The 72089-nt window shown below is 37.8% G+C and overlaps 2 protein-coding genes and 1 pseudogene across 21 annotated transcripts; all 3 read left to right on the top strand.

The window, feature by feature from the left end:
- The first annotated feature begins 14547 nt into the window (after nucleotides 1-14547).
- LOC132625891 (probable CCR4-associated factor 1 homolog 9) lies at nucleotides 14548-26787 on the top strand. Of its 20 annotated transcripts, none has more exons than XM_060340507.1 (7): nucleotides 20814-23848; nucleotides 23930-23990; nucleotides 24080-24554; nucleotides 24789-25100; nucleotides 25178-25208; nucleotides 26018-26157; nucleotides 26764-26787. In XM_060340507.1, the coding sequence occupies exons 3-6, from the start codon at nucleotides 24452-24454 to the stop codon at nucleotides 26019-26021; spliced, it is 450 nt and encodes a 149-aa protein (XP_060196490.1). In that variant the 5' UTR covers nucleotides 20814-23848; nucleotides 23930-23990; nucleotides 24080-24451; the 3' UTR covers nucleotides 26022-26157; nucleotides 26764-26787. The 20 variants fall into 20 exon arrangements, 17 of the variants coding, with proteins under 17 accessions (XP_060196475.1, XP_060196477.1, XP_060196476.1 ...); XM_060340506.1 differs by lacking the exon at nucleotides 26764-26787 and adding an exon at nucleotides 25942-25961 and having other exon boundaries at nucleotides 26033-26133; XM_060340492.1 differs by lacking the exons at nucleotides 20814-23848; nucleotides 23930-23990; nucleotides 25178-25208; nucleotides 26018-26157; nucleotides 26764-26787 and adding exons at nucleotides 14548-15450; nucleotides 20730-20778 and having other exon boundaries at nucleotides 24080-24281; nucleotides 24363-24554; nucleotides 24708-24932.
- A 1397-nt stretch (nucleotides 26788-28184) lies between these two features.
- On the top strand, nucleotides 28185-30595 carry LOC132624539 (probable CCR4-associated factor 1 homolog 11; annotated as a pseudogene).
- A 33522-nt stretch (nucleotides 30596-64117) lies between these two features.
- Nucleotides 64118-65325, top strand: LOC132629228 (transcription repressor OFP15). Its single transcript, XM_060344940.1, has one exon. The coding sequence runs from the start codon at nucleotides 64246-64248 to the stop codon at nucleotides 65092-65094; it is 849 nt and encodes a 282-aa protein (XP_060200923.1). The 5' UTR covers nucleotides 64118-64245; the 3' UTR covers nucleotides 65095-65325.
- The last annotated feature ends 6764 nt before the right edge of the window (nucleotides 65326-72089 follow it).

Below are 72089 nucleotides of genomic sequence, written 5' to 3' on the forward strand. Positions count from 1 at the left end.
TCCTTTTTTATTTAAATTGCCAACTAAGCCTAAAAAAAATGGATTATTACACTTATTAATATAGCCTCAAACATATTTGTTCGCTGATATTTATTTATTTTTTGAAGCCGCAATAGTCTTTTAAGAGATAAGAAATTCGTGAAAATATTAACAGTATATATACATATATATTGAGACAAGATATGAGAAGCGAGGCTGAGATGGTTCGGTCTCGGGCATGTGAAGAGGAGACGCGCAGATATCCCAATGCGGAGGTGTGAGAGATTGGCTATGGATGGCTTCAGGCGAGGGAGAGGTAGGTCGAAGACGTATTGGAGAGAAGTGATTAGACAGGACATTGTGCAGTTGCAGCTTACCGAGGACATGAACATAGATAGGAGGTTGTGGAGGACACTGATTAGGGTAGAAGGTTAGTAGGTAGTGGCGCGGTCTCGCATATTCTTCTTTACTAGTAGTCGTAATATTTTTTTTTCCTGTAGTTTATTGTCCTTTGATTTTTGTTATTATTTACTATCTCTTATTGTTCGCTTAACATACTGTTTTGTTGTAGTTACTAGTCCTTTTTCCTATTTGGCTGTTATATCCCGTATTTTTTAACGTCATATTATTAACTGAGGTGGGGCCCACACGTCAATATTTTTTTTGGGACACGTGACAAGTTATATGAATCGCATGTGTAAAGTAAAACACAACTTGTGAAGGGCCTTGGGGCCAAATCAAAGTGGAAGCCCTCCAAACGAATGTTTTAAGAAAACGTTTTCGGATGACCTGACTTGGAGGGGCAAACACGGCATTATAAGTCTGGAATTTGGGAAAATGCCCAGAATTAAAAGTTGTAGATAATTGAAATAGCTTTCCAACGGTAGGTCGTGGGCCTATAGGTGACATCGGGATAAGGAGATATGAACATTTTAAGGCGGAAAGGTCAAGCTGGGCAGTGAAATGGGCCCAACCCGATTCCAATCCGGGTCAGGCCCATTTCCTTGTTATTTAAGGGAGGTTTCAGCCTCCTCCTCCACATTTTCAGATCAGAAAAGATCCAGAAAATTCTATAGAGAGAGAGGGAGGAAAGACTTAGAGAGATAAATAAAGTTTGATCAAAATCTGAGCCCCGAATCCCGAAGCCCATGAAGAGAAAAGTGTTCTACGTCGCGTTGCCTTCGATTTGAGCTAAAAATCAACTAAAAATAAGAGGGTGGACGTGGTAGCTGTGCACTTAAGGTATGATTAAGGCTCTTTTTCATTGCCAACAAGTTTATTTAAAGTTTCAACGGAATAGAACGGGAAAATAGCGATATAAATTCGTCCGTTGGCATTGAAATTGATTGTAGAAGATTATGTCATTTTAATATGATTTTATGATATTATGGAAATGAAGTTGTTAAGATGTGAATTATGATTATGGTTGATGAAATTGGAAGGTGGAAATATGTTATGAATATGTATGTTGAAGATTTGAAGTTTTGGATGGATTATGGTTTGGTGGAAAATTTGTATATTTTGTATATCATGTGAATATTGTATAGAAATGATATGAAATACTTCCAAATCACATTGTAATGGTCTTGATTAATGATGAATATGGAAATGTTGATACTAGTTTGGGTTTGTGAAGTTGAAGTGGAAGTTGTTGGACCATGTGGAAAACAAGGCTAGTTATGCCATACTATGTGTTTTGTAATGCTTGTTGTTGTTAGTGATGTTGTTGTTGGGTTGCTGTGTTGATATATTAAGCCGAGCTAAGTCTCGGGGATGTCATATATATAGGGGAAATGCTGCCGAAATTTCGGTAGGCAATTATGTGATTAAGCTTAGATTCTCGAAAAGCTTGAAATTGACAATTGGTAAACATGACCATTTGTAGATTCTGGACGAAATCGGAATTGAAGCCAAGCGAGCGTAAGGCGCAATCGAGGTATGTAAAGTCTTCCCCTTTGTTCTTTGGCATGTCCTAGATGTACTAGGTCAAGATCGGAGCCTCGGGGGCGATTCTGCTCATAGAAACTCGAGATTGATTTTTGATACTATTCATTCAATTCAATTGAATTTCAAAAGGCGCATTTTGCTAGAAAAGTGGTTAAACCTCCATAACTTGTACAAATGTAACCCGATCACTATGAAACCTTCCTGGATGACTCCGTAGAGTCTAATGGGCGTGATTCTTGTCCGCCGCCTCGACTTGGCCCGAGGTGGGCCCGCTATTCCCCGATGCCTCTCTTATTGTTCTGTCTGTCTTATTCCCATACGATAAGTCGAGGAAACTTATGGCTATTGTTCCGACTACTAAACGGGAGTTATTTTAACGAACCTGAATTGATTTAATGTTCATGGAAACAATTACGGGGACAGAAACCCTGATATAAATTCTGTATGGCTTTAGCCAATGTACTCGTGTCCGGAGCTCGCAGGTAGCTCCTGGTTATTATGTTGTTTACTATACCATAGGTGCTATGACCACCTTTATGAGCTTTATAAAATATTTTTTTGACATCTAAAACGTTTTGAAAATATTACCCTGATATTTTTGAATAACTACTTACCTCCCGTACTTACTGATATACGATTTTGGTATACCTGAATATTGTGTGATGTATGATCCTGGCGTGTGTGATTATGTTGGGAAAGTGATAATTTGGAATTCTGTATGGTTGTTTTCTGTTTTACCGAGTCCCGGGCCGGTTATGTGAATATGCGCATATGTAATATTGGCCGCTGGACCCTCGACCGCGGCGTGTCCGACATTGACAGCTGGACCCTTGACCGCGTCATGCCGGACGTGTGGCATTGACTGCTGGACCCTTGACCGCGTCTGCCGCACTTGTGATTGTGCCTGACATAGACCACTGGACCCTTGACCGCGGTATGTCAAATGTGTGATTGTGACCGCTGGACCCTCGACCGCGGTATGTGTGATTGTAACCGCTGGACTTTTGGTCGCGGTATGTGTGATTATAACCGCTGGACCCTCGACCGCGGTATGCGTGGTAGCGACCGCTGGACTTATGGCCGCAGAAATTGTGCGTTGATTCCTTTATATGTGTGAAACAAAAATGTTTTTCAAAAGAAAGTAAAGCATTTTGACATTCTAACTGCCGTATTTGCCTGCTGGAACCTCTTGGGTATGACTTGTGCACTAGAGGCGACCCTGTGGCGACCTGGTTATTCGTGCACACCCCAGTGCACTGTCCATTGCGCCCCTCACTAAAGGGCCCCAAACCTGAGGTAAATATATACTACCTGTGCTTGTGTAAGTTTAAGATTCTGCATGCATGGTTCTGCCTGTTACATTTCTGGACAGCGGATTCGGAGAATGATTCTGTTGGTGTTGCTTCTGCATGATTGAACCGGACTATGCTTCAGTCGGCTATAGTTCTACACCCCTAGCTTCGGTTGCGGGTATGTCAGTAGCACTCTGTGCCCCGATCCGCACGATGATCCTGCCAGTTAGGCTTTGTACCTCTATTTCATATCACGATTCAGACGGCTACACCCCGTGCTTATGATATATATCGTGGTCCTGGCCACACACTCTGTATTTCCGTTTTGGACTTGGATCCGATACTACCTGTTCTATTTCTATACTTCTGGCTCGGTTTTGCTTATATTGTTATATTTCCGCTTTACATACTCGGTACATTTCCGTACTGACCCCCTGTTCTTCGGGGGCTGCGTTTCATGCCGCACAGGTACTCCCAGTTGAGTTGAGGACAGATGGAAGATGTTCCAGTGCAGATGGCAAGCTCCATTTGTTCCCGGAGTGCTGCCGAGTCAGATTCTGTATGTTATGCTTTTGGGATCTTATTAGAGACTTTGCAGACAGTGTCGTGGGTATTGGTTGTCGGTCTGTGTACGCAATGAATTTTGTATGATCACAAGTTTGTTCGGCTTGAAAGCCACGAGAAAGAATATTTCTGAAAGAAAAGTTTTGCTATGTACTTTATTATTTGTTTTAAAGAAAAAAAAAAAAGAGTTGACGTGATTTTATGTGCAGCGAGAGTCTGAGGGTTCGCTCGGCCCTAAGTAAGGGTCGGGTGCCCATCACACCCCAGCGAGGTCGGGGTGTGACATTGGCTTTCTTTGTTATTGCTTTATTCTTAGCCGAGAGTCTATCAGAAATAGTCTCTCTACCTCCCAAGGTAGGGATAAGGTTTGCGTATACTCTACTCTCGCCTAACCCCACTATTGTGATTATACTGGGTATGTTGTTGCTGTTGTTGTTACTTTTAATGAATAAAATAATGAATATAACGACTTAATCTATATTGAAACACTAAACTTGCACAAACAAAAAAACAAGGAAAAGTTTAAATTCGTGATGACAAAAAAAAAAAATCATTCCTGTCCTAGAGGCTCCATAGATACTATTATCATGTCACATTACATTTTTTTTTATCTCAAATATGCTTCACATGTCTTATGTGAATACTTTTATTTTGTACTTACATTTCCACGTTTATTAAAAGATGAAAGCATTTTATTAAAGCGAAACCGACGTTATAGTCCCACTTTCACCAAATTCTCATTAATAATCCAATCACAATTTTCACGTTTCACCTCCACGTAACTCCCTCTTTTCTATATAAATAGACACCCATCTTTTCACAAACCCAACCAGCCATTGTCAAAAAACCCAAACTATAACGTGCACGTTCAATTATGTGTGAAATAATTTATTTTTAAATGTTATCTAAACAGGAAATATCAAGTACTCCAATATGAGACTCATGTTATCTACCCACTTTCACCAAATTCACATAATTTTTCACTTCCACATAATCACACCCCACTAACTCCCTTCTTCCTATACAAATAGACCTCCACATATTCAAGCCCTGCCAACAATTCTCTAAATCACCATCAATGTATCCCTAAGATCACCTTGATCTTATGTTAACCTTTGCTACCATCAACCCACCTCCGCCCTCCATGGTGACGCCAGTGGAAAATCTATTGTGATTCATTCCGCGCGGGCTAACAACCTCGAATCTGAGCTCTCCTTGATCCGTAGCTTGAATATCGGAAAGTGGGTGTTTAGTGTTAGGGTGTATCGATGGTAATTATTCCATTTCATTTGGTTAAGCTTGAATCTTGAATAATGTTTTGCATTATTCAAGATTGAATTGTTCTGAATTGTGAAGGAGTAAAAATATGTGTATAATTTTGACATTGATTAGTGATTCCTGGAAGGACTTAATGTCCATGCTTAACCAAATGAAATGGAATAATTACCTGATATTTGAAATGTCATTGTTCAATGACAAATTGTGTTGTTAGATTGGATTGTTAGAATCTTGATGGTTTGGAAGTATTAGTTGTGTAATCCTAACAATGATGGGTCCGTTACGGTGGTTTGTCTTTAAGTAAGTAGCCGATTATAGAAAAGCATCTCTTAAATATAGTTTGTTGCAGAGATGGTTCAAAATTCATTTAGAAATATTTTTTTCATACTAGAGAATGATCTAGGATTTAAAATCGGTGGAACAAGCAGGTGTAACTTATTTCTCTCGACACGTGTGTTGCACATGCATTGCACGTGTATGCTGGCACTAGTAGGTAATAGTATATTAGTAGTAATTTCATAAAAATGATATGAATCAACTATAATATTGACAGTGATGGTCACTTGTCGGTTTTTGTTTGTCTTGAGATAAATACTAGATAATAATCTCATTAAATGGACTTTGTATTAATGGTAGTTCAGAATTCATGTTAAATACGATCATGTTAAATGACACATAACTTTGTCTATATTTAAGGGTTGAATGTACGCAAACCTTACCCCAACATTTGTGAGGTAGAGAGACTGTTTCAAACTGACCCTTGGCTCAAAATAAAACAAGCAGTAATAGATTAGTAGTTCAAAAATAAAAATGAAAAAAAACAAACTACAACGTGCGTGGTCAATATAATTCAGTGTGAAATCGACGTTATAGTCCCACTTTCACCAAATTCACATTAATAATCAATCACCGTTTTCACGTTTCACTTCCACGTAATTCCTCTTTTATATATAAATAGACATACATCTTTTCACAAACCCAACCAGTCATTGTCAAAAAATCCAAACTATAGCGTGCAAGATCCACGAAAATATAGCCTCCATAATAAGAAGCAGGCGAAGCAGCTAGAAGTACTTGCTTCATGCCCTTGAATTATTATTCACGAATGAATTGGGAAAGCCAACAGAAAGATTCGATTCTGACTTCGTACAGCCGGTGCTGATGTTGCCTGCTCGGAGGTCCGTACCCCACTCTCGTCCCTAGGTGCTAAAGGGCTTCTGTTTTTCGAATAGACAACAGTGTTTTGCTGAAGCCTAGAATCAAGCTTTTATTACGACCAATTATGTGTGAAATAATCTATTTTTGAATGTATCTAAAAAGGAAATATCAAGTGCTCAAATATGAAACCGACGTTATCTACCCACTTTCACTAAATTCACATAATTTTTCACTTCCATATCATCACACCCCACTAACTTCCCTCTTTCAATATACATAGACCTCCGCCTAGTCGACCCCCACCAACAATTCTACAAATCACCATCACAACATCCCTAACATCACCGCGATATCATGTCAACCTTTGCCACCGTCAACCCACCTCCGCGCTCCATGGTGACGCTAGTGGAAAAATCTATTGTGATTCATTGCGTGTGGGCTAACAACCTCGAATTTGAGCTCTCCTTGATTTGTAGCTTAAATCTCGGAAAGTGGGTGTTTAGTGCTAAGGTGTATCAATGGGCCAATGTTTTGTGTTATTCAAGATTGGAGTGTTCTTAATTGTAAGAAAGTAGAAGGATGTGTATAATTTTGACATTGATTAGTGCTTCCTGTAAGGACTTAATGGGCGCGCTTAACCAAATGAAATTGAAAAATATCCTGAAATTTGAAATGTCATTGTTCAATGACGAATTCTGTTGTTAGATTGGATTGTTTATCTTGATGGTTTGGAAATATTAGTTGTGTAATCGTGACAATAACGGGTTGGTTATAGTGATTTGTCTTTAAGTAAGCAGTTCACTAAAGATAAGCATCTCTTAAATATAGTTTGTTGCGGAGGCATTCAAAATTCATTTATAAGCATGTTTTTCATGCTAGAGAATGATTTAGGATTTAAATCGGTGAAATAAGTAGGTGTAACTTATTTCTCTCGACACGTGTGTTGTACGTGTATGCTGGCACTAGAAGAGCAAGAGTTGAATGCGATAAAAGTGGGTAATAGTATATTAGTAGTAAGTTCATAAAAATGGTATGAATCAACTATAATATTGACAGTGATGGTCACCTGTCGGTTTTTGTTTATCTTGAGATAAATACTAGATAATAATCTCATTAAACGGACTTTGTATTAATGGTAGTTCAGAATTTAGGTTAAATACGATCATGTTAAATGACGCATAACTTTGTCTATATTTAAGGGCTGATTGTATGCAAACCTTACCCAACCTTTGTGAGGTTCAGAGGTTGTATCAGAGAGACCATCGGCTCAAAATAAAATAAGACACTAATAGATTAGTACTTCATAAATAAAAATGAAAAGGACAAACTATAACGTGCGTGGTCAATACAATTCAGTGTGAAACTGAAGCTATAGTCCCACTTTCACCATATTCTCATTAGTAATCCAATCACCGTTTTTACGTTTCACCTCCACCTCCACGTAACTCCTCTTTTCTATACAAATAGACATCCGTCTTTTCACAAACCCAACTAGCCATTGTCAAAAAAGCCAAACTATAGCGGGCATGATCCACGAAGACATAGCCACCATAACAAGAAGAAGACAAAGCAACTAGAAGTACTCGCTTCACGCCCTTGAATAATTATTCACGAATGAATTGGGAAGGCCAACAAAAATATTCGATTCTGACTTCGTATAGCCGGTGCTGATGTTGCCTGCATGTAGGGCCGTCACCCACTCCCGTCCCGAGGCGCTAAGGGGCTTTTGTTGTTGGAACAGATGGTAATGTTTTTTGCTGAAGCCTCGAATCAAGCTTTTATTGCGACCAATTATGCGTGAACTAATTTATTTTTTAGTGTTATTTAAAAAGGAAATACCAAGTACTCCAATATGAAACCGACGTTATCTACCCACTTTCACCAAATTCACATAATTTTTCACTTCCACATCATCACACCCTACTAACTTCGCTCTTCCTATATAAATAGACCTCCACCTATTCGATCCCTACCAACAATTCTCCAAATCACCATCATTGTGTCCTTAAGATCAGCTCGATCTCAAGTCAACCTTATCCATCGTCAACCCACCTCCGCCCTCCATGGTGACACTAGTGGAAAAATCTGTTGTGATTCCTTGCGTGGGGGCTAAGAACCTCCAATCTGAGCTCTCCTTGATCCGTAGCTTAAATCTCAGAAAGTGGGTGTTTAGTGCTAGGGTGTATCAATGGGCCAATGTTTTGCGTTATTCAAGATTGGAGTGTTCTGAATTGTGAGGAAGTAGAAGGATGTGTATAATTTTGACATTCATTAGTGCTTCCTGTAAGGATTTGATGTCCATGCTTTAGCCAAATGAAATGAAAAAATTACCTGATATTTGAAATGTCATTGTTCAATGACGAATTGTGTTGTTAGATTGGATTGTTTGATTCTTGATGGTTTGGAAGTATTTTTGTGTAATCCTGACAATGATGGGTCGGTTACAGTGACGTGTTTTAAGTACGCAGTTAACTATAGATAAGCATCTCTTAAATATAGTTTGTTGCGGAGATGGTTCAAAATTCATTTATATGCATATTTTTTTATACTAGAGAATGATCTAGAATTTAAAATCGATGGAAACACAAGGTGTAACTTATTTCTCTCGACACGTGTGTTGCACGTGTATGCTGACGCTAGAAGTTCAAGAGTTGAATGCGATAAAATTAGGAGTATATTAGTAGTAATTTCATAAAAATGAGACGAGTCGACTATAATATTGACAGTGATGGTCACTGATAGGTTGTTGTTTGTCTTGAGATAAGCAGTTTAATACTAGATAAGAATCTCATTGAATGGACTTTTTTTAAAGGGTGGTTCAGAATTCACATTAAATACGATCATGTCAAATGACGCATAACTTTGTCTATATTTAAGGGTAAATGTATACAAACCTTACCCATACCTTTGTGAGGTAGATAGGATGTTTCTGATAGACCCTTTGCTCAAAATAAAATTAGACAGTAATAGATTAGTAGTTCATAAATAAAAATGAAAAGGACAACTATAACGTGCGTGGTCAATACAATTCAGTGTGAAACTGACGTTATCGTCCCACATTCACCAAATTCTCATTAATAATCCAATCACTATTTTGATGTTTCACCTCCGTGTAACTCCCCTCTTTTCTATATAAATCCCCTCTTTTCTATATAAATAGACATCCATCCTTTCTCAAGCCCAACCAGCCATTGTCAAAAAACCCAAATTGTCACGTGCACGATCAATTATGTGTGAAATAATTTATTTTTAAATGTAATCTAAAAAGGAAATATCAAGTTCTCCAATATGAAACCGACGTTATCTACCTACTTTCCCCAAAGTCACATAATTTTTCACTTCCACATCCTCACACCACACTAACTCTCTTCCTATATGAATAGACCTCCACCTTTTCGACCCCTTCAATTCGCACAAAACCCAAATCACCATCACTGTATCCCTAAAATCACCTCGATCTCATGTCAACCTCTGCCACATCAACCCCCCACCACCACCTCCACCCTCTGTGGTGGCGCTAGTGAAAAAATCTGTTGTGATTCGTTCCATGTGGGCTAACAACCTTGACTTTGAGTTGTACTTGACAGGGGCGGAGCTACACCCACTTAAGGGTAGTCAGATGAACACCCTTGGCCGGAAATTTTTTCCGGGTATATAGGTTAAATATAGATATATTTGGATATATACTACTTGTTAAACAACCTTGACATAATAGAATAAGATGGTCCGGCGGCCAAGGTTGTGCAAATTCCCTGAAGGGTGCGGGTTCGAACTTATGCGTCGTACCCTTTACTTAATTTTTTCGCATTAAAGTTCCCTTTCATAGTTTCACTGACCAAAATAAGGTTGTGTTTGTCTTTTTAAAATAAAAATGTTTACTCATTACATAAAACCCCGTCAAAATTTGTCTTCTCCTTAAGCAACTTTTGTTTTTCAAAAACAAAACACCCTTCTCTGTTTGTCAGTTCTTAGTTTCTCACCATAGCCAGTAGCCATCGCCGTAGCCACTGTCACGGTGTCACCGCCACCTCAGCTGCGATGATGATGTTAAAAAAATTTCTGATGCACTCATTCATCCAAAAAAAAATAAAAAAAATCGATGCACTTATTCATCGAGAAAAAACCTATTTACTCGTCAATATGTGAATACCCTTATCAAAATGTCTGGCTCCACCATTGGTACTTGATCCGTACCCTAATCAACCATTTTCCTTACGTTTCCATGGTCTGCAACGATGTTGTTAGTTACGTCACTTTCAATTCGCACAAAACCCAAATCACCATGGTCTTTTATCAAATTTGGTAAGACATTGTATTTCTGCACTTAAGCACAAATATGTGCTGCATTAGGCAGCATCTCTTTTGATCTTGCGTTGCATAGCAAATACGTACATTATTTAAAAAAATAAGTGATTTGTTAAATGGCGTACTACTCTGTCTACATAACTTCAGATAAGTTTTCAACAGTAATGGTAGACTTCAAAAAAAAAAAAAGTAGAGCTCTATACATACAATGAAGTGGGAGTTAATATGTGAGGATGTGGATGTAAAACTAAAACAATCTTCAAATAATCAAATTCAAATGTCAAGAGAAACATACAAAAAAAAAAAATCTTTTCCATACCAGAGTATGACCTAGGATATAAATTCGGTAGATCTAGAGTAAGTGTAACTTATTTCTCTTTACAAATGTGTTGCACGTGTATTGCACATGTATGTTGACGTAAAATGGTAAATGCAATTGATACTGTTGCTGAAGATTCCGCCTTTTACATTGTATTTTAGATGCGTGGCATGTAATAATGATTATTATCTTAGTGATTTCAATCAAGCAACTCGGCAAGAAAGAAAAAGACCAAAAAAAAAAAAAAAATTTGAATACTTAGCTTATTGTTTTGCGTTTATTTTGCCAAAGCAACAAAAGATTAAAGCCCTTTACAACCGAATTCATATTTGACTCTTTTGTCTAATACAAACACGACAAAATTATTTAGAACTTCATACATTACGCTCGGTGTTGAAATAACTTAACGCCCTTCCTAACTCATATTTATTTGTAGTTACTATACTTAATAGCTTTAACTTTACTCATATTTTTTTCAAAAATAGTACTATTAGAAGGGCAAGTCAAAGAAAGTATTGATATCTTATAGCAATAGGAGTTGGCATTCATAAATAAAAATTACATTTTAAGATCATTGTGTTTATGATTACAATATAAAGAGTTTTAGCATTTAATTCATGTCTAGAATCGTTTGGACAATTTTTAGACATATTTTTCAGAATTCTTTTCAGCCAAACACGTTCCTGAAAATGCTTTTGTATTCAAAAATATTTTCAACAAACAAATACTATTAAGAGCCTATTCGACAAAACCTCCAAAAATTGTTTATTTTGAAAAATACTTTTGTCAAAATAAAATTTTAAAATAGGGTTATTGGCCTTGTTAAAGAATATAATATTTGAAAGTCTAATGGTTAAAATTAATTTCTTTAAGCTCCCTGGGAAGATCCCGCATTTCCTCCTCTTTGGTGAGCCCCATTTGATGTTCAAGCCTTTTATTGATAATACGAACTCTCGTATTTTTTTTGGGTATAGTTGGGACTTTGTCCTGATATTTGTTTTATTCATGAAAGTCATAGAGGCTCCATAAATACTAGTATTATCATGTCACTTTTCGTTTTGTCATTTCGAACGTAGCCTCACATGGCTTATGTGAATACTTTTATTTATGTGTCCACGTTTATTGAAAGATGAAAATATATTTTGAAATGTTACCGCAAGTACATAGAATCACATAAATAAATGCATGTAAGGCTGGTCAGCTCGGTCAAGGTTAAGGCAATTTGTATCGGTCCACCCCACCAAGAATTTGAAGCGTGAGATAGCACATATTACAAAGGAACTATAAATCCGTGTAATTTTTAAATGTTGATCCATCAAATCATTCTCCATATAAATTAATTAAATGTCCCACTTTGAGGGAAGAAATCCTTACCAAAGTCGATTTCATTTTCAGGGTTCAAACCAGATATATTTGGTAGGAAATATCTGGTGCTCCTATCCCTTATTTCAAAATATGATTTATGCCAAGTCTGAAAACGAGTTATGGTTATTTCTCCCCAATTTGGTCTATATTTTAAACATGACCACAAGTTGTATTTATGCAAATATGTGTTGTATTTTTGCCACATTTTGCAGTATCTCTACTGATCGTGCGTTGCAGAGCAGATCTGTACTGTATTTTTAAAAATAAGTTGTTTATTAAATGATGCATAACTTTGTCTTGGACAATTGTGGTAAAGTTTTTAAAAATAAAATAAAAATAAAAATGGTGAGCTCTCTCTATATATGTGTAGAGGGAGTTATTGAATTGTGAGGACGTGGAGGTGAAAATAAAACAATCCTCCCATAAACCAAATTAAATGCTAAAAGAACATAAAATAAACTAAAATAATTTTCTTTTTCATACTAACAGATTTTAGCTTTCCCACTCGATGTTCATACTTATTTTAGGATCTCGACTATTCGAATTCATATCGCATAAAGCTAATTAAAGAAAAATCGCCTTTGTAAAGCTTTTTTTTTTTGCCTTACGTCTCAAATTCAAGACCTTTAATTAACAACGTAAGAAATTTATCCATCACAACACAACTTCAACTAGTAGATTAGTACTCCCTTTGTCCTAATTTATGTGACTTTTCATTTTAGTCTGTCCAAAAAGGATGTGACATTTTTATAATAAGAAACAACTTAACTTAAAAATTTCTCTTTTACCCGAAATGATTCATAGTCACATAAATATATAAGATTTATTTTAGATACAAATTTTAAAAGTCTTTCTTTCTTTTCTTAAATTTTATGTCAAGTCAAATAGTGCACATAAATTACACGAAGGGAGTAGTTCATAAAAATGAAAAGGACAAACTAAGTTAACCAAAAAAAAAATAAAGGACAAACTAAGTTAACCAAAAATAGTAAAGCACAAACTAATGAGACATAACGTGCATGGTTAACGCACTTAAGTGTGAAAAGAAAAGAAAAACAAATCGAACAGAAAATTATTTAGACTCTTCAATAGGTACTAATAACATTTTAGCTTTCCACTCGGTGTTTCATACCTATATTAGGATCTCGACTAATTCAAATTCGTATTATGTAAAGCTAATTAAAGGGAAACTGTTTTTTTTTTTTTTTTAAATTGAATCTCATACCTCGAATTTGAGACCTATGAACCTGTTTGTCCATAAAAGTTGTTCATTCTTTTCCTGAATATTTTTTTACTTTATTTGAAAATCAGTGTTTGACCATAAAAATTACAAATTCAACTTGAAGTTGGATTGCGAATTTAAAAAGCAACTTATAACCTGTTTTGCAACTCCATCTTTATAATTTAAAATAAAATGATCATTTGTCTCCTTTGCAAAAAGCATAACCAAATACAACTCCATTTTCAACTCCAAATTTGAAAATTTCAAATAAAATGAAAAATTATTTGATTTCTATGGCCAAACGCCTACTTAATTAACGATCACAAGATTTTATCTATCGCAACACAAATTCAATAGGTAATACTCAATCCGTTCCAATTTAAGTGTCTTACTTCTCTTTTGGGTCTGTCCTAAAAAGAGAGTCCTTTTCTATATTTAGTAAGTGACAATTCAAACATATTACATGACAAGTTCATAACCACGAGATTCAAAAGACATTTTAGTACATTATACACATCTTTAATTTAGGACAGCTAAATTCAAAATCTCTTTACATTTATTAAACTCCGTGCCTAATTAAAAAGCCGGTCTGTGGCAGTCAAGAAGCTGCACTTGTCAAATTATGACACTTAGTGGTCGTTTGGTACGTAGACAAAATTATCCCAGGATTACAATCCTGGGGCTAATTTATCCCATCTCTTGAGACTAATTTATTCAATCTAGGAGATAAGATAAAATAATTTCAGAATTAATGGGATAAGATGAAATATTCATCCTTAAGTTTGGAATGCATTTTATACTTTATTTAGTACAAAATATAAATTTACCAAATATAGTATAAAATTAATTTCATAATTAGTGTCCCAGCTAATACAGTGTACCAAATAACCCCTTAAGTTAAAACGGAGAGAGTAGTTCATAAATAGGACAAACTAAAGCTTTAAAAAAAAAAAAGACGTGCATGATCAATAAAAGTCACTGTGAAAGCAACCGTTACAGTCCCCACTTTCCACAAAAAGCCATAATAGCTCACACTACTTTCACGTTTAACTGCCACGTGTCCCCACCCCACCCCCAAACCCACTAACGCCCTCTTCCTATATAAATACCCCAACACTCCCCTACCAAAACCCAAATCACCATCACCACCGTTAATCCCTAAAATAAACCTCAAATCTAATGACCACCATCACTCCACCGCCACCACAACCATTAAAAAAACCCATAGTTATCCGTTCCGTTTGGTCTAACAACCTCGAATCCGAATTCACCTTACTCCGTAACTTAATCGACCGTTATCCTTACGTATCTTTCGATACTGAATTCCCCGGATTAATTTTCTGTCTCGATAATAATAATAATAATAAAAAAAAACTTGTTCGTAACCCGATCGAGCATTACTACTTGCTTAAATGCAATGTGGATTCACTAAAGCTGATTCAAGTTGGGGTTACACTGACCGATGTTAACGGTAACTTACCTGACCTAGGTAGTGAATATGGTTTCATATGGGAATTTAATTTTCGTGATTTTGATGTTGCGCGTGACGATTACGCGACGGAATCTATTGAGTTGCTTCGTCAGTACGGGTTGGATTTTGGGAAATCGCGTGAATGTGGCGCTGACGTGGCGCGATTTGCTGAGTTAATGGTATCGTCTGGTCTGGTTTGTAATGTGGATATTAGTTATGTGACTTTTCATAGCCCTTATGATTTCGGGTACTTGATTAAGGCGCTTACGGGTAAGGAGTTACCGGGGGATTTGATGGAGTTTCTCGGGTTAATGAGGGTGTTTTTTGGGAAAAGAGTTTATGACGTGAAGCATCTAATGATGTTTTGTCAGAATCTATATGGTGGGTTGGATCGCGTTGCGGATACGCTTAATGTGAAAAGGTTGGTTGGGAATTGTCATCAGGCGGGGTCGGATAGCTTGCTAACTTGGCATGTGTTTCAGAAGCTGAAGAAGGTGTATTTCGCGGATAACGAGGAGCTGACGGAGAAGTATGCTGGTGTTCTTTATGGGTTAGAGGTTCTTTCTCCCTAGCTTCGAGATAGATTTAGAGTTTTGATTTCAGTTTTGTACAATCTTTTTGCTTAATTTGAAGGAATTTTTAGTTTGGTTAATTTTTGTGTCCTGGAATTTATATGCATTCGCTTTATATGTGTGCATAAATCACTAGAGAACATAAGTTTACCTGGTAAATCCAACTAATTCAACCTAGAAGTTTTTGTTTATTTTGATCAGTAAGGTAAAAATGGAAACCATATATGTTAAGTCCAGCCTGGAATTATGCATTTATAGTGTTAGACTAGTTCATTTAGTGATGCAAAGAGTGGGGTCATCAGATTTGTGAACTGTAGTCAGTCTACCTTTGTATTTGTGTTTACAACAACAACAACAACAACCCAGTGCAATCCCACATCGTGGGGTCTGGGGAGGGTAGAGTGTACGCAGACCTTTGTATTTGTGTTTCAATCATGGAATTGAAAATCAGAACATCCTTATGGTTTGGCTGAAAATCGAGGAGAATAAGCTGAACATTGAAAAGTTGGTGTTTATGTATTGATGGGTCAATGTTTTGCCTTATTCAAGATTAGAGTGTTCTGAATTGGTGAGGGAGTAGAAGGATGTGTATAATTTTGATAGTGATGGTCGGTGAATTGGTTACTATTGTCTTGAGATGAGCAGTTGAATACTAGATAAGAATACCATTAAATAGACTTTGTTGTGATGGTGGTTCAGAATTCACATCAGATATGGTCATGGAACTATAAATTATGGTAATTCATCTTGTACGTCCAATTTGTTTAATGGTTTATTTGCATCAACAAAAATTAGAGAACATTAGATGTTGATTAGGGCTTGAATTTGTGAAATTTAGTTTGTGTAGATTAACGTTTGGACTTTGTTCATGCTTAACCAAAGAAAATGGAGAGAATTAGCTGAGATTTGAAAGGTGATTGTTTAATGACGAGCTGTGTTGTTAGATTGTATTGTTTGAATCTTAATGGTTTGGAAGTATTAGTTGTGTAATCTTGACAATGATGGGTCGGTTACGGTGGTTTGTCTTTAAGTAAGCAATTGATTATGGATAAGCATCTCTTAAATAGAGTTTGTTGCGGAGTTGGTTCAAAATTAATATAAAAGGGCAGCCCGGTGCACTAAGCTCCCACTATGAGTGGGGTCTGGGGAAGGACCGGAACACAAAGGTCTTACCTTGCATTTCTGCAAGAGGCTATTTCCACGGCTTGAACCCATGACCTCCAGGTCACATGGCAATAATTTTACCAGTTACGCCAAGGCCCCCTTTAAAAGTTATTTAAAAGCATCATTTAAAATTGTTGATGTGGTTGAGCTGGTCAGAGGGAGTTTGGAAGTGAATTTATTTCTTTAATTTTGGATGGATCAGCGGTTGCATTTGTCAATATCAAATAATATCAATTACATGTTGACTTGGTTGATGGGTGTTTTTGGTGACGGCTTTGGGCCAACATAGCTTTCGAAACTCGGGATGATGGACTCACTCTTCTCCTTTTATCCACTTAAACACTGGATTTAATTTGCTTGACGTAGGACTCGAACTAGTAAATTAAAATATTAGTCGCTCAACATTTGTCAATTGCGCATGGTCATCTTTTCACGCTTTTGGAATCTAAACCTGGGGATGTAATGGTTTATTAGGCTGAAGCATTGAGGGACACGTGTGCATTAAAAGACTTGGTATATGAGATTTTGCCGTCTAAGAGTTAAGATGGAGTAGTCCGTAGGATTAACTCATATACTTAATTGTGTTTTGGTGATTATAGATGTATTTTGAAATTCTTCTTTTAATTATACACTAATACATAGTGTCTTTGCAATGTTTCAGTGGAAAATGTGAACTTGGAAGATTTTGCTTTGGTGTCATTTGAGACATAACATTAAAAGCTAGTCTATCCTCGCTAGCTGGTGGCAGTGTGTAACTAATAAGTTAGTCAACAATGCGTCTATATTGGGGTCGGCCATATGAATTCTCTATTTATTCCATTTTATTTGACGCTGTTTCGTTCCAATACGTATTAAAAAGGTTCAACACAATTTGTCTATTTTTGCGTTGACTATCAATCTACTGCAATCCTCGTACTTTATTTTAAGTTGTCAATTTTATTTAACTAAAATACTTCGTCTTTGTTTGAGATTTTCAAATGAAAGTTAGAGGGGTGATGGAAAAAAGAGCCATGTGAAGCAATAGACGAAATATTTTAGTTTCTTTTTGAAAATCTCAAACAAAGACGAAATCTCGAACTTTATTTTAAGTTGTCAGTTTTATCTACTTCTTCTCCACAATGCCCTACTGAGCATCTTTTTAACAACCCATCATCCCTGGATCCAGTGGAATCACTGATATCAATGTTTCCCTTCTTCGTTCTCATTTCTACTTCTCTGAGACTCTTGGATTGCCATTTGCTTTCTTCTACTGCCTTAGCAAAAGGATAGTTGGCTGCAGTGCGTCTTGAAGGAACTATTATACCCGGCTTTGGAGAGCATTTAATAAACCTTTCTATCTTAAATGCAATGTCACACCAACCAACATTCAAAGCTATTTCAGGGATAATAATGACAGATCTCCTATCTCCATTTCAGGATAAAATACTCATATTATCTCCCATGTTCGTTATATTTTCTGGTCAAAAAATGTTCTGAGCCCTGGTCTGAGGTTTTCCATGTTCTTACCGTGCTCTTCTGATCTTTCGAGGCCTCTTCAAGAACAAAGCAAGTCCATTCCATGATCTTGCTGATGATAGAAGATCTTCTCATCGTATTACGGCTTTTTTCCACCCATTCATACGAAATGGGACTTTCAGCAATCCATTTAGTAATGCCAAAGGATTTAAATCCAACATTGAAGTAAATCCTATGATCCCCCGTATCTTGCTAGCAAACACTAACTTAGCTGAAAAGGAAGAAAGAAATGGTTGTAAGCCTCTACAGAAGGGGGTGACTTAGGTTTGGAAGACAAAGAAAAGTTTTCCCGGCTGAAAGGCCACCGAAAAAGGTGTTCTACTCCCCTAAGAAGTAGGAGAGAAAAGGTTTTTGGGAAATGTGCCTGGGAGCATTTATAATCTCAAACAGACAATAGACGAAATATTTTGGGAAATATGCCTGAGATCATGTCTCTCCATCACTTAAAGCGGTTGAAAGATGCAAATGCAGAGTTATTACATCATGTGATGCAATACACTCCGATGCTTCCAATATTGAAGTTGCAAAAAGGCATCCCTCGCCTTAGCCCTTTTTTTGTTTTTGGAAAAGTTCATCCGTCACCTTAGTCTCAAGAACAAGCAACAATAACAACAACAACAACAAGCCCAGTAGAATCCCACCATGTGGGGTCTGGGGAGGGTAGAGTGTACGCAGACCTAACCCCTACCTTGAAAGGTAGGGCGGCTGTTTCCTAAAGACCCTCGGCTCAGTCTCAAGAACAAGCATTCTACATTATAATAAAGTTGCCTCAAGAAGCCCACTGAGGGACGAAGATGTACTTATCTAGCTTCAAACTTAAGTTAGACTACTTACATCAAGAAGTACTTCAATAATGCTGCGGACATCTCAGCGGTCAAAGCGACGGCGATCGGGTCAGTATTGTAAACAAAGGGAAGGATGGATTGTACAATTTTATTTGATTCAAATTACAATGGACAACTCATATTAACTAGATACTTTGTCACAACAGATGAAAACATATATACTAACCTCAACAAGGCATATAACTCACATGGTGAAAACATAAATGCATTTTGGCAAATAAAGAAAAGAGATAAACACAATAGCTGAAGCAAATACAATGAACTTTCAAGTAACTTCGAAAGCTAAATTTTCCAAAGGCATACTGCTATATATTTTCAAAAAACCAAAATGTGTTTGAAGAGCATAGTCATCCCAAATTCAAATAAAATACGAGGATTGTAGTAGATTGATAGTCAACCCAAAAATAGACAAATTATGTTGAACATTCTTAATACGTATTGGAACGACATAGGGTCAAATAAAATGGAATAAACAGAGTATTCATACAGGCGACCCAGTATAGACGCATTGTTGACTAATTTATTAATTACACATTGCCACCAACTAGCGAGGATAGACTAGCTTTTAATGTTATGTCTCAAATGACACCAAAGCAAAATCTTCCAAGTTCACATTCCCCGCTGAAACGTTGCAAAGACACTATGTATCAGTGTATAATCAAAAGAAGAATTTCAAAATACATTTATAATCACCAAAACACAATTAAGTATATGAGTCAATCCGACAAACTGCTCCATCTTAACTCCTAGACGGAAAAATCTCATATACCAAGTCCGTTAACACACATGTGCCCTTTAATGCTTTTACCTAATAAACCATTACATCTCCAGGTTTAGATTCCAAAAGCGTGATAAAAGATGACTATGCTTTGGTGTCGTTTGAGAAAGAATTTTAGAAGCTAGCGAGGATAGGCTAGCTTTTATGTTCTTTTGTCAACTGACACCAAAGCAAAATCTTCAACACTATGTATTAGTGTATAATTAAAAGAAGAATTTCAAAATACATTTATAATCACCAAAACACAATCAAGTATATGATTCAATCTGACAAACTACTCCATCTTAACTCCTAGACGGAAAAATCTCATATACCAAGTCCGTTAACACTCACGTGCCCTTTAATGCTTTTACTTAATAAACCATTACATCTTCAGGTTTAGATTCCAAAAGCGTGATAAAAGATGACTATGCTTTGGTGTCATTTGAGAAAGAATTTTAGAGGCTAGCGAGGATAGGCTAGCTTTTATGTTCTTTGTCAAATGACACCGAAGCAAAATCTTCCAAGTCAATTGGCAAAGGTTGGGGAACTTGTGTTTTAATTCACTAGTTTAAGTACTGTGTCAAGCGAACTAAGTCCGATATTTAAGTGGAGAAAAGTAGAGGAGTGAGCCCATCATCCCTGAGTTTCATAAGCTACGTTGGCCCAAAGGGTTGGCCTTAGACCGATTTCTCAGTCACCTAAAAAAAGATGACTATAATAACTTATCCGTTACAAAAAAAAAAATTCATCAACCAAGTCAACATGTAACTGACTAGCATCGTCAATTATTTGATATTGACAAATGCAACCTCATTTGTCCACAATTAAAGAAATTCATTCACTTCCAAACTCCCTCTACTACTTTTTTGCATAAGCGTTATGTGGTGAGATCTTGATTTGGAGCCAAAATAGAATGGAATGGTTAAAGTGGACTCACAGTAATTGTTGATTTGTAACAAAAATACCATTGCAGGAAATTACCAAAGGCTATTAAGAATGGAAAGGAACAAGGGATAGCAAATGTGAGTATAAAGTTTTGACCTCTGGCTATTGCTTTTGCATTAGAGTTATGTGGTGGATTCTTGGATATGAAGCACAGTAGAAATTTCTTTCAGATTTTTCTTGTTTTAGGTACCCAAAAGAGCCTTATTTGTTTTGCCATCTGAAAACACCAAGAATTTCCCATTCTAGTTGAAGTTGAACTGCCACATTGCTCATACATAGAACATTTGTTTGGGTTTTCAAAAGAAGATTTCTGAAATAGAAAACCTACTTGAATCTATTTATTACTTTATCAATCCTTACAAAAATAGAACCTTCTTGAAATCTGTTTAAAAAATTACTAATATATTCTTTATAATGTCACCTTAATTTGGAAACTTAAGTATGATTTTTAGCGACCATTTCTTAAGGACATGAATCCAGTCAGTATAAATATGCTTATAGTGACCAACTTTTCTCCGGTCGTTAAATCAATTTTTTGCTCAACATTTTTTTTTTTTTGAAATTGGTAACTGTATGTCTGTATCTATATTTCATCATGAGCAAAACAGTACATGGGTTGTACTGAACCATATTTACTGCGGTAATTTATTCACTGATGTCCTACTCCTATATTGAATCTAATACATCAATGATTGAGACTGTGTCATTGGAATGACCTGATTACACCAAAAACATAATAACAAAATACAATTCAGCTTGATTTTCTGCATACTATTTTCTACATTCTCAAAACATCTAGAGTTCCTTTCCTTCCAAATTGTCCACCAAATGCTTGCAGGGACAATTCTCCATCTACCTCTATTCTTTGCCTGCACCCCTGCTTCCTCCCAGCTATGAAGTGCCTCTGTAATCTTTGCAGGCATATTCCAAGAAATATCTTTAAGATTTAAGAATAATCTCCATAGTTATCCTGTAACCTTGCAATGTAGAAATAGACGGTTAACTATCTCTGCATTATCGCCACAAAAGAAGCACCTGGAACATAGTGGTAACCCTCTCCTCATCAAACTGTCTTGTGTCAACACTGCTTCCTTAGCTAGTAACCATACAAAGCATGCTACTTTGTGTGGAATTTTGTTTTCCAGATTTGTTTCCCAGGCCAGTTGTTTAGTTGTTGGTTGGACTGGTTCATCCATCTGTAAGCTCTGTTTACCTTGAAGATGCCCACTCTATTGTCCTGCCACCATAGCACATCATTCCCTGCCTTCACTCCACTGAAATGTTCTATTGTACTAAAAATTTTAGCCACCCTTGGAATATCCCAGTCATTTAAGTGTCTTCTGAAATTGAATCTATCTTTGAGGAGTCCAATGATCTGCTATACTCCTTTGCTGGTGCAATACTAGATTATGTATATATGGGAAGAGTGATTCCATGCTGCCTGCCTCATGCCATACATCCTTCCAGAAATCAGTCTTTGCCCCATTGCCCACTTTGATCTTGGTATTAAGCTTGAATTCATTCCACAATGCTCTAATGGATCTCCATAAACTTACTCCATATGGTGTAGTAACCACTTTAGTTATCCAATTATCTTCCTCTTGATACTTAGCTCTGATGACCTTCCCCCACAAAAGTTGATTTTCATTCTCATTGTTGTACTTCCATAACCATTTCATTCTGAGTGCTTTACTATGAATTTCTAGATTCTTGATCCCCAAACCTCCATATTTCTTCCCTGCCAACAGAGCTTTCCACTTTACGAGATGGTATCCTTTCCTTTCTTTGTTCCCTTGCCACAGAAAGTTCCTCCTAATTTTATCCAGCCTTTTGATAATCTCTGTTGAAACAGGAAACAGAGACATCATGTATGTTGGCATAGCATCAAGAACAGAGTTAATGAGTGTCAATTTGCCACCTAAAGATAGATATTGAGTCTTCCATCGTGCCAATTTTTTCTCACATTTCTCAATCACATTGTTCCAAATTTCTATGGATTTAGACTTGGCTCCCAAAGTCATACCCATATAAGTAGTTGGTAGAGTACCAACTTCACCACCTAAGATAGCATTCAACAAACCCATGTTTGGGACTTTCATTAGTGGGATATAAGAAACTTTTTCTCCAATTGATATGCAAGCCAGAGTCATACCCATATAAGTAGTTGGTAGAGTACCAACTTCACCACCTAAGATAGCATTCAACAAACCCATGTTTGGGACTTTCATTAATGGGATATAAGAAACTTTTTCTCCAATTGATATGCAAGCCAGAGAAACCTTCAAATAGAACCAAAATTACCCTAAGCAATTTAAGTTGTTCTTCTTCTGTATCACAAAATATGAGTGTATCATCTGCATATTGAAGGTGAGTTATCTCCAGATATTCTCTACCAGCTCTTGCAACATCAAAACCTCTTATCCATCCATTGCCTTCCTTTGATGAAGGCCATTTGTTGGGAATCTACCAGTTTCGCCATCACTCCTTTTGCTCAACATTTATGACGAGATAATATCCCGTCCTTAAAAGTTATAATAACCGGTTGCTAAATTTAATTTATCAATAAAAAGAGGCGCTACTTTTCCCTCATTTTCTTTTCCCCCAACCCACCCCCCCACCCCCATCCAAAAGAAACCTTAAGCTTCGATAAAAACGCACACCTAGTTTAAAAGAACTACTCGTCTGCTCCGTCCCAGCATGTTCATCTGTAACTGTTATCAAAAGTAAATTTCCAGGAGAAAAGAATCACCTCTGTGGAGAAAAGAATCACCTCTGTCGGTATCAATTGTTCATATTGGAGCTTCTTCTCAAGATAAGGTTCAAAATTACCACTTTAATTTTGGTTTAAGTTAACAGGGTTATGATCGCACTTGTAAGTATATGGATGTTGGTGTTGCTTTGGTAATGGTTGATGTTCAAGAATTCACGTCATTATCGATTTCAATTTTCCTAATATGGATTTAAGAATTTTTATATTTTCTTAATTTGAGCTTAAGAAACAAAATTGTGTGGCATGGTCGATTTCAATATGCAATTGCCATATCATCATCTTTATCTATTCCACTGCTTTCGATTTGTGTTCTTCTCTTGCTTTCTCTTTGAAAATGACCAGGAGGAAGGCCATCCCAGAAAAAAACAAGAAAAAAGGTTAACACTCTTCCTCTCTTTAAGAAATAACAATTGCAGAATAATTTCCTGTTCCCAAACTAATTTGAGTAGAAATTGCAGTTATCGTCTTTATCAACATTGGAGTCATCATTCGATTCTCTTAATGTGAAGAAATTTTATGGTATACATGCTTCTTGTCTTTGATAGTTTCTTCTTCATTTGAATTTATCCCTTTTCACTTTATAAATCGTTAATTTGTCTATTTTGCAGCCGCTTTTGCTGTTTATCTTCTTTTATCATCAGACATTAGCTCAGTTTGATGAAGGCCGTGCGAAGGGTCTTCTGTAGAATAACCTAGGAATATATGGTAATTGCCGTGTCCTTTTTGATTCGTTCGAGATACCTAGGAAGTCTGTACCAGAAACAATTCGGCATGATAGAACAGAGTCCATTGATGTATGTTTTGCTAAAGGTTTGCGGCTTTTGGAATTCTATGTGGTTTTGGTGATCCACACTATCAATTGATTGTTATAGACCTTCTCCGTTAGTATAGATTTTGTTGAAGAAATGGAGTTGAATATGCCCAAGAAGGACAAGATATAGCCTGGTCTGAGGCATACAATTTCTCAATTTAGTGGAGAGATGCCGATGCCAGCTGAAACAGATTTTGCTGATGTGGTTGATGATGCATTTGACAATTGTGAAGCCTGGCTGATGGATCATGATGACGGAATACGTTTGTCAGGTCAGGGCTCTCACTATGTTGATCAAATTTCCTCAAACCAACAGGAGGTGGCAAACACACTTGTTTTTTGTCACCTTCAAGACTAATTTGGAATTGAGGCCCTTGAAAAGAGAAAAAATGAAATTTGGTTTCTCTCTGTGCTTTGTCCCTCAGGACTGTGAACCATTTACTTTTCCGATGCTGAGAATGATGACAGATCTGAGAGAGTTGATGATTACTTGTTTTGAAGTTTAGGATTTCCTTCAAAGCACAAGATAAGCTTCCGCAGGAATACCAGGAGGAATTTTAACTTTTCCAGTCCTCCTCTCTTGCCAGTCATTGAAGAAATCTATAGCCGTTTGAAGCTTCTTTGGTGTTTAATATCTCATGAACATTCTCAGTCTCAGAGGAGCCTTGATATGAAGATGAGTAAAGACCAAGAAAACAAAGAGCCGAATCTGAAATTGTTTTCACGAAAGCTTTGGACATTGATCTATCGCATCGCTTTGCTCCTCCAAAGAATCCCAAGTTACTACTCCTTCCAGCAAATAGAACACCGTGTAACAGGTTACTTCCAGAAGATTGTCATTACTTGCTGACTACCTTAAAAAAATATTCTGATTGCCTGTATTCTCTTGCCTTAGTGGTCTGTAAGGAGAGGAAAACAAATGCCAGGTGAGATAGCTTTTATGGCCGTCTGCTAGAACTTTGTACTTTTTTAATTAAGTAAAGCATTTATGGGTGCTAGATTCTGTTTTGGCGAGTTATTTCAAACTGCACAAATGTTGAATTTTGATTAAAATACATTTTTGCTAGGTCTTCTTGTCTACTAGAACAGTGGCATAGATGTGGCTTAGCAAAGCTAACAATTCTTTAAGTGCTTTAAATGATTTTACGCTGCTGCTTTTGAGTTGGATCTAGAAGAGTGTTTGCTAAGATATCTTTTCTAAACCCTACTTCCCTATATCATTGTTGTCAAGGCGCACTTAAGCCCTGAAGCGAGGTGCAAAACATGTTGAGCGTTTTGCCTCGCTTGGCAAGCGCTTCAATGTCGACATTAGGGCTCTGAGACATACTTTTCCTTGTTAATGAGCATAATCCTAAAGAGGTGACACTAAACCATTGATATTTCACTTTATTGTATTGTTTTATTCAATTTCTTTGTCCATATATTTATTATTCATGCTTATAATTATAGTCTTGCACTAGACATGCATATTGTATTTTTTTCTCCATTTGCACCTATCATCGTTAAAGCCCACACTTTATTTGCGCTTTTCGCCTTCAATTACACTGCCTTATATACGAATGCTCTCTACTAGCTTCTAGACTATTTCATAGGTTTTGTGTTCTACTACATATAATAGTAGCGTACTTCCGATGCTGTATATTTAATAGTTTTCTTCAGAAATAGGAATGTTAGATATGATGACAGATGAAGCTATTGTTATTATTTGACTTGACTTGCATGGCCTTTTGGTTAGATGAAGCCTGTTATCAAAGTGAAGATTTTGGAGGTATGCCATCTTGGGATGATGATGGTTGAGTTCCTGGGACTTTACATGATGCGAATGCATTTAGTGATGTTGAGAAGTCAAGTACACTTGTCTCTCAACCTCACCAGGTCTGTTCTGTGCTCAAATCTCGACTATTTATGCTTTTGGTTCTGCAATCTATTTGGTCTGGTACTATTGATAACAAGAGGGTGTTTGGATTGGCTTAACTGCTTTTTGGCTTTTAAGCTCTTTTCTACTTTTTATGGTGTTTGGGAAAGATAAAAAGTGCTTTTAAGAACTTACTTTTCTGTCAAAAAAGTATAAAAATAAGCTAAAAGCCAAATGTTGGGCATTCCCAACTTATGGCTTTTAGCTTTTATCTTATAAGCTATTTTTAAAAAGCAAATCCAAAACACCCTTTTAAGTCATTATTTCTGTTGAAAATAAATAATACCTCGTTGAGAACTTTTGTGGAACTGATGAGTATTAGTTTCTTTATTCTTTTGGCTGAAAATGGAATAAACGGAACTTCGAATCATGTTCTCTGTCACTTAATCTGTGGGAAGAAAAGTGTCAAATGTTCATGTTGCTTGCTTGGTGGAAACTTAAACCCCACAGAAAAAGATTCTTCTTTGAACAGTAGTTATGAGAAAACAAGTTTGTTTCTCTGTAGAATCTGCTAGATGAAGAGGTTTTTTTGAAGCAAACTGAAACCTTGAAGTCTGAATTAACAGGGTACACAAGATTGAAGTCCAGTATGATAAAACATCCAAACAAGTATATGTTCAAGTGCTTAAGGGAACACTTTGGGACCAATTGAATCAAACATTAGTGAAGGTAAGTTCAAACTTTTTACTTCGAGGAAGTATGGTCTGGATGGTTGTAGATTTATGCATTTTCCCCATCTAGAAATTCCACTAATATACGACATAATTAGAATTGACTTCTTATCACCATGGCCAGTGATGGTGCCACATCAAATAAGGACAGATTATTATTTAGGCTCCGCTTTTTACCATAGATTTTGGTTCCAAAATTTGAAATAATACGTGGAGATTATTTCAAATAACCGTTTGTTTATCAAATTGGCCTACTATTTCAACTTCAGATTTGAAGTTTGAAAAATATGTTTTAGGAGTTTTTCAAGTTTTCACTCACAAAACTTCAACTTTATTTCCATGTCCAAACACGACTTCAACTTCCAAATATCCTTTTTCAACTTCAACATGCTACTTATTTTCAAATCTCAACCAAATCTTGTTCAAATGCTTACTTACTGTTTACCAGGTAACATACAGGTCAAACATTTTACATTTTTACTCTTCTTAAATAATAGCTAGTGAAAAAAGTTGTAATGAGATGAGTATATGATTCATCTTTTTTCTGTAGTATAATATATTTGACAAGTGGGTATTCGTTTATCTTAGTTGGATTTGTAATTTGAAGTTAAAGGATATCTTTTTTTGAAATTGTAATTTGAAACTAAAGGATTACAACTATCTCAAATCGGATATGTATCTTTTTGTTGGTTGGTTATGTGACTATTCCAGTTCTCTTAAAACAAAGAGTGCAGTATTTTATTCATTATGAACTTCTTTTATGCATTATGATTTTATTTGAGAAGTTACTCCTTTTGTCCCGTTTTGTTGTTGTAATAATCGAGACGCTAAAACATAAGATATTGGTTTGACTTGTTAATATTTTCAACTATATAATAAATGAAGGTTTGTAGTATGATGAAGGGTAAAACCGTAAATACAAGCTTTAAAGGGCTGTACTTCGCGTGTCGTCCCCCCATCTTCAGTGCTAAACACGTGTCCTATTTTTCTTTCTTCATTATTTTTTCCGCTTTCTCTTTGTTCTTGGCTTGTTTGGTACTCCCTCCGATTCAAAATAAGTGTCCACTTAGCCTTTCTCACACCCTTAACAAAACACTAACTCCTAGAAGAAAAAAGATATTTTGACTAAACTACCCTTAATTAATAAGACTCGCTTATTTATTGCCTTGAGTAAATAGAGGTAAATCTGAAAAAATAAAGTTAAATTTCTTCTTGGTTTTATAAGTGAATACTTATTTTGAATCAAAATAAAAAGACTAAGTGGACACTTTTGAACCGGAGCGAATATTTATTTCCTTCCATCACTTAAGTGTTTAATGAGGTAATTTATTTAAAATTAAAATTTTATGAAGGATTTTGAGATTTTAACTTTTTAAGGTTTGGAATTTGGATTTTAAGAAATTAATCAAACTCTCATTTCAGAGATGACCAGAAATTGGAAGATTTGGAGGTGATGTTCGGAGGTGATGTTCCTCCGAAGAGGAAATCTCAATGCTGGTCCGAGTGAGCGCTGGTGGGGGAAGCATGGAGAGTAAACTATATTTTCCAGAAGAAGAATCACAAAGTATCAAGGTGATCTTTCTCCATGCTTTCCTTTTTGATCCTGTGTTTTCTAGAATTATTCTTTTCATTCTTCGCATTTCTCCAAAAAGATGAAATTTCTCTTTTATTTTTCCATCTGGCCTCTTTGTATAATGGTATTTGTTTCATTTTTTGTTTTCCCCTACTGGAAATAGATCCTATGGAATCATTTTATTTAAATTTTGGATTTGAAAAAATTAGGTTTCTCAGTCTAGGTATTCTCGAAATCCGTCAAAGCAGAGAAGGCGATATACAGATTCTTAATCAGTCTCCAACATCTATTTTCCTCCTAGGGTAAGTTCTTAATGTTTTTGTTCTTGTTCTTGATTATTGGGAAAGATCTACTTATACTATTGTGTCATTGCGTCTTTGTCTTTTATATTCGTTCTTCTAGAATTTTCTATACAGATTCTCAGTTAGTCTCCCCTCTCTGCTCTTCTTTTTCAAGCAGCACCGTCAAGAAATTAATAGAAGATACAAAGAGAGTTCTAACAGAGAGCTAATTACGCTCTCGGGTGAGGTTAGTCTGTTTTTCATTTTCTTTTATTTTTCCTTTTTGGTTTTACCGTTGTAGGGTGTATTTTTTATTTTTATTTTTTTGTTGGTTTTCTATCTGATTGTTTGATCTCTTTTAATTCTTCCTGCTTTTTTTGGCATATGGGTTATAATAATGCTGCATGTATTCACTTTTGGATTTCGAATTCTTATGTTGTTGTGTTTGCCTTCTTCTGATTTCCATACCTATGCTATCTCCACGAGTATCTGTTTCCTTGATTTTCTTTCAAAACTCTCTCAATCTTTACCTTTTTAGAGGTTCCTTTCTCAAAAGAATTCCTTATAAGAGTGCTTTCTATATGCGAAGCAAATTCAAATTAGTCTAGACCACAATACGAATGTCAAACACCAAATAAAAACACAAAAAGACACTAGGGTAATAACCATACATCATAAAAATAAAAATGAAACAAACAAACTATAACGTGCATTGTCAATTATGTGTGAAATAATTTATTTTTAAATGTAATCTAAAAGGAAATCTCAAGTACTCCGACGTTATCTACCCACTTTCCCCAGATTCAAATAATTTTTAACTTCCATGTCCTCACACCCTGTTAAATCCCCTCTTCCTGTATAAATAGGCCTCCACCTTTTCGAGCCCTACGAACAGCTCTCCAAAAACCGAAATCACCATCACTGTATCCTTAGGATCACCTCGATCTCATGTCAACCTCCGCCACCATCAACCCACCACCACCACCTCCGTCCTCCGCGGTGGCACCAGTGAAAAAAACTGTTGTGATTCGCTCTGTTTGGGCTAACAACCTCGAATCTGATTCTCCTTGATCCGTAGCCTACTCGTCCGTTTTCCTTACGTTTCTATGGATACTGAGTTCCCTGGTTTCATTTTCTGGCAGGATTTATGTGCTCGAAACCCGATTGGTCTCTACAACACACTGAAATCCAATGTCGACGTGCTTAAGCTCGAAACCCGATTGGTCTCTCACTGATGCTACCGGTAACCTGCCGGACCTTGGTTGTGGGTATGGATTTATCTGGGAGTTTAACTTTCACGATTTTGATGTGGCGCGTGATAAGCACGCATCCGATTCGATTGAGCTGCTTCGTCAGCACGGGTTGGACTGTGATAAGACGCGTGACCGTGGTGCTGACACCACCCGGTTTGCTCAGTTGATGATGTCAGTTGGGTTGGTGTGCAACGATGCTATTTCATACGTCACTTTCCATAGCGTTTATGATTTTGGCTACCTGATCAAGGCCCTTACAGGTCGTAAACTGCCAGGAGAATTGACGGAGTTTAGCGGGTTGTTGAGGGTATTTTTTGGTAAAAGGGTTTATGACGTGAACCATTTAATGATGTTTTGTCAAAACCTTTATGGTGGATTGGATCGGGTTGCAGATACTCTTATGTCATCAGGCTGGCTCGGATAGCTTGCTGACTTGGCATGTGTTTAAGAAACTGAGGAAGGTGTACTTTGCGGACAATGAGGAGCTGATCGAGAAGTTTGCTGGTGTTCTCTATGGGTTAGAGGGTTTTTCTCCCTACCTTCCCATATATGTAGAGTTTTAATTTCATAATTTTTGTACAATCCTTTTTCTTAATTTGAAGAGGTTTTAGTTTGGTTAATTTTGTGTCCCCGTAATTAATATGCATTCCCTTTATATGTGTGTCCATAAATCACTCCAGATCATTTATATAGAGTATAGACAACCTAGAAGGTGTTGTTTATTTGGATCAGTAAGGTAAATTGGGAAACCTTATATGTTAAGTCCAGACCAGAATTATGCATCTGTTAGTCCTACACTAGTTCATTCAGTGATACAAAGAGTGGGATCATCAGATTTGTGAAATTCAGTCTGTCTATCCTTTGAATTTGTGTTTCAATCATAGAATTGAAAATCAGAACATCCTTATGGTTTGGCTGAAAATCGAGGAGAATTAGCTAAATCTCGAAAAGTGGGTGTTTCTGTATTGATGGGTCAATGTTTTGCGTTATTCAAGATTGGAGTGTTCTGAATTGGTGAGGGAGTAGAAGGATGTATATAATTTTGATAGTGATGGTCGGTGAATCAGTTACTATTGTCTTGAGATGAGAAGTTGAATACTAGATAAGAATATCATTAAATAGACTTTGTTGTGATGGTAGTTCAAAATTCACATTAAATATGGTCATACAACTATAAATTATGGTAATTCACCTTGTACGTCCAATTTGTTTAATGGTTTATTTGCATCAACAAAAATTAGAGAACATTAGATGTTGATTAGGGCCTGAATTTGTGAAATTTAGTTTGTGTAGATAGTATTTGGACTTAATGTTCATGCTTAAACAAATAAAATGGAGAGAATTAGCTGAGATATGAAAGGTGGTTGTTCAATGACGAGCTGTGTTGTTAGATTGGATTGTTTGTATCTTGATGGTTTGGAAGTATTAGCTGTGTAATCTTGACAATGGTGGGTCGGTTATGGTGGTTTGTTTTTAAGTAAGCAATTGATTATGGATAAGCATCTCTTAAATATAGTTTGTTGCAGAGGTGGTTCAAAATATGTTTAAAAGGGCAGCCCGGTGCACTAAGCTCCCGCTATGTACGGGGTTCGGGGAAGGGCTGGACCACAAAGGTCTATTGTATGCAGCCTTACCTTGCATTTTTGCAAGAGGCTGTTTACACGGCTTGAACTCTGGACCTCCAAGTCACATGGCAACAACTTTACCGGTTACGCCAAGGCTCCCCTTCAAAATTTATTTAAAAGCATCATTTAAAATTGTGATGTGGTTGAGCTGGTCAGAGGGAGTTTGGAAGTGAATTTATTTCTTTAATTTTGGATGGATCAGCGGTTGCATTTGTCAATATCAGATAATATTAATTACATGTTGAGTTGGTTGATGAGTGATTTTTGTGACGGATGAGTTTTTGTAGTCATCTTTGTTTTGGTGACCAGGAAATCGTTCCGAAGTCAACTCTTTGGGCCAACATAGCTTTCGTAACTTGGGGATGATGGGCTCACTCTTCTACTTTTATCCACTTAAATACTGGACTTAGTTTGCTTGACGTAGGATTGGAACTAGTGAATTAAACTACAAGTCTCCCAACCTTTGCCAATTGAGCATAGTCATGTTTTATCACGCTTTTGAAATCTAAACCTGGGGATGTAATTCTTTTTTAGGCTGAATCATTGAGGGACACGTGTGCATTAAATGACTTGTTATATGAGATTTTGCCGTCTATGAGTTAATGGAGTAGTCGTCGGATTGACTCATATACTTAATTGTGTTTTGGTGATTATAGATGTATTTTGCAATTCTTCTTTTAATTATACACTAATACATAATGTCTTTGCAACGTTTCAGTGGAGAATATGAACTTGGAAGATTTCGCCATGGTGTCATTTGAGACATAACATTAAAAGCTAGTCTATCCTCGCTAGCTGGTGGCAGTGTGTAATTAATAAGTTAGTCAATAATGCGTGTCACGGGCCTAAAATCTAAGGCGTCGTGGGGCAGCCTTGATGGTTTCAACTACCACTCAATGCTTCAGCCCAACTCTCAGTCACTGGCGGAAAACAGTGAATACTACTAAGGCACAACACACACAAGAACTGAAAGTAAGAGGAACACGGTTTTGGGAGGCAAGTGCCCTTTTTGATATATGCTCAAAATGTATCTTTACAAGTATACAAGGGTGAATTGAATGAATGATTTTGCCCTCAAGGCTTACACTATTTATAGATGGAAAATATGCCCTAGGCTGGACAGTGGGCCCTAGGCATGTGGTTGTCTTTGCTGAACAGCTTGTGGTCATGGACCACAGGCTGGCAGATGTAGTGCTTGGCTTAGCTGGCTCGTGGCCCACGAGCAGACAGGCGCGCGGCTGGTCTCCCACTCTTGTCTGGCAAGCTGGCTGGCAGATTTAGTGCTTGCCTTAGCTGGCTAGTGGCCCAAGAATGAACCGCCTATAGTAATTGGCAAGGCCAAGAAAGGACCGAAGCTCGGTTACTTTGGTCGGGGCCTCTCAACCTTGAATAGCACTAGCTAGCTACGGGCCCAAGAATGAACCGCCTATAGTAATTGACGCTGTCCCATGGTCTCTCAGCTACGGGCAATGGCTCCAGTAGGCCCCCAGGTGCCTTGTTCTCTACCTTGTCTTGTTGGCACACAAGACATGTGCGGACATAGACCTCAATGTCGTCCCGCATGCGTGGCCAGTAATATGATGACTCTAGCAACGCCATGGTTCGTTTTTGCCCTGGATGGCCTGCCCAGGCCGTGTCATGCCCCTTCTTGATCAAGGTGCGCCTCAGATTGCCCCATCTTGGCACATAAATGCGCCTGCCTGTGGTGTAGAGAACACCGTCATCTACCCAAAATTTCTTCGTCTTGCCTTGACTGGCTAAGGCAAGAAGTTGCTGTGCCACTGGGTCGTGCTGCATGCCCTGCTTGATGGCATCGATAATGTCACTGCTGGCCGTGCTGACCATAGCTGCCAGTACTGCCTTGCGACTCAACGCATCGGCCACAACATTGGCCTTCCCTGGCTTATACTCTAGGGTGTAATCAAATTCGGCCAGAAAGTCTTGCCACCGAGCTTGCTTAGGTGACAGCTTCTTTTGAGACTGGAAATAACTTGTCGCCACGTTATCCGTTTTGACAGTAAAGTGTGCCCCCAGCAAGTAATGACGCCAAGTCCTTAGACAGTGGACTACGACCGTCATCTCCTTCTCTTGGACAGTGTATCTCCGCTCCGTCTCGTTCAACTCCCGGCTTTCAAAGGCTATGGGGTGTCCCTCTTGCATAAGGACACCGCCAATGGCAAAATCTGACGCATCAGTATGGACTTCAAACACCTTGGTAAAGTCAGGTAGAGCCAAGACAGGCTCCTTCACAATTGCTTCTTTGAGGCCGTCAAATGCCTCTTGACACAAAGGGGTCCACTTCCACTCACGACTTTTCTTCAATAAGTCGGTCAGTGGTGCTGCGATGGCTGAATAACCAAGAATGAACCGCCTATAGTAATTGGCAAGGCCAAGAAAGGACCGAAGCTCGGTTACTTTGGTCGGGACCTCCCAATCTTGAATAGCACTAACCTTGTCGCTATCCATTCGGATTTCTCCTTGGCTGATTGTATGCCCAAGGAATTGCACTTGGGGCTGGGCAAAAGTGCATTTCTCCCGCTTGACGCACAGGTCGTTCTCCCTCAACACTTGGAAAACCCTGTGGAGATGCTCCATGTGCTCCTCTAGGCTGTTGCTATATACCACGATGTCATCGAGGTAAATCACAACAAACTGATCCAAAAATGGGTGAAAACGTTTGTTCATCAGTGTGCAAAAAGTAGCAGGGGCATTGGTCAAGCCGAATGGCATGACTAGCCACTCAAACGCCCCATATCGAGTCACACGGGTAGTCTTCGACTCGTCGCCCTCGGCGATGCGCACTTGATAGGATCCTTTCCTCAGGTCCATCTTGGTGAACACCTTGGCTTGTCCTAACCGATCAAACAAATCGGCAATTAAAGGAATGGGGTACTTGTTTTTCACTGTGACCTTATTAAGGGCACGATAATCAATGCATAGCCTCAGCGTTCCCTCTTTCTTCTTTTGGAACAACACAGGTGCTCCAAACGGTGCTTTAGATGGGCGGATGTGCCCAGCTTCAAGCAATTCTTTGAGCTGCTTCCTCAGCTCTTCAAGTTCTGGTGGTGCCATGCGATAAGGGGACATGGCAGGTGGCTTGGCTCCTGGAACCAGCTCGATCTGATGGTCAACCTCCCTACGTGGAGGTAACCGTTTGGGTAACTCATCGGGCATCACGTCCCTGTTCTCCTCAAGGACTTGCTGCACGCATAGGGGTAGTGTTTCCCCCTCCTTGGCACTGTTTTCTTCCGCAACTGCTACAAGAGTTGCGAGAAAGGTTGGTTCTCCTCTCTTGAACCCTTTTATCAACTGCATCGCGGACAAGCGCACGCCCGATTGATGTACACGAATCAACAGCACGTCGCAAGAACAGCTTGGATCTCTAATCAATAGTTGGTTGAGACGCGGCGAAATGAACGCGTTGATCTCATATCAGAAATCTAGACCCAATACGATGTCAAAGACGTCCATCGGGGCAACGGTGAAATCGGTGAACCCTTGCCAATCACCTAAGACGAGATGGACTTTAGGGGCAAATCCATTTACGTCCGTGGGAAGGCAGTTGACTGTTTTTAACAGCGAGTCACTGGAAACATAGGAAAGGCTCAGTTCCTTTGCCTTTTCCTCTGTAATAAAATTATGCGTCGCACCTGTGTCCACCATGATGCGGACTGGTTTGCCTTTTAACGTCGCCTCCACGAACAGTGACTCTCTTGGTTTGATTTGGGGTGGCTTGGCTGTGATTGCAGCAAGTGTCATGTGATTGAACAAGCCTGCCACCTTAGCCTTTGCTTGCTCTGCTGCCTCCGCCTTTGCACCTTGCTCACTGGTCTGAGCCCCGGCTTGCGCACCTGCTTGTTTATTGGCAGCAAGCATTGCGCCTAACTTGCCCAACGAAGGACAATTTCTGTAAAGATGGCCTGATTGTCCACACAAATAACAGCCATCGTTTGGGGTGAAATTCTGCTTCCTTTCTTCGTAGTTCTTGCGAAAATTGGAATTGGAACCCCGGTTGCGATCCCGATCTCCTCTGGATTCACGACCCTTGTGGGGGACAAATCTGTTTTTGTCCCCGTTGCCTTGATCAACCTTGGAAGCAACTTGCTTCCCTCGGTTATCTTTCGCCTTGGTATTGTCGGTGCGAAAATCATTTAAGGACTCCGCTACCACAATGGCATCGTCAAGGTTGTCAACTTGACGTCTTTGTAACTCTTGTTTGGCCCAATTTTTGAGGCCATCCAAGAAGTAGAACAACAAATCCTCGCTGCTCATGCTTGGGATTTGAAGAGTGAGCTTTGTGAACTCCTTCACGTACTCGCGGATGGAGGATGTTTGCTTGAGCTCCCTCAACTTTCGACGGGCCTCGTGCACAACATTTTGGGGGTAAAACTGCCGTTTTAACTGCTCCCAATCCTCGATGGAACACGTTTCTTTCTCCATGTCCGCCTTCTTTCTCCGCCACCATAATGAGGTGGTATCGCTCAAATACATGGCTGCTGTCCGAATACGAGCAACTTCGTCATTAATGTGGACGTGCTCGAAATATGCGTCATTTGCCAAATGAAGTCTTGAGCGTTCCTTTCACCCTTGAAGTTTCTGGGTTTGGGAACCTCTATGCGGGTTTCCCGAACGTTGACTGGACCAGCACCGTTTCTGAGCCTGGCCGCTTCCAGTTGCGTTTCCAAGGTCTCTACCTTTGCTTGCAAACTGGCCAGCGCCTCTGTGAGCCTGAGCTCAAGGCCGGTCAGCGCCTCCTTGTGCTCGTTGTTTTCTGCTTTAAACTCTTTTTGGACTTCATCTAATCCATCAAGAGCTACTGATTCAAGGGTGTGAAAGTTCTCCGGTAAGGCGTCAAATCGCTGGTTTAAGGGGAGTAACCCAGCTTCTGTGTGGATGACTTTTTCCACCAGCTGGTTTGACACCGAACTTTCGCACACATCACCCATAGGAGGTGTTTGGAAGGTCAGCCCTTCAGATGTAACAGCGGGTGGACCACGAACTTGGCTTTTGCCCCGTTGTTTCTTCTATTTGGTCGCCCTCTTGGTAGGGGACTTATCTCCACCGTGGTGCTCGTCGTAAACAGCTTCTTCGTTGTTGTTAGCCATGATTGTAACTCGCTCTGATACCACTTGTCACGGGCCTAAAATCTAAGGCGTCGTGGGGCAGCCTTGATGGTTTCAACCATCACTCAATGCTTCAGCCCAACTCTCAGTCACTGGCGGAAAACAGTGAATACTACTAAGGCACAACACACATAAGAACTGAAAGTAAGAGGAACACGGTTTTGGGAGGCAAGTGCCCTTTTTGATATATGCTCAAAATGTATCTTTACAAGTATACAAGGGTGAATTGAATGAATGATTCTGCCCTCAAGGCTTACACTATTTATAGATGGAAAATATGCCCTAGGCTGGACAGTGGGCCCTAGGCATGTGGCTGTCTTTGCTGAACAGCTTGTAGTCATGGACCACAGGCTGGCAGATGTAGTGCTTGGCTTAGCTGGCTAGTGGCCCACGAGCAGACAGGCGCGCGGCTGGTCTCCCACTCTTGTCTGGCAAGTTGGCAGATTTAGTGATTGCCTTAGCTGGCTAGTGGCCCAAGAATGAACCACCTATAGTAATTGGCAAGGCCAAGAAAGGACCGAAGCTCGGTTACTTTGGTCGGGACCTTTCAACCTTGAATAGCACTAGCCAGCTACAGGCCCAAGAATGAACCGCCTATAGTAATAGGCGGTTCATTCTTGGGCCACTAGCCAGCTAAGGCAAGCACTAAATCTGCCAGCCAGCTTGCCAGACAAGAGGGGGAGACCAGCCGCGCGCCTGTCTGCTCGTGGGCCACGAGCCAGCTAAGCCAAGCACTACATCTGCCAGCCTGTGGTCCATGACTACAAGCTGTTCAGCAAAGACAACCATATGCCTAGGGCCCACTGTCCAGCCTAGGGCATATTTTCCATCTATAAATAGTGTAAGCCTTGAGGGCAGAATCATTCATTCAATTCACCCTTGTATACTTGTAAAGATACATTTTGAGCATATATCAAAAAGGGCACTTGCCTCCCAAAATCGTGTTCCTCTTACTTTCAGTTCTTGTGTGTGTTGTGCCTTAGTAGTATTCACTGTTTTCCGCCAGTGACTGAGAGTTGGGCTGAAGCATTGAGTGATGGTTGAAACCATCAAGGCTGCCCCACGACGCCTTAGATTTTAGGCCCGTGACAAGTGGTATCAGAGCGAGTTACAATCATGGCTAACAACAACGAAGAAGCTGTTTACGACGAGCACCACGGTGGAGATAAGTCCCCTACCAAGAGGGCGACCAAATAGAAGAAACAACGGGGCAAAAGCCAAGTTCGTGGTCCACCCGCTGTTACATCTGAAGGGCTGACCTTCCAAACACCTCCTATGGGTGATGTGTGCGAAAGTTCGGTGTCAAACCAGCTGGTGGAAAAAGTCATCCACACAGAAGCTGGGTTACTCCCCTTAAACCAGCGATTTGACGCCTTACCGGAGAACTTTCACACCTTTGAATTAGTAGCTCTTGATGGATTAGATGAAGTCCAAAAAGAGTTTAAAGCAGAAAACAACGAGCACAAGGAGGCGCTGACCGGCCTTGAGCTCAGGCTCACAGAGGCGCTGGCCAGTTTGCAAGCAAAGGTAGAGACCTTGGAAACGCAACTGGAAGCGGCCAGGCTCAGAAACGGTGCTGGTCCAATCAACGTTCGGGAAACCCGCATAGAGGTTCCCAAACCCAGAAACTTCAAGGGTGAAAGGAACGCTCAAGACTTCATTTGGCAAATGGACGCATATTTCGAGCACGTCCACATTAATGACGAAGTTGCTCGTATTCGGACAGCAGCCATGTATTTGAGCGATACCACCTCATTATGGTGGCGGAGAAAGAAGGCGGACATGGAGAAAGAAACGTGTTCCATCGAGGATTGGGAGCAGTTAAAACGGCAGTTTTACCCCCAAAATGTTGTGCACGAGGCCCGTCGAAAGTTGAGGGAGCTCAAGCAAACATCCTCCATCCGCGAGTACGTGAAGGAGTTCACAAAGCTCACTCTTCAAATCCCAAGCATGAGCAGTGAGGATTTGTTGTTCTACTTCTTGGATGGCCTCCAAAATTGGGCCAAACAGGAGTTACAAAGACGTCAAGTTGACAACCTTGACGATGCCATTGTGGTGGCGGAGTCCTTAAATGATTTTCGCACCGACAATGCCAAGGCGAAAGATAACTGAGGGAAGCAAGTTGCTTCCAAGGTTGATCAAGGCAACGGGGACAAAAACAGATTTGTCCCCCACAAGGGTCGTGATTCCAGAGGAGATCGGGATCGCAACCGGGGTTCCAATTCCAATTTTCGCAAGAACTACGAAGAAAGGAAGCAGAATTTCACCCCAAACGATGGCTGTTATTTGTGTGGACAATCAGGCCATCTTTACAGAAATTGTCCTTCGTTGGGCAAGTTAGGCGCAATGCTTGCTGCCAATAAACAAGCAGGTGCGCAAGCCGGGGCTCAGACCAGTGAGCAAGGTGCAAAGGCGGAGGCAGCAGAGCAAGCAAAGGCTAAGGTGGCAGGCTTGTTCAATCACATGACACTTGCTGCCATCATAGCCAAGCCACCCCAAATCAAACCAAGAGAGTCACTGTTCGTGGAGGCGACGTTAAAAGGCAAACCAGTCCGCATCATGGTGGACACAGGTGCGACGCATAATTTTATTACAGAGGAAAAGGCAAAGGAACTGAGCCTTTCCTATGTTTCCAGTGACTCGCTGTTAAAAACAGTCAACTGCCTTCCCACGGACGTAAATGGATTTTCCCCTAAAGTCCATCTCGTCTTAGGTGATTGGCAAGGGTTCACCGATTTCACCGTTGCCCCGATGGACGTCTTTGACATCGTATTGGGTCTAGATTTCTGGTATGAGATCAACGCGTTCATTTCGCCGCGTCTCAACCAACTATTGATTAGAGATCCAAGCTGTTCTTGCGACGTGCCGTTGATTCGTGTACATCAATCGGGCGTGCGCTTGTCCGCGATGCAGTTGATAAAAGGGTTCAAGAGAGGAGAACCAACCTTTCTCGCAACTCTTGTAGCAGTTGCGGAAGAAAACAATGCCAAGGAGGGGGGAACACTACCCCTATGCGTGCAGCAAGTCCTTGAGGAGAACAGGGACGTGATGCCCGATGAGTTACCCAAACGGTTACCTCCACGTAGGGAGGTTGACCATCAGATCGAGCTGGTTCCAGGAGCCAAGCCACCTGCCATGTCCCCTTATCGCATGGCACCACCAGAACTTGAAGAGCTGAGGAAGCAGCTCAAAGAATTGCTTGAAGCTGGGCACATCCGCCCATCTAAAGCACCGTTTGGAGCACCTGTGTTGTTCCAAAAGAAGAAAGAGGGAACGCTGAGGCTATGCATTGATTATCGTGCCCTTAATAAGGTCACAGTGAAAAACAAGTACCCCATTCCTTTAATTGCCGATTTGTTTGATCGGTTAGGACAAGCCAAGGTGTTCACCAAGATGGACCTGAGGAAAGGATACTATCAAGTGCGCATCGCCGAGGGCGACGAGTCGAAGACTACCCGTGTGATTCGATATGGGGCGTTTGAGTGGCTAGTCATGCCATTCGGCTTGACCAATGCCCCTGCTACATTTTGCACACTGATGAACAAACCTTTTCACCCATTTTTGGATCAGTTTGTTGTGATTTACCTCGATGACATCGTGGTATATAGCAACAGCCTAGAGGAGCACATGGAGCATCTCCACAGGGTTTTCCAAGTGTTGAGGGAGAACGACCTGTGCGTCAAGCGGGAGAAATGCACTTTTGCCCAGCCCCAAGTGCAATTCCTTGGGCATACAATCAGCCAAGGAGAAATCCGAATGGATAGCGACAAGGTTAGTGCTATTCAAGATTGGGAGGTCCCGACCAAAGTAACCGAGCTTCGGTCCTTTCTTGGCCTTGCCAATTACTATAGGCGGTTCATTCTTGGTTATTCAGCCATCGCAGCACCACTGACCGACTTATTGAAGAAAAGTCGTGAGTGGAAGTGGACCCCTTTGTGTCAAGAGGCATTTGACGGCCTCAAAGAAGCAATTGTGAAGGAGCCTGTCTTGGCTCTACCTGACTTTACCAAGGTGTTTGAAGTCCATACTGATGCGTCAGATTTTGCCATTGGCGGTGTCCTTATGCAAGAGGGACACCCCATAGCCTTTGAAAGCCGGGAGTTGAACGAGACGGAGCGGAGATACACTGTCCAAGAGAAGGAGATGACGGTCGTAGTCCACTGTCTAAGGATTTGGCGTCATTACTTGCTGGGGACACACTTTACTGTCAAAACGGATAACGTGGCGACAAGTTATTTCCAGTCTCAAAAGAAGCTGTCACCTAAGCAAGCTCGGTGGCAAGACTTTCTGGCCGAATTTGATTACACCCTAGAGTATAAGCCAGGGAAGGCCAATGTTGTGGCCGATGCGTTGAGTCGCAAGGCAGTGCTGGCAGCTATGGTCAGCAGTGACATTATCGATGCCATCAAGCAGGGCATGCAGCACGACCCAGTGGCACAGCAACTTCTTGCCTTAGCCAGTCAAGGCAAGACGAAGAAATTTTAGGTAGATGACGGTGTTCTCTACACCACAGGCAGGCGCATTTATGTGCCAAGATGGGGCAATCTGAGGCGCACCTTGATCAAGGAGGGGCATGACACGGCCTGGGCAGGCCATCCAGGGCAAAAACGAACCATGGCGTTGCTAGAGTCATCATATTACTGGCCACGCATGCGGGACGACATTGAGGTCTATGTCCGCACATGTCTTGTGTGCCAACAAGACAAGGTAGAGAACAAGGCACCTGGGGGCCTACTGGAGCCATTGCCCGTAGCTGAGAGACCATGGGACAGCGTCACCATGGACTTTATCACATGCTTGCCCAATTCTGAGGGCTTTGGCACGATTATGGTGGTGGTCGATCGGTTCTCAAAATATGCAACTTTCAGCCCCACCACGGCTAGTTGCAAAGCCAAAGAAGCTGCAAGGTTGTTCTTAAGGGACGTCGTCAAGCATTAGGGTGTGCCGAGACACATCATAAGTGACCGAGACCCACGATTCACTGGAGCGTTTTGGAAAGAGCTGTTTAGCTTGTTGGGGTCTGAGTTACATTTCTCAACCAGTTTCCACCCCCCCCAAACTGATGGCCAAACCGAAAGGGTCAACGCGTTACTGGAGTTGAATTTGCGACACTTTGTTAGCGCCAATCAGAAGGATTGGGCCAAATTGCTTGACACTGCACAATTTTCATACAACCTGCAACGAAGCGAGGCAACAGGGAGGAGTCCCTTCGAATTAGCTACTGGGCAGCAGCCCAACACACCGCAATCACTGCCTGCTCGGGCTGAATTGCGAAATCCAGGGGCATATCATATGGCCAAGGCCTGGGAGGAGCAAATTGATATGGCCAGGTCATATCTTGACAAGGCTGCCCGGAAGATGAAGAAGTTTGCTGATCGCAAACGTTGTCCGACAAATTACAAAATCGGCGACAAAGTCATGGTCAAGCTCAATCCGAGGCAGTTCAAGTCCCTGAGGAGCTTAAATCAAAGTTTGATTCGACGATACGAGGGTCCCTTTGAAATCGTTGCCAAGGTGGGCAAGATTTCCTATCGGTTGGACATGCCTCATCACTTGAAGATCTACCCCGTCTTCCATGCGAGCCAATTAAAACCATTCTTCGAAGACAAGGATGACGAGGGTCGGGCTCAAGCCAACCGTGCCAGAATCTTCGAGACTCCTGCTGCAAAGGACAAGGAAATAGAGGCAATCATCGACCATCAATTGGTCCGGGGCAAAGGTTGGGGCAATTCACGTGCTCAATTTCTTGTCCATTGGAAGGGACAGCCACCCGAGGAGGCAACCTAGGAAGCATACGAGGACTTATGGCAATTCAAGGACAAAGCCCACGAATTTTTGCAGTTATGTGGCGCCGCGGTCGTCGCCAAAACAGTTGAGGGAGAGTGTGCCGCCCCGCCACCGTTCGCACAAGACAGCCCGCAACCAGCGCCAGGCGCTAGTCAAAGTCAGCATGCCAAAGGGTCCACACTAGTGGGAAGCCAACTTGTAAGACAAAAGGGGGAGACCAGCCGCTCACATGCCTGCACCAAAGTGGGAGGCCAGCTTGCAAGACAAGAGTGGGAGACCAGCCGCGCACCTGTCTGCTGGTGGGCCACTAGCCAGCTAAGGCAAGCACTAAATCTGTCAGCCAGCTTGCCAGACAAGAGTGGGAGACCAGCCGCGCGCCTGTCTGCTCGTGGGCCACGAGCCAGCTAAGCCAAGCACTACATCTGCCAGCCTGTGGTCCATGACTACAAGCTGTTCAGCAAAGACAGCCACATGCCTAGGGCCCACTGTCCAGCCTAGGGCATATTTTCCATCTATAAATAGTGTAAGCCTTGAGGGCAGAATCATTCATTCAATTCACCCTTGTATACTTGTAAAGATACATTTTGAGCATATATCAAAAAAGGCACTTGCCTCCCAAAACCGTGTTCCTCTTACTTTCAGTTCTTGTGTGTGTTGTGCCTTAGTAGTATTCACTGTTTTCCGCCAGTGACTGAGAGTTGGGCTGAAGCATTGAGTGGTAGTTGAAACCATCAAGGCTGCCCCACAACGCCTTAGATTTTAGGCCCGTGACAAGTGGTCGTCTATATTGGGGTTGCCTGTATGAATACTCTGTTTATTCCATTTTATTTGAACCTGTTTCGTTCCAATACGTCGTAAATCTCCAAAAAGAAAAAGAGTGTTTTTGGCTTCCTGAAAGCTTGACAAAACAGTTATTTATGTTTTAAATATCTCATAAACTTCCGAAGTTCCATATATGAAATTTCCTCCCAATGCAACTTTTGTCATTTCCACATTTGAATACCTAAAATGTTCAACCAACCCCTGGTAAAAGACCCTAAGTTGTAGTGAATCTTCACTTTCGGTGTCGCACCCGTGTCGACACGACGTGTGTGTGGGTGTGGGATCCGTACCGGACACGACAAATTATGTTGAACATTCTTAATACGTATTAGAACGAAACAAGCTCAAATAAAATGGAATAAACAAGAGTATTCATACAAGCGACCCCAGTATAGACGCATTGTTGACTAACTTATTTATTACGCACTGCCACCAGCTAGCAAGGATAGGCTAGCTTTTAATGTTATGTCTCAAATGAGACCACAGCAAAATCTTCCAAGTTCACATTCCCCGCTAAAACGTTGCAAAGACACTATGTATTAGTGTATAATTAAAAGATGAATTTCAAAATACATCTATCATCACCAAAACACAATTAAGTATATGAGTCAATCCGACGGACTACTCCATCTTAACTCCTAGACGGAAAAATCTCATATACCAAGTATGTTAATACACACGTGCCCTTTGATGCTTCTACCTAATAAACCATTACATCTCCAAGTTTAGATTCCAAAAGCGTGATAAAAGATCGACTATGCTTTGATGTCGTTTGGGAAAGAATTTTAGAAGCTAGCGAGGATAGGCTAGCTTTTATGTTCTTTCTCAAATGACACCAAAGCAAAATCTTCCAAGTCAATTGACAAAGGTTGGGGAACTTGTGTTTAATTCACTAGCTTGAGTCCTGCATCAACTAAGTTCGATATTTAAGTAGAGGAGTGAGCCCATCATCCTCGAGTTTCGTAAGCTACGTTGGCCCAAAGGGTTGGCCTTAGACCGATTTCTCAGTCACCTATAAAAAGATGACTACAAAAACTCATAAACTTATCCGTTACAAAGAAATTTCATCAACCAAGTCAACATGTAACTGACTAGCATCATCAGTTATTTGATATTGACAAATGCAACCTCATCTGTCCACAATTAAAGAAATTCATTCACGTCCAAACTCCCTCTACTGCTTTTTTGCATAAGCGATTAAGCATTATGTGGTGAGATCTTGATTTGGTGCCAAAATAGAATGGAATGGTTAAAGAGGACTCATTGTTATTGTTGATTTATAACTAAATTACGAAAGGTTATTAAGAATGGAAAGGAACAGGGGATAACAAATGTGAGTATAAAGTTTTGACCTCTGTCTATTGCTTTTGCATTAGAGTTATGTGGTGGATTCTAGGATATGAAGCACAGTAGAATTTCCTTCAGATTTTTCTTGTTTTAGGTACCCAAAAGAGCCTCAGTTGTTTTCTCTCGATCCGGGCCTCCTCCTTATTTGTTTTGCCATCTGAAAACACCAAGAATTTCCCATTCTAGTTGAAGTTGAACTGCCACATTGCTCATACATAGAACATTTGTTTGGGTTTTCAAAAGAAGATTTCTGAAATAGAAAAACTACTTGAATCTATTTATTACTTAATCAATCCTTACAAAAATAGAACCTAATTGAAATCTATTTAAAAATTTACTAATATATTCTTGATAATGTCAGCTTAATTATGATTTTTAACGACCATTTCTTAAGGACATGAATCCAGTCATTATATATATGCTTATAGTGACCAACTTTTCTCCGGTCGTTAAATCAACTGGTTTGCTCAACATTTATTATGAGATAATATCCTGTCCTTAAAAGTTATAATAACTGGTTACTAAAATTAATTTATCAATAAAAAGAGGCGCTACTTTTCCCTCTTTTTCTTTTCCCCCATCCCACCCCCCTCCCCCTCCCCCTCCAAAAGTAACCTTAAGCTTCGATAAAAACACAATCCTAGTTTAAAAGAACTACTCGTCTGCTCCGTCCCAACATGTTCATCTGTAACTTTAATTTTTGGGAGAAAAGAATCACCTCTGTCATTGTTAATATTGGAGTTTCTTCTCAAGATAAGGTTCAAAATTTTACCACTTTAAATTTGGTATTAGTTAATAGGGTTATGATCGCACTTGTTAGTATATGGATGTTGGTGTTGCTTTGGTAATGGTTGATGTTCAAGAATTCACGTCATTATCGATTTCAATTTCCCTAATATGGATTTAAGATATGCAATCGCCACATCATCATCTTTATCTATTCCACTGCTTTCGATTTGTGTTCTTCTCTTGCTTTCTCCTTGAAAATGACCAGGAGGAAGGCCATCCCAGAAAAGAACAAGAAAGAAAGGTTAACACTCTTCCTCTCTTTAAGAAATAACAATTGTAGAATAATTTCCTGTTCCCAAACTAATTTGAGTAGAAATTGCAGTTATCGCCTTTATCAACATTGGAGTCATCATTCGATTTTCTTAATGTGAAGAAATTTTATGGTATACATGCTTCTTGTCTTTGATATTTTCCTCTTCATACGAATTTATCCCTTTTCACTTTATAAATCGTTAATTTGTCTATTTTACAGCCACTTTTTCTGTTGATCCTCTTTATCATCAAACATCAGCTCAGTTTGATGAAGGTCGTGCGAAGGGTCTTTTGTAGAATAACCTAGGAATCTATGGTAATTTCCGTGTCCTTTCTGTACAAGAAGCAATTCGGCATGATAGAACAGAGTCCATTGATATATGTTTTGCTAAAGGTTTGTGGCTTTTGGGTTTATATGTGGTTTTGGGTTCTTTTTTCATTTAGATGCTGGAAGGTTCTTTCTATGTGATCCACCATAAATTGATTGTTAATAGACTTTCTCCGTTGGTGTAGATTGTGTTGAACAAATGGTGTTGAATATGTCCAAGAAGGACGAGATATCGCTCAGTCTGAAGCGTATAATTTGTCAATTAATTGGAGAGATGCCGGTGCCAGTTGAAACAGATTTTGCTGGCCAGATTTCACCAGAACAAACTTTTGAATTGTTCGGCCTAGATGTGGATGAGATGATGCATTTGACAATTGTGGAGCTTGGCCGATGGTCATGATGATGGAATAAGTTTGTCAGATCAAGGCTCTCACGATGTTTCAAACCAACAGGAGGTGACAAACATACTTATTTTTTGTGGCCTTCAATACTAATCTGGAATTGAGGCCCTTGAAAATAGAACAATTGAAATTTGGTATTTCTTTGTGCTCTGTCTTGCAGGACAGTGAACCATGTACTTTTGCGATGCTGAGGATGATGACAGATATGAGAGAGTTGATTATTACTTGTTTTGAAGTTTAGGATTTCCTTCAAAGCACAATTCCTGTGCCGGTCCTGATCATTGGAAGTATCGGAGTAGGGATACCAGAAGGAATTTTAACTTTTGTAATCCTCCTCTCTCCAGTCATTGAAGAAATCTATAGCAGTTTGAAGTTTGTTTGGTATTTAATATCTCATGAACATTCTCAGTCTCAGAGGAGCCTTGGTATGAAGATGGATCACCAGTAAAGACCAAGAAAATGAAGAGCAGAACAGTAGAATCTGAAATTGCTTTCATGAAAGCATTGGACACTGATCTATCGCAAGGCTTTGCTCCTCCAAAGAATTCCAAGTTACTACTCCAGCAAATAGAACACCGTGTAACAGGTTACTTCCAGAAGATTGTCATTAATCATTATCAACCTAAGAATCTTGTGAAGCTGTTTCTCCGACCCAATGTCACGGTAACTCTAGTCACTTTGATGAGTTCTTTATTTGCTGACTACCCTAAAAATATATTCTGATTGCCTGTATTTATTTAAGAAGTTACTCCTTTTGCCCCAATATGACAACAACAGGTCGCATGCTAAACATAAGATATTGGTTTGACTTGTAATCTTGTATATAAATTTAAACAATATAGGGATGTTGTAAAGCAATAGTAAGAAAGTATATTAAGGTTTAAAGTTTCATTTGTAGGTTTAAAGTTTGATTTGTTAAATAAATTTGAGTTCTTGGAACTTATGGAAGTTATATTTAAGATGAACTATAAATTTTACCAAACATGTAGTAATGTCCCAAACTAAGAGATTACGATATAAATTAGGGTGGAGGCAGTAAATGGGACTCAATCATCTTTTTGCATTTAGTTTCTTTCATTTATTATTATAATTATAAAGTAGTTTACATCTCTCTTTTAAACTTTAGGGGCACAGATTTTCAACTCATAATTAGAAATTCATGTGATGTCAACTTGTAGATTCAATTGATTGGAGGGAGATGTTCTGCATTTTGCATAAACACCACTGAGATCTCCCTTATTCCCAGCTCCTAAATTGAGTGTATTACTCCGTTCTTGCTCTGCATCTCATACTCCAATATATCAGATTAACAAATTTTGCAAAGGAAATTTCTAGATAACAAAAGCATGTAAATTTTCTAGATGTATTTGATTGTTAGGTACAGATCTGACTGTTATTCACATGCACAAGGAAGAAGATCTTGATTAAATGCTCGAGTTCATTTTGCTATTAGAGGACCTTAAAAAGTAAAGAATGGCAAATCTTGTACCATAGAAGTGGAGAAAAAAACAATAAATAAGGAAATTTTTTTGGACATGCTGTCTCACAATGGTGATTCTTGTATCTGGTTTATGGCATTACTCATGTTAAAATTTGTTATTTGGTACAATGCCATCTTACTCCCTCCTGTTCAAAAAGAGTGTCTTATTTTTTAGTTCAAAAAGAGTGTCCACTTACCAAATCAAAAAATAATTAACCTTATTTTTCTAGAGTTGCCCTTATTGAGTGCTAAGTGACCAAATCCCGATACCTATATAATTAGGGGTAGTTTAGTCAAATTACCTATTTTTGCCTAGGAGCTAGTATTATCTTAAGGGGTGTGCAAATAGCTAAGTGGACACACTTCTTGAACGGGAGGGTGTACTTTCTAAGCTAATATCCATTTGATGACCGCTGCATGAAATTTATTGAACATGTGCGATGCTTACTAGAATGTTGGAATGAATTCAGGCAGCTTAAACAGTGACTCGATAACAACAACAACATACCCAGTGTAATCCCACAAATGGGGTCTGGGGAGGTTAGGATGTATGCAGACCTTACCCCTACCTTTGTGGGATAGAGAGGTCGTTTCCGATAGATCTTCGGCTCGAAAAAAAGGGACGTATTGCTTGGACGAAGGGTGAGCACAGCAGGTCAGTAATCATTGAGCTTTATTCGCTTTAGTACAATATTATACTAGACGGCTTTTTGCTAGATGTTTATAAGAAATTCATGAGTACGTATCGTCTGAAAATCATTTATTTTAAACCAATATCATATGTCTGTCACCTTTCAGTTTGTGTGTATCCACCGTGTAAATGACTAAGAAAATGCTTGCCCTTTATATGATTAGTAGTTCCAAATTAGTTGATGATGTATGTTACCTTTTCAAAAAAAAAAAAAAAAAAAAAAATAGTTGATGATGTAATCAGTTGTTGGAGGCTGATGAGTTCTATGACAAAGATAGTTGATGTTTGCTTACTTACGCAGAAGTATAATACGTTTCTTTCTGTGTTGCAATTTGAGTAGTCTACCAAGCACTCTAGATGGTCACATTGTCTAGCTTTGGGAGATTTTCATGGTGCTTGTGTCTTTAACTAAATTCATCCATATTGCAATTTGAGTAGTCTACCGAGTCTAGATAGTCGCATTCTCTAGCTTCTGGAGATTTTCATCACGGCACATTGGTACTTTTATCTTTAATTCAATTACCACTACCATTTTGCATAGGATTGGATCCCCTCTAGTGCCATTGTGTCCAGTAAAGTTCACTACATGATTGCATATCTGCCACGCATAGAATAAAATAATCTGTGGCTTGATGCAGCTTTCCCACGCTTGAGCAAATTGTTTGAGCATCGGCACGTGGACTCTGACCATTAATAACTCCATTGGCGTGAGGCTTCTCTTTAGTACATTTTATTTCTTGACCTTTCACTAAAAATATTTCTCCCAGAAAGTTGATGTTGGTAGTATTTTCCAGTAATTAAGAAATAGTTACCCATCTCCATAGTCCTTGGTAGAAACTATAATGGAAGAGGGGCATTTTAAACATCTTACAAGCAAAGCTGTCAGTTTGCACCATTATAACCTTTTAAGGTTTGTTGACAATAGTGGATGGATGCTACTCTTTAGAGTAGTGGTCATTTCTTCTTCATGTTTCAGTGAAGATCTTTTGCATGTAAAAAGTAAAGCTTTTTAGAAAATTCATGAAATAGTTATTATAATGAACTAATGTCCTTTTCTGTTATTTTTTATGTCTTTTATTGCATAGTATTCTAAAAAACAGTTCATAGGGTATCTACATATGCTTCCTCACAGAAAAAATCATGACTTTCTTGAGCAACAAGGATCTTCCTCAAGTTAGTCATGTTGATCACAGAAAAAATCATGACTTTCTTGAGCAACAAGGATCTTCCTCAAGTTAGTCATGTTGATCACAGAAAAAATCATGACTTTCTTGAGCAACAAGGATTTTCTATAAGTAGGCTAAAAACCTCCTTTTTGACAGTATTGCAGTAACTTGCTCTATTATTCTTATCCTGTAATTGTATCCATTACTCATATATTAGCCTTGACTTGGAACAAATCCTTATTATGTTCTATGTTGTTGTCGAGAAACTTCATGCGAATCAATGTTGTAACAACATTATGTAACAAAATTTTAATTTACCTTATAATTTGCCCTTTACTTGACAGCTTACATTACATCTCGTAAGACAGCAAAATTGGTACAGAAAGATGGCAAAGCTAACTGTGCTTTGGTTGTTTGTCAACTAATACATTTATGCAATAAGATATATGTCTTAATTTAAATATTTGTATGCTTGCACTTCACATTTGAGTGCATCTTCGAACTTCATGTGTTGTGAAATCATTGCTATTTATATCAACAAATTTATCATTTTTTGATCCCATGCTCAGCACATGCTAAGCACCATCTAGTTAAATTTATTAAGATTTCCTCTTTCTTCTTTAATAGTGTATTCTGTTTTGCTAAACTAACATAAATGTGTTCCTTTTAACGGATCATAAGTTTGAAGTCTCAAGAATCTATCCCTGAAGAAGTGCAAAGCATGTTAAAGTACAAGAGGATTTTCATTTCAATAGGGTTGGTTTAAAGAGAGTGTCTTATGTACATATGCTACAATTTTCTCCATTTAGGAGTTGACGTAAATGATGTCATACAGTTTGTATAGCTATATTTGTCTTTTAGTTCTTTGTATTAACAATGATGTTCTGTATGAAATATTGAATATTCAGTATATTATCGGGTCATTTTGGTGTTTTTACCGCGGGATTACTAGTCCCGGAATTGTTATTCCGCATTGAAGATGATATAAAATAATATTATTATATCGCCCCTTATCTCTTCTTCGTGTGTTCTTAGCAGCATTATTTACGTATCGCTTAGATTCTTACTCTTTTGTATGCATTACTACGTGTTGTTTCATTTGCTTTGTATCTTGATATTTTACCATCTTATTTTCCTTTAATCCTGCATCGACTGTGTCTCTTCTGAGCCAAGGGTCTATTGGAAACAACCTCTCTACCCCCACAAAGGTAGAAGTAAAGTCTGCGTACATAAAGTAAAGTCTGCGTACATTCTACCCTCCCCTGACAACACACTTCACTTGTGGGATTACGCTAGATAGGTCGTTGTTTGTGGTATAACCAATTTCAAGATTGCCAATCCCGAAATAAAACTCAGTATCACAATTGTGGTATAACTAATCTTAGGATGCTAGACTCGAAACAAAAATTCAATAAAACACCAAGGTAAAGTAATTTTGGATTTGTTACCCCTTGTTGCACTAGCCAAATGACCCATAAAGAGAATATTAGTTTTAAAAACTTGAACGTAGAGACACAATCATATTTGGAATACATGAACGTATGCTATGTAAATGTTATCCGTAACTAGTGAAAAGGTTTGCGCTTCGCGCGGTTGTGAAATATAGTTTCTCTTATAATTGTAAGAATATAAAAAATTTATCGTAAATAAAGATATATATATATATATATTATGTCTACATTTGTTTCAACCAAGAAAAAGAAAACTACAAAATAAATGCATAAAATAAAACTAACATGCTAATAAATATAAAAGCGATAAATTTATTAAAAAGAACTCTATATCTCTCTATGAGTACAGTACTGCATTGACCTGCTGCCGATTGTCTCTCTGAGAAAATTAGTATGAACAAAAGGGATATGAATAATCCTTGACCTCTCACGATTTATGGCAGAAGCAAATTAAATATATTAATTGCAAAATAAATGTTAAAGCCTAGACAGTTACACTTGAATAATCCATTAGCCTTTTACATTCTATATTCTTATTGTAGAAATTTAAAGAGATTATTTATTACTTTTAATTGCACCATTACGATTGTTGCGAAAGGAAGAAATGGTTAACATATATTTAACAGAAAAAATGAAAAGATACGCTAAAAGAAAAAAGACAAACCACTTTCTTGAGCCAAAGAGAAGTGTCAGTTCACTTTTTCTGCACCTCTCTTTGGCTCAAGAAAGTGATTTATCTTCTTTTTTTTTTCTTTTCTTTTAATTAATAGAGAATTATTGAAATATATATTTATTCGAAAAATAAAGTATAACTAAATATTTCTTGTCATGTAAAAGAAAATGATTTGATCAAATATTTCTTCATGATTTACTATAAAATTATTACAACAGTTATAACAGGTAAAGTGAAAAATGTTTTTGCACATCAAATTTAATATAAATTCTCTCTATATGCTTTTGATCATTATCTTTAACTAATTTCAGTTCAACTCCCAATTAAACCAACACAATAATTTTTAATAACTCAAAATCTAACCCAACAAAGACCAAAAAGTAGTAATACACTGAGAAACGTTCAAGTGCCTTTTTTTTTTTTTTTTTTTAAATGCATATTCGGAACATTTGAAATTAAATTGCTTCAACCTAATTTGATGGTGCCCATCTAATCCTGAAATGAGAAAAACAACATCCTAAACTTTAAAGAAAATAACTACTAGATTGATCAATTAAGAAAATTCATACTAAATGAGTTAAGAGAACAAAGTAAGGGAAAAAAACACAAAAATGAGAATGAAATCGTGTTCAAAGCGAAGTTCAAGGAGAAAAATAAATAAAAATATGGGTCATTTCATGATGGTGAGATGACTGAAAAATTTGCTGAAAATGAATTTTGCTATGAAAAAATTTGCTGAAAAATATAATTGGCTTTGTTTCTATACCTCTATCGTCTCACTGTTAACCAATTCCATTATCGTTTCTCTTAAAGAGATGATGTTCAAGAAAAATTTTGATTAGAGTTTTCATGCTTCGTACTCTGCCAAATTTCATGTAAAAAAGAAAAAGAGAAGATTTAATACATAATTACATGAAATAAAACACCAATCAAAAGATGAAGAGTCAGCACCTTCAAGTATTTCTCAAGGACAATAAACTTCTTTTCTAATATTGTTCAAAAAGTCAACCAATGGAAGTTCGAATGCTCAACTTTCCCCTACAAACGCTTTTAACGAAACCCAAGTAAGACGTTAAAAAATTTCCAATCATATATGGAGAAATTATTCAATATATAATTATTGAAAATCGAAATTCCTAATGTTCAAATATAAATGATTAAAAAAATAACAACCACGCATGCCATTCATGTTTACACTGTATACGACACCTCCATTTTGGATTTGAGATCCACTGTTCGCTCTCTACATTCCCTAGAAACATAGCCCGTCAACAATGAGCATTGTCAACACCCATTTACAAAGACCAAACTAAAGATCTGATTTTTGAGTTCAAAAACTTCAAATTAGTATATATACAACCCACTTATACGTTATAGCCTTGTCGGTAAAAGAATAATGAGAGGAATTAATGATATTAATTTGAAAGGAAATGCTGGCTGTTTTAGTTTGCTACATCACGTTATTTCCTTCTTCATTTAGTATAGGTGAAAATGAATAGTCAGAAGTTAAGCAAAAGAATAATGGTCTTGGTAACTTATTTTCTTAAAGGTCTTCCTCATTAATTGAGGAATGTATTTAGAAAAAAATAGAATAAAATAGAGAAAAGGCCAAAAAAAAAAGAAAAAAGTTAAATGTCAATGGAGGTCATAGATAGGTGTCACATAGGATTGTCTATGCCTATCTTTATATTATAATTAGATAAACTTGTTAATCGGTTCGGTTTAACCGGTTAAAACCGGTAACCGGACCGGTTAAACCGGAACCGGTTAACCGGTTCCGATTAACCATTTAAAAATTACCGGTCCGGTTCCAATATTTTTGAAACCCGAATCGGTTAAACCGGTAAAACCGGAACCGGACCGGTTAAATCGGTGAAATAAAAAAAAAAGTATATATATATATATACTTATATACATATATATAGTATATAAAGTATATATAGTATTCTCTCTCTTCTCTTCTCTCTCTTCTCTTTCCTATACCCTCAACGGTAACATCCCATCTCCCCCCACCCCACCTGCCACCACGTCCGGCGACCAGACCGCGTCCGGCGACCAGGTAACTCCGGCGATCAGGTAACGCCGGCCACTTTTCCGGCCAGATTTACTTTTTCTCCTTCCCTTTTCTTCATCTCCTATTATTCTTCTCTTCTCCTTTTTTTCCCCTTTTCTCTCCTTTTTTTCTAGCTGCTGTTGGCGCTGCAAGAACTCAGTCGCGCCATCGCCGGAGAATTTTCCGGCAACATTTTCCGGCAGCCCCATCCTTTTCCCTACTGTTTTCTTTTTTTTTTCCTTCTTCTTTCCCTGTTCCTCTTTTCTTTCCCCCCCCCCCCCCCCCTCTCCTCTTCTCATGTTTCAGGTATTTGGGAACAGAATTTCAACAGTGAACAGTAATTCCACAGTGAACAGTAACTCGGACGTTGAACAGTGTTTTCCGGCGGCGACCAGGTTCAGTTCAACTGGAGTTGGTACCTCCGGTTGCTATATCCATTATTTGTCCATACATTTGTAGTAACATTTTGCTAACTTTAGACTTTTGAATTTATTAGTTCATACTCTTTCTTGTGGCTTTTCTTAGTGATGGTAGACTAGGGTCATGTTCTCGTTCGGGGACGAGGGCGAGGGTTAGGAGGGATAAGTGGGTTAAAGGAGCGTCTAGGTTGAGAGTAGGTTCTTGGAACATTGGGACGTTAATGGGGAAGTCCATAGAGCTAGTTAAGATTCTTAAGAAGAGGAAGATTAATATAGCTTGTATCCAAGAGACCAAATGGGTAGGTCCTAAAGCTAAGGAGGTAGACGGGTATAAGCTGTGGTTCTCTGGTAGGTCGAAGTATAGAAATGGGGTGGGCATTTTAGTGGGTAGTGAATTAAGGGATCAGGTGGTAGAGGTTAGGAGGGTCACTGATAGGATGGTGTCGATTAAGGTGGTCGTTGAAGGACTCACTTTGAACATTATTAGTGCATATGCGCCGCAAACGGGCTTAGGCAAGGAGGAGAAGAGGCGCTTTTGGGAGGATTTGGACGAGTTAGTGGGAGGCATACCGCCTACTGAGAAGCTATTCGTGGGAGGTGATTTCAATGGACACATCGGGCCTATTTCGGGAGGTTATGATGATGTGCATGGAGGCTTTGGCTTCGGGGACAGAAATGGAGGAGGAGTCTCACTTTCGGATTTTGCAAGAGCTTTTGGGTTGGTGATAGCCAATCCGAGTTTCCCAAAGAAGGAGGAGCACTTGGTAACCTTCCGTAGTTCGGTGGCTAAAACTCAGATAGACTTTTTACTCCTTCGGAAGGATGATAAAGGTCTGTGCAAAGATTGTAAGGTCATTCCGAGCGACTATCTTACAACCCGACATAAGCTCTTGGTGATGGATTTAGGGATCAAGAGGACGAGGAAGAAGAGGGTCGTGGATGACCGACCTAGGATCAGATGGGGTAGTTTGACCACGATTAGTGCACTGGAGATGGGAGAGAAATTGAAGGATATGGGGGCCTGGGATAGTAGTGGGGATGCGACCAGTATGTGGGATAAGACGGCTAGTTGCATTAGGGTGGTAGCAAGGGAAGTGTTGGGGGTCTCGACAGGTAGTCGTGGCCAGCATAAAGGAGACTGGTGGTGGAATGGAGAAGTTCAAGGGAAAGTGGAAGCAAAGAAGGTGGCGTATGCGAAGTTGATAGAAAGCAAGGATGAGGTGGAGAAGTGGACAAACACGGAGCTTTATAAGATGGCGAGGAAGGAGGCGAAGTTGGCGGTTTCGACGGCAAAAGCGGCAGCTTTTGAACGCATGTATGCTGAACTAGAAGAGAAAGGAGGGGACTAGAAATTGTTCAGGCTAGCCAAGGCGAGGGAGAGAAAGGCACGTGATGTGGATCAAGTAAAGTGCATCAAGGACGAGCATGGCAAAGTATTGGTAGAGGAGACTCTCATTAGACGGAGATGGCAGTCATACTTCTATAAACTCTTGACTGAAGAAGGGGACAGAGACATTGTGCTGGGAGATTTAGAACATACAGGAAGGCGGCGTGATTTTGGGTATTGCAGGAGTATTAAGGTTGAAGAGGTTAGGGGTGCTGTTCGTAGGATGCGCAGGGGAAGAGCGATCGGACCTGACGGGATTCCTGGGGAATTTTGGAAGAGCGCGGGGCCGACAGGTTTGGAGTGGCTGACTAGGTTGTTTAATGTCATCTTTAAGACGGCATTGATGCCCGAAGAATGGAAGGCGAGTGTAATGATCCCTCTGTACAAGAATAAGGGAGATATTCAGAGTTGTAACAACTATAGAGGTATCAAACTGCTAAGCCATACTATGAAAGTGTGGGAAAGGGTGGTGGAGATGAGGGTGAGGAGAGGTGTGTCTATTTCAGAGAACCAGTTCGGATTCATGCCGGGACGCTCAACTACAGAAGCCATCCATCTTGTGAGAAGATTGGTGGAGCAGTATAGGGAGAGGAAGAGAGACCTACACATGGTATTCATCGACCTAGAAAAGGCTTATGACAAAGTTCCAAGAGAGATCCTATGGAAATGCTTGGAGGCTAAAAGTGTACCTGTGGCGTACATTAGGGTGATCAAGGACATGTACGAGGGAGCCAAAACTAAAGTAAGGACAGTAGGAGGAGACTCAGAGCACTTTCCAGTTGTAATGGGGTTGCATCAGGGATCAGCCCTTAGTCCGTTTCTATTTGCCTTAGTGATGGATGGATTGACACGGCAAATTCAAGGTGAGGTGCCATGGTGTATGCTTTTCGCGGACGACATAGTCCTGATTGACGAGACTCGTAGCGGAGTTAACGCTAAGCTGGAGGGTTGGAGACATACTCTGGAGGCTAAAGGGTTTAAGCTGAGTAGGACCAAGACAGAGTACTTGGAGTGTAAGTTCAGTGAAGCACCTCAGGAGGCTGGCGTGGAAGTGAGGCTTGGTACCCAGGCCATCCAGAAGAAAAGTAGTTTTAAGTACCTTGGGTCTATTGTGCAAGGCAGCGGGGAGATTGACGATGATGTCACACATCGTATTGGGGCAGGGTGGATGAAATTGAGGCTTGCTTCCGGAGTGCTATGTGACAAGAAGGTGCCACCAAAACTTAAGGGCAAGTTCTACAAAGCAGTGGTTAGACCGACTATGTTGTATGGGGCGGAGTGCTGGCCAGTTAAGATCTCTCACATTCAAAAGATGAAAGTTGCCGAGATGAGAATGTTGAGATGGATGTGTGGCCACACCAGGAGCGACAGGATGAGGAACGAGGATATTCGGGTTAAGGTGGGGGTGGCCTCGGTGGAAGACAAGATGCGAGAAGCGAGATTGAGATGGTTTGGGCATGTGAAGAGGAGATACACAGATGCCCCAGTGCGGAGGTGTGAGAGGTTGGCCATGGATGGTTTCAGATGAGGTAGGGGTAGGCCGAAGAAGTATTGGGGAGAGGTAATTAGACACGACATGGCGCAATTACAGCTTACCGAGGACATGACCTTAGATAGGAGGGTTTGGAGGACCCAAATTAGGGTAGAAGGCTAGTAAATAGTCTCGTTATCCGTTCTTACTAGTAGTCGCAGTATCGCAATATAATTTCTTGTGCTCCGATTTATGCTATTATCTGTTATTTCGTGTGCTTTGATTATCCTGTGGTATCTGTGCCGACTGCATTATTTTATTTTATATTATTGCTTTTCCATGTCGCTTTGAATTTCTTAGCCTTATCTGACTTTTTTTTTTATGCTTTTATGCTTTTCTTGAGCTGAGGGTCTTTCGGAAACAGTCGTCCTACCTTGGTAGGAGTAAGGTCTGCGTACACTCTACCCTCCCCAGACCCCACGTTGTGGGATTTCACTGGGTTGTTGTTGTTGTTGTTGTTGTTGTTGTATAGTATATATAGTATATATATTAAGTTATACATATATATAAGTATATATAAGTTATACATATATATGTATACGAAAAACACTATTCTGTATTGCTGACTTGCTGTTAGCCTGTTAGTCAGTAAATATTTAAACTTTAATTATAAACTTGTATAACATATGTAAATATACCTACAATATACTAATAAATACTATAATATATATATATATATATATATATATAATACAAAAAACAAAAACAAAAAAAGGTTTTAACCACTTTGAACCGGACCGGTTCCGGTTTGGGATTTCAAACCGGTAAACCGGAACCGGTTAAGCGGTTCCGGTTTTTAACCGGAAACCGGCCGGTTCCCTAACCGGTTACCGGTCCGATTCCGGTTGCAACCGGTTGCCAACTTTATAACTAGATTTCCTAGATAACAAATAGGACCACCTAGACTCCACAAAATAGCTGGTTCGAAAATGAAATGTCCCCTTCAACTATTATAGTACAACGAAGACATCAATTTAGTATTTATCAAAACTACCATATCCTCTTTGCTTGATATCAATGACTAGTTAAGGACCATTTGGGGGTCCTATGTCAATCATGACTATCAAATGTGACCTTAGGTCATATCAAAATTAAATTCCCTTGTCTAGGTAAATAGGTAATGTTGACATGAGCTTGAAGGTCACTATTCGGACCAACAATCCATTAAACAAAACAGTACAATGTGATGTGGATCCGCAAGGATGACCGAGTTAGCTGAGTAGGATATCTTTCAAATGGGGGCTCGCAGGTTCGAAATCTCCTGCATGCTTTTCGGTTGAGCTTGTCACACCAGGCTTGCCCAATGCGATTTACCTCTCATGTGTGGTTTGCGGGATATTAAAGTAGAGCGAAGTTTACCCTGTTAGCACCCGAAAAGTAGCGATTGTGGTTTCCCTTGTCATAAAAAAAAAAAAAAAAAAAAAAAAAAAAAACAATGTGATGTATGAGTTGATAGATGTTTTTCTTTAAGTTCTTACCCCTCCATGCTCACTAATCAATTTCCAATGCTGTTTCTGAAAAATAGCCAATATCTTGAAGTCTTAAATATCATAAGTGAAACTTACAAAATTATTCTTGAGGCTGGTGTTTTTGTTGTGACTTTTAAAACTCCAGGATAACGATTGCTTATCAATTGCATGGGGCAATGGCTAGTTGATAATTTTACCCCCTAAACTCTTGGAACGAAATTTAAACTTGGAATTTTAGGAATATTTTGTTACATTTAGTTGATGAAGATGAATCAACCACCCTATAAAAGTTATTATATGAACGCCCCAATTTTGTCATCTTTTAAGTTTTGGTCCAGTTAGCAAATCATCCCGTTTTTGCCTTTATCATGAACTGAGTTCCAACTTAAAATAAGTGGATTCCACATGTTTTTCCTTAAGAAGGTGTATCATTACCTCTCAATTTGTGACTATGATTTTAATTTACCTTCACGTTAGAGCTCCATAAAGGTCAAAGGGGAAAGTGCAACTTTTCTTAATGGCGAGGGTAAAATTAGACCAAATATTTAATGGAGGGGAAAGTTGCTCAACTTCAGGTATAAGGGTATAACTTAGACCATTTTCCCTAGAAATATAGTATGATGAATTGGTATGAGCATCATGAATATATCATTTCTGTAGACTTACAAAAAAAAATAAAAAATCATTATGCTCTTTTCGTTATCCCATTGTATGACATTTCTTTTAGAATCTTAATGAACTCGTGGTCTTTGTCACATAAATCATCAAAATAGGTACTTTATGCAATGGTATATACGTCTGAGTACATAGAAACTAAAAAAATAAGTGGAAAAAAACCGAGATAAAGAACTTAAGAAGACTAAAGAGGACCCGTCCCTCTCAAGTTGATGAGGCATGTGGAAGACACGTGACAGATCATGTGATGTTCAACCCTTCTCCCTTTTTTTGTTTTTGTTTTTGGTCATTCAGTGTTCGGTATCCATATTGATGCCCGATTATATCGGAATTCGCGCATTGCAGGGCCCATTTCTGGGAGCAGCACTCCTAACATGATTTTTTCCATTCCCAGAAGCTCAAACAAGAAATCTCTAATTAAGGGTGGAGAAATCCCGAACCATCCCACCACAACCCATGTTGGTAACCCCACCTGTCGCTCAACTTATCCTTGTTGTAATATAGAGCTTGTTTGGCTTAGCTTAAACAAAGTGGCTTATAAGCTAGTTTGACCACTTAGAAGCCAATCCAAACGGGTTGATATAGATATAACAAAAGTTTACTCACACCCAGTATTTACAACAAACAATATTAATTTATCGGAGTATTAAGTAACTATAATTTAGTGATAAAAGTGTCTCATGTATATCGCCTCACCTGAGATCGTCAAATATTGGGAAATCCCTCTGTTCAATCCTTCTCCTTATTCTTGTTGCTTTTATATCTCGTTAGAGAAAGTCTTGTTATTGAATATCCCTAAATGGTCGGAATACATTGGGTCCAACTTGGATAATACCACCTCGGTCCTAAAATAATTGTTATCTTAGCAAAAATTATGGTAATAAAGAAATCAATAAATACAATGTGGAGTTTACTAAACTACACCTATTTATTAAATATTTTTTTAGAATTGAGTAATATTAAAGAGGACTACTTCGTTAATGCTAAGTGAATAGTTGGAAACACTTGTTAATTTTTGTTCTGAATTCCTAAGGTGACACTTATTTTGAGACAAATCTATTTTGCTAAGGTGCCACTTATTTTGAGACGGAGGGAGTAGTGATCAAGAGTTATTGTGTTGATTTTAAACTTCAAATATTATTATTCAAATCGTGACATCTTGATCATTGAATTCTTCCTTGAGAATTCGCTCGTATTAATTCTCTTTTCCTTTTTTCAGTTAAGGAAGGCCCAATTATCGTAGACATATGGCTTTTCTCATAGGTTTAATTTGAATGAGATTATGGTAAAGTTTAATCCATGTGCTACATGGTTTTTTTCCCCTTAATATATTCATCCAATTTTTGTGATAGTTCTTTTTTGCCAAATGGATAGAAGCTTTTGTTTATTCTCTCAATAACTATTTCTCATATACTATGAGAGACCAACTAGTTTCCATCCTGAGTACACTAAAAGGTTTTAAGTGGGGAGCTATATTCTTTTTAATTTAAAAGCTAAGAAAATTATTAGAAAATCAGTTCAACATACACATATACAAAAAAAAAAAAAAAAAAAAAAAAAAAAAAGAATGAAAAATAAAACCTCTTTTTTATCCCAAATTAAATGAGGTGGACCTACTGGGAAGCATCTAATACTATTAGGTCCAAAAACCAACCATGGCTCACAATATTAATTATCTCTGCTATTACAATTAAACGTCATTCTCATGAGGAAACGCTTTGAAAATTCATCAAAACAAAAAAACGATTTTTTTAGAGAAAATAAATACAATAGTAGACGATTTTTGGGTACACTTATAAGTTATAAGCTAGTCAAACTGATTTATACGTATCTTTTAACTTATTTATGCATTTGATAAACGCTCAAAGTGCTCATAAGTCAAGTGTTCATAAGATACAACAACAACAACATACTCAGTGTAATTCCACAAATGCAGTCTAAGGAGGGTAGAATGTAAGCAAACCTATTAATCAAAAATCGTAAGTTGGTCGTTCTCAACTTCTTCTCCTTTCGTATCCATCATTCCTCCCTTTCTTTTAATAGTGATACTTTAAAATTTATATTTTTTGTTAAAATATGAGGGTATTTATGTCATTTACCACTAGCACCTTATCAACATTTTTTAATCAAAGCACTTATTTATTATTAGTTTAAACAAAACATTAATAACACTTTTTAATAACTTTTATTTTAAAAAAATTAATTAATTTTAACACTTAAAAAGTGTTTATCAGTACGTACTAATACTTGTATGATAAAGTTATATCATTAAATGGAGTCCCACCTACAAAATTTTGTGAGCCCAAAAAAATCAGATATTATCACGTAATCACAAAGCCTCTCCATCAGTTGTCGTCCATATCAAATTAAAGACTCTTCAACGGTCTCAATCTCTTAACTACCTTTTTATTATTTCCTTCTCAAACTTAATACTATATGCCACGTCTAAAACACACACACACCACACACACACAAAAAAAAAAAAAAAAAAAAAAAAAAAAGAAGAAGAAGAAGAAGAAGGAGGAGGAAGGAACATACATGAATTGGTACTGTCGAGTGAATCGAAAGGGACTCAAAGCATATTAAGAGGAAAAAACATTAATATGATTAAAACAAAAGGAATTGTTTAAAAAAATTAAGAAGAAAAAGGAAAAATATTAAGTCAATGAAGAAATTAGATCTTGGTTGATAACATTGAAGTAAATTGTTAGCTTATTAGTTAAAACAAAGAATAAAATTTCGATACTAATTCTCCTATATGGTTATTATTTTTTAAAGAAACTAAAAGGAGAATCTTCGGATTTGCTAATTTGTTTTAATTTGGATTTAAAACATCATATCAGAATAAATAGTAAACCATGCATATTCTTTACTTTGATAAAATGGAGACTGTGTTGTGATAATATCACTTGTTTGACATAGTCATTCAAAGTTAATGGGAAAATTTGTATATTTGAGACCTCCTTTCTATGTCTCCAAAGATAAAACTTTAAGCATTACTTTTGTAGAAACGAAGTGATGTTATCCTATATTGGAGAAAAGAAAGAATTTGTTGGGTATAAATAGAAAATTATTTGTATACAAATTTAAAAAATTGGAAAAATGGAAACCCTGGTCCCGCATCGCTCGGCTTAGGTTTCGACTTCTGATTGATTAATTTTTAGACCAACAAATTCCATTTATTTTTAATTTTTATTTTATCTATTCGTGGCTTTTTTTTTCCAAAAGGCACCTACATATTTTCGTAAAGGCACCAAACGAAAGGCTTGCACCTTTTTATCATACTCAGTCATTGGATATAAATAATGAATCATAACCTTAGATTTAATTTAAATAACAATTTCGAAACTCTCTATGCCTTCTTCCCCTCATTGTTTTCAAAGAAATAGTCGTGTGATTTGGTTTCGATCTTGACGTTCTAAGTTTGTTGAAATTTAAAGTGAAGGAATCTCATTCATCTCATCACACTCTTCCGTAATTGATAGCCGATTAGAGTAACTACATAAATGAAAAACATGGGAATCAAAATGCAAGGCCCGAGAAAAATGCAAATTGTTATAAAGTTACACCCGTTTGTCCATAGGTTTTAGCTAAAAAAAATTGAAATGATATTTAGAGATTATTTCAAATAAGCGTTTGTTTATCAATTTAACCCATTATTTAGTTTCAAACTTGAAAGAAAATATACAATTTGAAGTTTGAAAAACAAATTTAAAGAGTTTTTTCATTTTCTTAAGTTTTCACTCGTAAAACTTCAATTATGATTTTACATCTAACACAATTTTTTTAATTTTTTTTATATCTCTTTCTACTTTAATATTAAATACTAATTGTTTTTTTTCAAATCTCAACCATGGCCAAACACCTAAACCTAACTTCTTTTGATCCCTGTTTTTTTTTTTTTCCTATTGCAATTAAAACTCTGAATCTGGTGTATTAAATATTAGTACCACCATATTATTTGTTTATACAATTACTAGATGGGACCTTCTGATTCTACTGAACAAGTATTTAATTCACTTTACTTATAAAATAGTATAACGTATTATTTAATTCACTTTACTTATAAAATAGTATAGCGTATTTAAATAATAAATGTAGTACACCCCACCAACTCCCTTCTTTTCATGAGCCAACTTCTTTAGAATCATATGTTTTGAACAACAGCACATTGCATTAATTGCCTTCCACAATAGTAACAAAATAGAAAACTCACTTAAATTTCATTACTCACTTTCACAACCAACAATGACACCTAAAGTCCTTCAATATAAACTGATCCAAAATTTGAAGTTTAGAGTTTCGTCTTACGGGCAAATTTACAGTATGATATGTGAGTTTATGTAAATTTAGTAGCTTTAATTTAAATTATGTGCATGCATAATTTTTTCCACTAAATATTATAAATATTTGACCGTAAATCTAATTATTATAATATATTAACTTGAAGTTATTTTAGGAGTTTATAAACTTTAAATTTTGAATATACCTCCGTAATCATTCCAATAACGATTTCAAATTAATATATACAATAATAACTGAATCTACAATCAAATTATTTAATATTTATACAAATTTGAACAAATATTACTGAATTTAAGTGAACCTATTATGGCACATGTGCCCCTACTGCCCAATACATAGCTAGAGGAAGAAAAAACCAAAACCCCACAAAAAAAGAAAACAAAGGGTCTCATAAATTTTTACCCACCATCAGACCAACTATTCAAATTTCAAGAATTAGTTCTCTCCTCATTATTTTTCAGTTCGTTCAAACAAAAGAGACAAAAAGGGGAAAAACATGAAGCTCTCTTCTTTCTTCAAGAACTCATCAGAAAGTTCTTCTTCATCTACTTCTCCGTGGCCATGGCCATTACCAACTTGTGGTAAACCAAAAACCCTCTCTTTTAGATTAGAAAAAAATCACCACAACATTTTCAACTCCACTTTTCATCTTGATGATAATGAGACTACAAGCTATAGTCTTGATGAGTTCTACAATGAATATGAGACCAGTTTTTCCACTACTACTACAACTATTAATGGTCAAGATTGCATAGAGACAATGATTAAAGGGCTGAGATTAGAGAAAGAGAGGCTATTTTTTGAGCCAGAAAAGACAAGTTCTATTCTCGATTATCAAGAATGCAAGAGTATTAATACCAGTACTAGTACTAATGTTGTTGATGAAGGTAATATTAATAATATTAGTTTTGTTCCAATGGGATTGGATTCAAAGGATCCTTTTGTTGATTTTAGAGAATCAATGGAGGAAATGGTGGAAGCAAATGGGATTCAAGATTGGGAGAGTCTTCAAGAGCTACTAACTTGTTACTTGAAGGTGAATTGCAAAAGTAACCATGGTTACATTGTTGGTGCTTTTGTTGATTTGTTGGTTAATCTTGCAACTTTTAGTGGTCATGAGAACAATATTAATGTTGTTGGTGCTTCTACAATGACAACTATTGATGAGGAACCATGTTTGTTATCTTCAACAACAAAAAGCCATTCTTTCACATCTCCATTGTCATTTTGTTCTACTTCATCTTCTTCTTCTACTAGTTCATCTATTACTAGTACTAGTGCTTGTTTGTCTTTGTTAGAAGAAGATGTTGAAGAAGATGAGGTTATTCAGAAAAAAAATTGTTGATTGAAATTTTAATTTAGAACTAAGAAATTTGAAAAAAAAATATGGAAATGTATATGTATACTAGCTAGTGGAGTAGTTTCTTTTTTGGTTTTTTCTATAAATTAATGTTATTGTTGACTCTCTTTTAATTTTCTTTGTCTCCTGTTAGTAGTAGTTGCAGTTGTTTTTGTTATGTGTCTTGCTGTTGATGATAGCAAGTGCATTAAAAGTTAGTATTATATTGATATCAAATACTGTTGCATCAATGTATTTTTCGATTTTTTATTTGGCGCTCGATTAATTTGGATATGTGTCGGGAGTCTCACTTTAGGAGTAAAACATTTTTTTTTTATCAAAAGTGATTTTGATAGCTAATGCTCGAATCAAAAACTTTTAATTAAGGATGAATTAATACTTACCACTCCACCGTCAGAGATTGCTTCAATATTTTGACTCATGGGATTTCCTTTTTCCCTTCCACTTTATTTGACTTAATTAAAACATGGAGTTGAGGGTTCAAATTAAACAATTTTGATAAACAGCGAATAGTTGCTGGAAATATTGTCAAAGAAACTCAACTGGTAATAGAATTCTTTATAAAATATGGAACCTTTTCCATTTTTTTAAACTTACAAAATTCTGAATGTCATAGTGAATCCGAACCAACATTTTAAAGTACATATCATACAGGCTTCACACTTACATTGTTTACCCTTATGCCCAAAAGACGTCTCGTGCATATAGCGAAAAGAGCACACGAAGATTCTTAATAATATATTCAAATCAATATATATTGATAAGATGTTTTTCTGAGAAATTTTATTAAGGAATGCAATCGAAGGGCTTATAAAATCCAAACTTAAAAAGTAAGAGAATATCGATTGCTTTTGTTGAATAGAGAGCGACTGATGACAAGCTACTTTGATCTCATACTGACCTTTAGTTCGGCTACTAATAAGTTGGTTAGAATTTGACAAATCAAGACTGGGGCGTTCAGCCGTTTATGTAGTAAGAAAAACTCTGAGTTTGAAGTTGAATAGTCATATTGTAACCAAACCAACATTTGAAAATGTATATCTATCATACATGCTTCAAACCTTAGATTGTTCACTATGTATGCCCAAAAAATGGTTAGTGCATAGTTTTACATCTTGAAGTGTTTGCCATGTACATCCATAATATTTTTACTTTTAGTTTTCTTTATAAGACAAAAAAGGTACCAAATTTGTGACAGAACTGCTATATTAATGCAGAGCTGAAATCGAAATAGTGGTTGGATGGGTAATTTAATTTTTGAGGACTAAAGAGTTATCCAATGGTCCAATAGACAACTCTACACTTGTTTTATGAATGTCATTTAATTATGATAGAAACAAATGCTATAAAGACCATTCAATGACACAAACACACACACACACAAAAAAAAAAAAAAACAATACTAATAACTTATCTAAACATTCGATGCGGTTAAATATTTATCTTGATGTCATAAAAACCTTTTATATTATTCGTGTATTTTAACATGTCAACAACGACAACAATAACATACCAAGTAAAATCTCATAAAGTGAGGTCTAGAGTGTACTCAGATCTTAGAAGTTGTTTCCGATAGACGCTCAGCATACTATAGATAGATAAGTTATTTACTTTTCAAGTAATTAATCTTGCTATTGATGAACAGTTACTTAGCAGCATCTTCTAGATAATATGATAATGTGATTTATTTTTAAGACGTCATTTTATAAAAGTTAAACTCTCTATATCTACACAAATATAGAGACCGAGATTTTGTAGAAATTTGCAGTTTACAACACATACATTATCTGCTGATCAAATCATGATAGCCCCACCTTTTAAAAATTGGAAAGTCATTATCTTGATAGCTACAACACTACTGGGCCTGAAATTTTTGGAGTGGTCCTTTCCTCTGCAAAAATTAATCATAAACATAAACCTAAATTTGAGAAAACACATAATCTAACAGTCCCTTTTGTATGTCCTTATTTGGTGATTGGATCTTGTTTTTGGAAGTTAAAAAGTAGTACAACGATTTTGGTTTGAAGAGGATTCTACCTGCCATTCAACTTCCTCTATATTTCTTATATTTTCATTTTCAAATCTGAGCATTTCTAGATGAGGAATGAAACTTTACAATATCAAGTTCTTTTTACATCGGAGAAATTTCCTCTGGACTTGTCACCAATTTAAATTGGCACATACTTTTGAGACTCGAGAGTATGAGTTCGTCCCTAGCTTTACTCTTCTACCAAATTAAATCAAAGTTTGTCCCTAATACAATTCGAAGTCATAACATAATATCTGAGCAACTCATACATCACAGGCCACGACACATAACTCATGCATCGCGATATTGTGTTGCAATATCGTAATGCATGCTTTTATTATACCCTTTGAATGTTCGATATGTCTCCTTGATCAGGGGCGGAGCTAGCCCTTCAAGTATGGGTTCGGCCGAACCCAGTAGTTTTGTCCAAGCCATATATTTGTATTAAATTTTTTGTCAAATATGTTTAGATTATTAATTAAAAACCCAGTAATTTTAAAGAATCAGAACCCCGAACCCACGAGCTTCGAATCCTGGCTCCGCCTTTGTCCTTGATGTCTTCTCCACTTATATGATATTTTTTTCTAATGATCTATCCTTAGCCGTTTTCTCATGAATAAGATTTGGAATATCTGAAATAATATTTGAGATTTCAGATATCCTTCTTTAACTTCAAATTAAATACTCTGTTTTTTCTTTCAAAATTTCAATCATATCATGTCAAAATGCCTAGGCAGTCTTTGATTAATATAATTGAAAAAAATAAAAATTCAAATATGGAATCTGATGATTCGTTCCCCCGCGGATGAGTCAGAATTTTCACTAAGAAATCCAAAATAAAGTCGAGTTGTGCCCCCTATTCCGCCCCTGCCATCCCCCTCGCCCCCTCCCGCAAAAGGGGGGGGGGGGTGGATGAATAATGGAAAACAGGATGTTGGAGGGAATTTTTTGTTGTTTTAGGGTAGGGTTACCATATCACTTCAATCCTCACTGGCTAAATGGGATTTTGAGTTCAATATCACCATCCAAATCAGCAAGAGGATGGCAAAGAAACAAGAATCTCATGGGATTGAAAGGGAGAATGTCACTGCCACAAGATTAAACTCCATGTGTTTGTGGTCCATGTATATATATTCTCATGATATGCACGTTCTTCTCTTATTTCTAATTTTTCAAACCATGAAACTGTCCAACTAGTTCCATTAGAGCAACTACCAATTACATCTGCATGTGCTTATAGTGAAGTTGTTTTTCCAAAATATATACTAGAGAAAACATTTTTGTGAAACTATGGGTCAAAAAAAGTGTGTGTGTTTATAAATGGAAATTATTTTTCATGTGATCATCTAATATGTGAAATGAGCGAGGTGGATTTACGATTTGAATATTATTGGTTCCAGATCAAAATTCGAGAGAAATGGATAAATAGCCACTAGCCACTTTTTGAACTGCTAATCATGTTAGGTTTAAATGATAGATTGAATGGGAAATGGAGGGAAATGAGTTGTTCCTCTTATTTTATAAAATGAGCATTTGTCCCTCATTAGTAGTGGAAAGAAAAGTTTTCCTACTTAAAAGTAAAAGTACTCCTTCTTGTTGTCAAAGGGTTAAGAAAAGGGTCTTCCCTCGCGCCGTCGTCGTCGCTCCGCTCGGCTTCTACTTCGGTCAAATGATTTGATTGATAATCTTTTTGGACCAAATTTTCTTTAATTTTTAATTATTTAATTAATTAATTAACTTATCCAATCCTACCCGTTAGTGATCCGGATCCGCGTGTCTGACCCGCGACCCGGTTCTTTCCCATATTTTATTTAAATTTCCCACTGTTTTTAAAGTGATTGTTCAGAAGGGTTGCAAACCTTCAGAAACAGTACTTCCATGGCTATAAATTCGTTTGATTCCTCAGAATTTTCCTTACGAATTTTCTGAACTTCAAAACTTCTTCTTCTTCTGCACAAATCAATTCCAGTGTAGTTTACTGCTGTTGAGTGGTTCGCTGACACCGTTGTTTTAGGTACCGATACACCGGTGATAATTTCCTTAAGGACACACTATGCATTCAGTGGGCTCGATTTTAATTTCTTAAATATTTTTCAGAGACTGTTCTTACTTTTCCAGTTTATGTTTTCTTTTTCTACTAGTTTTTCCAGAACCTGTCCAGTTTCTGTTTTCTGGTTTTAAAAATTATTTTTTACTGTTTCAACGTTTTTGAAATACAGTTTAATAACAAATCAAACTTTAGCCAACATTTGAAAGATAATCAACCTAGAGCAACATTTTAATACGAAACATCATTTGGATAATAATACCCCTAGACTAAAATGTTCAAATCTGTAAAATTCCGGAGATACCACGCAACTTGGAATACAGAGAATTCAGGAAAAAATCATAGAATTTGAAATGTTAAGTTTGAACTCCAGGACACGGTCCTGAAGATACATTTTTATAAGACCAAAAAAGATTTTATAGCAAGGCTTGTTCAGATTTCAAAACATAGTCATGGAGTTTCACTTGTAGTTATAGAAGTTGAAACTTCATGAGACAGTGATAGAATTTAAATTATTCTTTAACATTATTTCACTTCAATATTAAAAGCTTAACAAATTCTTAGAATTTGGACGTTCATGATATTTTTCCTACTTTTTAAATGGCACAGTTCAAACTTCATAAAAGAGTATTTTCAAGAGGAAATTCTTTGAGTGTAAATTATGAAGTTTGCTAGTGTATGTGGCGTTGTTTTTTTATGCGTCATTCATGGTGTTACCATAAAAGAATATTTTATTTGAAGATAATGATGATGCAAATTCATTCCATTCTTTTAATTAAAGTGCCCCGAGCCCTTACGCACGCAGACTTTTTATTTCTTGATCAAACGTATGATTATGGGGCAGTAGTAATACGTAAAGTGCCCTAAAATAAATTAAACTTTACGATTGTCTTAACAATTAATTATTGATTGGCCAATAATCAATCACTCATGTTCACAAGAACAATCAATTAAAATAGTAAAAAAAGTAGTAGAGTAGATAGAAATATATAAATAGATCAGCCGTCATGAATACACGATTCCATAAAAATCCAAAAGGTCTACAAAACCAACAAATTTTTTTGGAAACAACCTACCATAATATGCTCCACTATTTGTGCTCTCTCTCCCAAAAATCGAGTACTTTATATAGACAGAAAATTAAGAAAAAATTTACTTATATCGTCAACCATTCAACTTAACGTTGCAAAATAAAATCGTATACTATATAATCATCTACTATAGTTTTATTCAAAGATGAAGCTGTTGCGAATATTAATATAATTAAATGCTGGCCTTAATCTCAGAGCCAAGATCCTTTTTCTGAGCGGCGAACCTTCTAATTAAACTTTGTGCTGTCAACCATGTTTTTAGAGTGAAGTATCACGTTAATCAACAAAGTGGAAGTAATTTGTTTTAATTTATTCTAAGTTGAATTAAATATATTATCTTGGTTTTATTTCATCCAAATAGGTTGTGGGGTTTCATAGCAACATTTACATCAGCTATGCAGTATGTTTTTGTCTCATTTCAAGACAAGATATATCTTTATTAATTTATTGGCTTGTCGTTTGCTTCTATTTTTATTCGAGGAAAATTCATTGATTTTGTGGCTGTAAAAGATACAATCTTTATATCCAGTTTAAAACCTCAATCCACCTTTAGTTTAGTTGTCAAATTGGCCAGTTTTTATTTGTGGATTTAAAAGATTAAGCTTCTAAACTGATCAGATATAAAGTTGCATGGGTTAAGCACTCATTTTGGTATATATTAGATGAAATTATAATATGGTATAAATTTTGATCAATTTTTATCCAATATTTGGTTTGTAAATATTTTGAATCATGCATAGCTAATTCTGATATATTTTAATAACCAATTAGTGTATTATCTTGTAGTACCTAATATAACATGAAATAACACCACGTGCATTTATTGATACTAAAACACCAAAAAAACAAAAAACAAATTACTCCCTATTTGTGTTTTACTCACACACATAATTAATCAACATCTTTTCAATTTTATTAAGTTTAAATATAAATTCATACTTTTAAACTTTACCTTCTGTAACTCATTTCTAGTTTAAAGATCCAAATGCGTAATCTCTACTCCAATTCTTGTATGACTAATTCACAGCGAAAAAAATTTGAATTAGTGACGGACAAATTTTATAGCTAAGTTAAGAAAATATCTATTTATCGACAAATTAGCGATACAATATCAAATATTTCTGTTGTCTATAAGCTATTTAGCGACAATTAGAAACGAATTTCATAGCTGATTTTAATTTTTTAATTAATTATTGCACTAATAATTTTTTATATTATAACTCTTACCTAACTTGATTATAAACAGACTCCTAAAGTAATTGGTTAAGGTCTTCAACTTTTAGGCCTTTGTGTTTATCTCATATTCGGACAACTTTCACAAAGTTGTTGGAAGTTGGAAATGTTGAAGTAAGTTGAATTAATATGTTCTTTTGCTATCAACCAAAGCCAACATGCCCAACAAAGAAAATAATTTGGTGTTTACTAGGCATTTTAAAGAACGAGGTAACAAGCTTGGGAGTTGGGACTAATAAGAGAGGGAGGTTAAAGGAGAATTATTTTTCTTCTGAATTGGTTTACAAAAACAATTTAATCAATATGTATGTATAGAACATGAGCCTATGACTCTAATACCAATGTAGTATTTCAATCCTAAATACTAATTTAGGAGACTTACGAATTCTCCGTAGCGAAAGCAGATCTGCAGCAACTACAACTTGTTTCACCGATTATCGGGAATCCTCACAAAGCGGATAAACTCCCTTTGTCCAGTACAACGTAGATATTCTTTAGGGGATGTGGAGCGTTTTTCTCTCTAGTGAACCTAAGCCGTCAATTAATGTGAAAAATTATCAAGCGCTAACGAGCTATTAGC

Source organism: Lycium barbarum, chromosome 2, assembly GCF_019175385.1.
Source record: "Lycium barbarum isolate Lr01 chromosome 2, ASM1917538v2, whole genome shotgun sequence".
Classification (NCBI taxonomy): Eukaryota; Viridiplantae; Streptophyta; class Magnoliopsida; order Solanales; family Solanaceae; genus Lycium; species Lycium barbarum.

Excerpts from the sequence above, each read along its gene's own strand:
- LOC132625891 (XM_060340490.1), top strand. The coding sequence starts at position 14,609 with ATGACCACCATCACTCCACCGCCACCACAACCATTAAAAAAACCCATA. Across the intron at positions 15,451-20,729 it reads TATGCTGGTGTTCTTTATGG|GAAATTACCAAAGGCTATTA; the intron begins GTTAGAGGTTCT and ends ATACCATTGCAG. Across the intron at positions 20,779-23,436 it reads AGGAACAAGGGATAGCAAAT|GAGAAAAGAATCACCTCTGT; the intron begins GTGAGTATAAAG and ends GTAAATTTCCAG.
- LOC132629228 (XM_060344940.1), top strand. The coding sequence starts at position 64,246 with ATGAAGCTCTCTTCTTTCTTCAAGAACTCATCAGAAAGTTCTTCTTCA.